Source organism: Adiantum capillus-veneris, chromosome 25 (assembly GCF_014529385.1).
Source record: "Adiantum capillus-veneris isolate H3 chromosome 25, ASM1452938v2, whole genome shotgun sequence".
Lineage (NCBI taxonomy): Eukaryota > Viridiplantae > Streptophyta > Polypodiopsida > Polypodiales > Pteridaceae > Adiantum > Adiantum capillus-veneris.
In genome coordinates, this window is record NC_140955.1 from 28,668,979 (window position 1) to 28,741,067 (window position 72,089).

The 72,089-nt window shown below is 42.5% G+C and overlaps 1 protein-coding gene across 1 annotated transcript; it reads right to left on the reverse strand.

Annotated features, from left to right (window-relative positions):
* Positions 1-23,262: 23,262 nt before the first annotated feature.
* On the reverse strand, positions 23,263-27,291 carry LOC147424630 (uncharacterized). The gene has a single exon (XM_086500403.1). The coding sequence runs from the start codon at positions 24,595-24,597 to the stop codon at positions 24,202-24,204; it is 396 nt and encodes a 131-aa protein (XP_086356529.1). The 5' UTR covers positions 24,598-27,291; the 3' UTR covers positions 23,263-24,201.
* Positions 27,292-72,089: the final 44,798 nt, after the last annotated feature.

A 72,089-nucleotide genomic window follows, 5' to 3' on the forward strand; every position in this document is an offset into this window, starting at 1 on the left:
ACATCGGCCAACATAGGGGCCATTCTTTCAGCTATAAGTTTAGCTTACGCCTTATATATCACTATCATCATAGTGATAGGTCTCCAATGCTTGAGTTGAGAGTAGGCTACTTGCTTGGGAATGAGCTTAATTAACCCTTTTTTCACATCCTTATCAAGCGAACCTTTGGTAAAAGCTCTAATGACCATATGCAAGAAAGAGGGGGCCAGACACTCCGAGAACTCTTGGCACAACTCCACCATGATTCCATCGCATCCTGGTGATTTTTCTTTCCCTAGTTTTTTAAGCGTCAAGCAACATTCCTCCAAGGTAAAAGGCCTCTCTAGGTATTCTGCATGTCTAGAGTCAACCAGGGATGGAGAGGCTGCAAACAACTTTGCCCTGGCCTCCTTGATCCCGGGAGAGGGAGAGTCCTCTTTTCCAATAATTTGGCTGAGATGGTCCAAGATAACTTTACCCATGTGATCAGGATTTTTGATATATACTCCTTGGTTGTTAATCAGGGAAGAGATGGTAGCCTATCTTTTATGTACCTTGATAGTTTTGAGCAGTGTGTTCTTGTTGATCTCCTCACTCCTTATGATCCTCTCATTGGCTTGAAGCCTTAAGAGATTAGTCTCCTCCAAACTTTTTGTTGCAGGGAAGAGATGGTAGCCTGTCTTTTACGTACCTTGATAGTTTTGAGTAGTGTGTTCTTGTTGATCAGGGAAGAGATGGTAGCTTGTCTTTTACGTACCTTGATAGTTTTGAGCAGTGTGTTCTTGTTGATCAGGGAAGAGATGGTAGCCTGTCTTTTACGTACCTTGATAGTTTTGAGCATTTTGTTCTTGTTGATCTCCTCACTCCTTATGCTCCTCTCATGGGCTTGAAGCCTTAAGAGATTAGTCTCCTCCAAATATTTTTCTTGCAGGGTCTACTTAATCTACATCCACTCCCTGTGCTCCTCGAAAGAAGCCTTGCCTTGCATTTTCTTTTGGCCAATCTCCTCATACTTTGTTTTGCAAGCTGATATTTGATGCTGGTTTTTGTTTTTGAGTGTTGGCCCAACTCTCTTGATAGTAGTTTGGATTTTTTTACTAAGTCTTTTCCATGAGTCTGATCTTTCCCTGTTGAGGTCCAAATTTAGCTTTTTTGCAGCACGCGACACTAGGGCTTTAAAATGGGCATCTTTAAAAAGATTTGGGACTGTGACAAGAAGTTTCTTAGACCCCCGTGGCTGGTGAATCTCTCCTGTTGTAAATTCCAAGGTTGCAAGAATAGGAAAATGATATGAGCAGTTTTCATCCACAAGGACTTGCATTTGAAGTGAGGGAGGCACCCAATCCCCATTGTGCGAGAAGTAGCTCTTTTCTAATATGGAGACAACCTCGTTGGACTAGAAGCTATGATAAGTGAAGCTTGCATCATCCCTCCAAGGGCTAGCCTACCAAGCATCAGTTAGGGCCCATTATCCTCTAGAGCAATCTATTTCTGACATCCCCCCCCCGCTAGAATGCTTGACAGGCCCTGCCTATCTTCCCTGGAGCACACCAGGTTGAAGTCTCTCACAATGCAGAATTCACCCTCCAATTGTAACTAGGAGAGGTCGTTACAAAGTAGCTTCCTGCCTTTGGAGTCACTAGGGGTGTAGATGTTGACAATAGTGAGTATGTTATTATTTTTGGCAAGCAAAAAGTAAAGGAACTTGCTTTGTGTTTTCTGCACGCAAGCTTCATAAGTTTTTTTGCACTCTCAAAACTTTATCTCCAACTCAAAATTGAGTACATGTAAGGTAGCTGGTGTAGTTTGCTTCCTTGTGACAATCTCTTTCAAGGCATTGAAGATAACACTTCTTTCGGATTCACTTATTGTTGCAACTTCACTTTGGGTGGTTGCATGCAAGGCATGCAACACAATTGAAGCCATCTGTAGCAAGGAGAGAGTACATCATCCTGAGCTTGTTCACGCAAATAAACTCTCATTGCAGACCAAGTCTTTGAGGCTAGACCTTGAGCTCGGAGACTAGCCCACCATTATCGCCCACTCTTTTGAAGGTACATGGCAACATGTCAAAGCTTAGAGGCTTCTGTGAATGATTCACCTTCAAAAGCAACATCAAACTACTAGATAAAATTAAGTACTTTATTCGTGTCTCCATAAGTTCCATCAACGGTTAGGAAAGTAACGTTCTTTCCGTCTTCCTTGAACTTTTGAAGCTTCTTTGACCTCTTCCAAGCATGGTTCTTTCGCCTTTTGAGCTTGGCCTTGCAAGGTGGAGAAGATGGTTTTGAGGAGGCTTCATTATCAGACTTTGAAGGACTAGAAGGAGGAGAAGGTTCTAGTCCTCCTACAAGCCCTAGTTTCCATGTCAGACTCATTTGCAACCATACTTTGGCAGTATGTTGACCATTTTGGGCACATTTGAAACCCAATTGAGATTCTGTAAATTGCTCCTTGATCTTGGAATGATTTCTTAGGCTCTTGTGAACTCTCGTCTTCCATCTTGGCCTTGCAGCACTTTGAGACCGTTCTAGCCTCATTGAAGCTTCCGTCATTTAGCTTTCATGGTGACAAATACGACTAGAGTGATTAGTTCTAGTAATATTATTCCATGGTAAAGCTAAGCATTTCATCAAATATTAAATTTGATGACAAGTTGCACGTCAAACTTCTACTGATGAGCACAATTTTATGCAACTTAATATCAGTGTGTTTAATCTTACCAACATGATAGATCAGTTTATGTTGCAAATGGATGCATGTTTGTCTATGGAACCTCCACTAGGTAGTGGTTCTCACGAAGATATACTTTCTTTATGAGAGAGGGGGATCCTTTCGGAGCCTCTCATCCTCTATGGGATGGAGTTTTTGGGGTATCACTCCCCTCTAGTGATTGTTTCAGAGGTACCACCACCTATTCTGATCCCTCCACCTATTGACACTAATGATGGTCTTCCTACCAAAAAGATATTGGCAAGCACTTAAAGCTGCCAGTTTACCATGGAGAAGAGCGTGAACACAATAAGGATGTAGTGAACAATTTTCTCCACAAGTGAAGTGGTATTCGCCATCTCCTTAAGACTCCAGACGACACCCGCCTTGTGGAGACCGATCTCAATCTTTAGGGCAAGGCCTTTAAGTGGTGGATGAGCTTCTAGGAGAAAGGTACCTCCCCAGCTTCTTAGAAAGCGTTTGAGATTGTGTTCCATTCTTCCTCAAAGTGAAAAGGAAGTCTGCATGGGATAAGTGCAAGATGAACACTCTCCCTTTGTCTCAAAACATAGTATCAAAACATCCTTCTAAAGTTAGATAACATAGATGATTTCCAACAAGTGAGGGTTTTCTCCGCAACCTTGATCCAAATTCTCAAGCCAAGGTTAAAACTCGCCACCCCAAGACTCTTACTAAGGCCATCTGTCATGCACAGACCTTTGATGATGCCTTGCATGAAGATGAAAACACAAATCATGGTAAGATACACACTAAATTTTTATCATAGCCAAACTCACAATCTTTTGCATTAAAAAAAAAAGTTTGCAACTCCTCTTGGAGACACCTCTAAATAGGCTAGGGTGCCTAGAGCCCCTCTCTCCAACAAAGAGTTTGAGAGAGCGAAGAAAGAGCAGCTTTGTTTCATTTGTCTCAGCAAACATGAAAAGTACTAACTACCCTCAAGGCAAGTCCAAGCCGCATGATAAGGGAAAAGGTAAGATTAGGGATTGAGGTAAGACCATGCACATGGTGCAAATTTTTCCTCTTACATCCACAACCAAGTATTGTTAGGTAGAGGTTTTTCATATGGAAGCATTATATAAATGTTGCTTGACTACTTCCATGTGGCAACCTACCTTTGGACCACAAGACCTTGTGCATATGCACAACACTATTCATGGTACTTTGCATAACTTCCTTAACTATAAGTTAGTTAAGAGACTCAAGTTAGCACAAACTCCCAACTCCCACCGCTATTTGGCTTCCTTTATCAACGGACCTGATACAGAGGTGTGGGATACTGAAGTTCAGGATCTTCCCTTCGATATTCAAGGACATACAATGCACTTGGACTTTCAAGTGATGAACATGACATGTGCTGATGTGGTTTTAAGTCGTGCTTGGTTACATGGGTTGGGGCCCACACTTGCTCGAATTTATGAATATAATTTCCTCTAGTTTTTGTTGATGGTCATCATGTGTTGCTTCTAGGAGAATGAAACGCTCCACAGTCCACTCGATGTTTAGCAGAGCTCCAACTTCCTCAATGCCATATTCTCTCTCTTCCTCTCTTCAAGTTTCTCGTGCTGCAACTTCACACAATGTTACACACAACATTTTTAATGATGTTTTATTACAACTCAAGGAGCTCTTAAGACAATACGAAGATGTCTTTCTAATGATTTTCCTCCAAAATTTCCACACTAACATTCAATACAACATGGTATTGACTTGGTTCCTAAAAGTGCACCTATTAGCAAGACTCCATATAGGCTAAGTCACATTGTAGCCATGGAAGTAGAAATGCAGCTTGCTGACTAATTAAGTCATGGTTTCATTCAACCTAGTACGTCGCCATGGGAAGTTCCCTTTTTATTGGTGAAGAAGAAAGATGGATCTATGTACATGTGCATATACTATCGCATTTTAAATGTTGTATTGTATTGACTTTTAGGAAAAACTCTCACAATAACTTTATGGCATTTTATCATGCGCTTTTTTCCCATGTTCATCCCCATAGTGTTCAACATCATGAACAACTAGGGGCAAGGACTCACGTCTCCCACCCCCCGGTTGGGAGTGCCTTGTCCCCACCGCACCTAGCTAGCTAGGTATGCGGTCCCCCTCTTGGAGTAGCTGATGATGTTATCATAAGTAACAATCTGGGGATTAAAGTGTTTCCTTTTTAGTAAGAACATTACAATAGTTTCTCTAATTAAAGCACCACCTATAGGGAGTACATAACAAGAAGTAAGATAATTCATGGTAAAAAATAGCTAAAAATGTAAGGTAGGAAGCATACATTTTTGTATAATATTACTTTTAAGGAGATATCTCTTAAACACCAATTTGGTACTTGGACATCATAATGTTCAAAGTTGTACACCGTGGGCACCCTCACATGTGAACATGCTGGCGGGTGAACGTTTCTAATTGCCCCCGCTGATCAAGGAGACTACCCGATGCTCCAGGCTTATCGTTAAACATTCTTCTCCATTTTTTGAATTGAGTTGACAGGTGGAATTGTTGACGTGACACCGATTCCTGGTCCTCTGGTGGTGGTGTTAATTTTGCCTTCCTCAAGGTTTCTATGTTTTTGGTGGTTGCTTCCTTCTTGTAGGAAGTTTTCCTTCCTCTATTTCCCAACTCCCCAGCCTCTGAAGGCCAACCTTTTTTGGCATCATACTCCAGCCGAATTGGTTAAGGAAATAGTGGAAAGCTTGGAAGGGATCTTGGAGCACTCGAGCAGTATACAAAGAAGAGAAACACAAGAACTAGGTTCCCTCCTCTACTCGATGACCGCCTCCCTTGGAAAGTTTGCTTCCTTTGTCTCCATACTTGAGTCTATCACCCAGAAGTAGTTCCACATCTACAACCAAGCTCTCCAGACTAAAAGTGGTCCTTCTGGGTCTTGGCCCCATTTCATGTGTGGGTACCACTTTGGGTGGTCTATCTAGCAATTGTATGCATGCAGGGTGAAGTGGGAGCTGGCACTTTTCATTGTTGTGTGGGCATTGACCAAGCCATTTCTTGAAAAAAATCTTGATCACACTCTTGAGTCCGACCAGCCTCTTCTCCTGCTCCAGGTCTTTCTTGGTTACCTTGTTGAGCTTGGATTCTATCTTTAAGTTCTTTAGCTCCCTGTGCTCCTTGACCAGATTATTGATTAGATTGCAGATAAACGGTTTTTTCTGATACCATTCATTTGCCCACCTTTTTCTCTGGTCGTCCTCTGGCCTCTGCTGTCCTGGCTCTGGCTCCTCATTTGTCTCCTCTTCCTCCAAGCCCCCTCCCTCAGGTGGCTCCCCTCCTGTCCCTTCCTGTGTCCCACTAGGCCCATCTCCTTGGGCGACATCCCCTCCTAGCTCTGGCCCATCATCTTTTCCATCATCCTCATCCTCATCTTCATCATCGTCATTGTCATCGTCTTTGTCCTCTTTCTCATCCTCTTGACGTTCTTCCTGGTCAATTGGTGATGGAGCCCCAACGTCCTGTTCATACTTTGCTAGTTGCTAAAGGATGTTCATACTCTGCCAGCTGCTAAAGGATGTTTTGGCTATGATGCTCGATCAATGTGACTGAATTCTCCATGGAGTTTTGCAGCTGATCAGCATTCTGCCAGACTCCTTGCTCTGGGATTGCCATCATTTCATGATTAGATTCATTAGTACAGCCACGTTGAAGGTATCGGTACATTCTTTAGCCCCGGCTGCTTCCCTCTAGGTCTCCGTCTTGTCCTTGCTTGCTTCTTGCTAAACGTCAACCATTTGCTTCCTCAAGGTTTTCTTCTTCCTTATAAGGTTCTTGCGTTTGTTTATCCACTGCTAGAATTTGCTCCTGGAGCTGGTTTACTTGTTCATTTTTTGGTTGGCCCTTCCCAGCTCCTGATTCTTTCTTGCCAATTCTTTGTTTTCCTCTTTTAAGGCTGCTGTGCTAGCTCTTCCTGAGCATATGTGAACATTTTTTAGTTTGAAGGGCTAGCGTATTAATGGCTATCATCATAGACCTCAAGGTTGCCTCTTTGCCGACATCAGGGGGAAGCTCTTCAAAAACAATGTCAAGTACATGTACTTTTTTGAATGGCAGCATGCCCTAAGGTTGCTCTAGCTTCTTGAAATTTAGCGTGGTCATGTTCCCTATCATGTTGTTATAAAAATCATGCCATGTCCTCATTAGGACAAGCTCTGATTGCATCTGTTGCTTCCCTTCTCTCTGGCTTGTCCCTGCCTACTCCGTGCCAAATGTAATTCCTGGTGTTGCCAAAATTGGAGTGCTTGGTGGCTTGGACTTGGGGATCAAAGGTCCTAGGAAATCCTTCAACTTTTCTTAAACTGTATTCTGGCCCTGGCTAGATGCACTATGCCTGAGATTTTGTAATGGAGCCAGAACGCCTTTTTGCAAACTCGTCTATGAAACACTAGTGCCTTCCTGATTGGGGGTTGGGGGTCTGGGAGCATTTTTTCTTTTCTTTGTTTTTGTGCTCTGCTAATCTTCCCCCTCCCTGACCCTCTTCTTTCCTTTGTCTGGTTCCTGAATCCTGGCCCATTCACCTGCTTGACCTCTAATCAATATATAGATATATAGATATATATATGTGTGTGTGTGTGTGTGTGTGTGTGTGTGTGTGTGTGTGTGTGTGTGTGTGTGTGTGTGTGTGTGTGTGTGTGTGTGTGTGTGTGTGTGTGTGTGTGTATGTATGTATGTATAGAATATACTCAACAACACCGTGAAGCACAACAAGAAAGGAAAAGGGAGCCAATCATGACAAGGCAAGAAGGCAGCGGCCGACGCAAGAAAGTGCCGATGTAGCAGCAATGCGGTCAGAGAGTGAATCACGGTGACAAGACAGGCAACCCACATTTAATGAACATCCGTCATGCAAAATAGCCCTACTCATTATAGTGACCCTAGTGATAGCACAAGAAATGATGGCAAAAAACAAGAATAGCCCAAGAAACCACAACTCTCACATTAATCCCTTCTTCTTGCAACGCATCACACTTTCCTTCTAGCAACACAGCTTTGCCCTTTCACCTCTCTCCCTCACATAGCACAAAAAGCTCTGCAAATACAAGCTCTATAACCCTAAGCGCTTCTATACTCTTAGCTATAGCCACACACCTAAAGCTATGAAGATCAAACTAGTAGAAGTAGAGGAAGCTGACAAGGCAAAGCTGGAAGCAGCAGGGCTATGGCACCTCTACCAAATAATGCAGAAACCAATTGATGAAACCATAGCAGAAGAAGCAACTGCGGACTATGACAAGGATGCCCAACAAACGTATGTCAAGGGAGTCGCACTAAAGGCCACAAAAGAGTTTGTGAGTTATTACTTGGGACTTCTCAGCACACTCAAAACGTCAAACGTGGACTCCGAAGATGATAAAATTACACTTGGACAAAATAGAGGATGAGAAGACCAAGAGAAAGAAAGGGGCCCATGGGGTACCCCTTTCAAACCTTCAGGAACACAACAAACTACTCAGGTTTGTGGCCTAGGCAATTTGCCTAAAGAAAGATGATAAATTCCTGGCGGAGCAAGTATTCATGGATGAGGCCCGAGTCTTCTCAAGAGGCTAGTGTGATTGGGCAAAGATTTTGGAGAAGGCCATGACCACCCAGATGGTGACAGTAGAGGGAGAAGGTAAAAAATTATACACCTACATCCCCATCTGGCAAGAATTGTACACCAATCCTAAAGTCCCCTTCCCCCCTATTCCTGATCCGTCTCTTGATCCTGGTCCTGGACCCTAGAGTGGTACCTTTTCAATTTTCCTCGGTTGACTCATTCTGGTAACTCCAGTTCTTGCAGATGTCTCAGTCTGGCTGAGCCATTTTCATATAATCTGATTAATTCATATGCCCCTATCCAACCTGTGGTCAAACTTTGCATGCAATTTCCTAGGAAACATAGTATCAGGTCTCCCTCCTTCAGCCCCGTGTTTCTCAGTTTTCTATCATGATGTGCCTTCATCCTTCGTTGAGCCACTTACTGCTCCCATAGGGCCCTCTGGTGTTGTTCATCCATTTTCTCCAGGTCTGTCAATCTTTCCTAGAGGCTGGCCTCCAGGTCCAATTCATACTAATGTGCATAACACTAGGATTTTGAACTCAAATGGCATTATGGCATCCTGACCAAAAGCCAGACGAAACGGTGTCTGCTTGGTCGTGACCTTGAAGGCAGTTCTATATGCCCACAGTGCTAAATGTAATTGCATATCCTAGGATCCCTTCAAAGTTTGTATCATCTTAGTCAGTATAGTGTTTAGTACCTTATTAGTACTCTCTACCTGGCCATTGCACCTGGGGTAGTATGTGGTGGACTTCCTGTGCCTGATCTGAAAGACCTCAATCAAAGCCTTTACCGTCTCATTCAAGAAATGAGTGCCCTAGTCATTGACTGGTTCCAGTGGGCAGCTATACTTGGTGATGATGTGCTCGTACAGAAAGCTGGTTGTCTTTCTCGTTGAGTTGTCCGTTAGATCCTTGGCTTCCACCCACTTGGTGATATAGTCAATGGCTACAACTATGTATTTATATTTTTCCATGTTCTTGAATGGTCCCATGAAATCTATCCCCCAGTTCATATAGGGTGCTAATAGCTGTATTGGTTATAATGGTCCCATGTCCCTTGGCAATGGTCTTCATGTCCTCTAGCACACATCACATCCTCTGGCCCATTCTTGGAACAACGAGTCCCATGAGTAGCCTGCCTGTAGTAGCTTTCTGGACCTCTCCTGACATATGCCCTCTTGCTTCTCCTTCATGGGCTTCCTCCAGTAGCTCTATCCTTTCCTCTTTTGGGACACATCTCCTCAGTATTCCATCTTTCCCCAGTCTGTACAGTGCCCAAGCTGTCCATGTGAATTTTTCGGCTTGCATGATTAGTGCTTGTTTTCTCTTCATGAGCAACCCTACTGGTAGCTCCCCTGTTTGCAAGTACATGACCATCTTTGAACCTCCCTTCTCTCCCTCAATTCTAAAGGGTCTGGCATATGGCAGTTCATCATTTATATCTTTGGCGTTTTCTTCTGGAGCTGCAGTTCATCGTTTATATCTTTGGCGTTTTCTTCTGGAGCTGCTCTAGACAAGAAGTCTGGTCCAAAGTGATTTTTCCCTGGTTTGTGGATGATCTTGAATTCAAATTCCTGTAATAGCAACATCCACCTGAATAGCTTGCCCTAGATCACTACCTTATTTATCAGATGTAAGAGGATCTGGTGATCCACATAAAATGCAAAGAAATTTTCCAGTAGGTAATGTTTGAATTTTTATACTGAAAATAACATTCTCAAGTCTTCCCGTTCACTGGTGGTATATGCCTGCTTTGCTTGAGAAAATATTCGACTGGCAAAATATACTAGAAAATCAATCTCCCCTTTTGGTTGGGCCAGAATAGCTCCTAGAGCCAGTCCTGACGCATCTACATGCACATGGAATATTAAGTCCCACTTTGGTTGTCTCAAGATAGGTTTCTCGGAGATTATTTTCTTGATTGCCTTAACCCTTCCTGACACATTTTATTCCATAAAAAACTGACCTCATTTTTAGTCAAGGCATACAAAGGAGCTACTAGTTTCACCAATTTGGCTACGAATCTCCTATAGAAGTTGACAAATCCCAGGAATCTTGACACTTCATTTGTGTTTGTGGGTGCCATCGCTTCTTGGATAGTCTTGATCTTGTCCATCCATTGTACTCCATTCCTTTGACACTGCGTGTCCCCAAAGCATTCCTCTAAAAGCCCCAAACAGGCACTTTTAGGGGTTCAAGAACACTCTGTTGGGGTATAAAGCCCAATGTGGTCGCCCAGGTAAGTGGGCGGGCCGCCAGGTATGTACACATATTCTTTTGTAAAAACCTAATAAGAACTCACTATGCTCTACACATTACAGTGGAGCGAGTTCACCATATCATCGTGCTCTTCTTCTCGCACTCTCTCTCGCGTCGCACTTCCGCTCGTACTCCTTCAACTGGTATCAGAGCTCAGATCGAGGCTCGGGGCAGCACTGCAGGAGGCTAGAGTCACCAGCTCAGATTGGAGTGAAATTTGACAGGCGAAGACACGGCCCCAAATCTCGTGGGTAAGCCCGTAGGGCTTGGTGTTGTCAGAATTTCATTCTGAGGTCATCTCGGCCACCGTTCGGCTTCGACAAAGGTCTGTGCAGGCCATTTTCGACTACGTGGTCTCGACGGGTGCAGATCCGACTCTGCAAATTTGGGGTTTTCGGCCTACGACTCCAGGTGCTAAGGATATCGACACTCCCAGAGTGTTGATTTGTGGCTGTCTACACATTGAAGGACGGCTCACAGTTCTTGCAGGCGTGTCACATACGACACGGGCGCATCTACACACAGACTGTAGGGGACATCCACTAGTTCATCAGGTAGCTTGTGTTTGCTGCTTGATATTCCATATTTCATCCTGACATTGTAGGTACTTCCACATGGGATGTATTGTCAGAGATGATGTATGTCTGTTGAGGGTTTGCTGGCTGTGAGTCACGCAGCAAACAACCGCCGCAGCGGTTACAGCATATAGTGGGAAATTTGTGGATGTATGACTTTGTGGGAAGTCTATGTACTGTCAGATTTACTGCAGCCTTTGTTGAGGGTCGAGTGAGGTTTTATTGAGCTGGGGGATTCTCGAATGTTGAGATCCTTTCGGTGATACAGGTCTTGGAGCGATCCCTTGAGCACCCTTAGATAGGCAGCTAGGATGTATTGACTGTGCGTTAGACAGTTGGGATTGCATCTTTGCTTTACTGCCGTTGAGGCATTGTCACAGTCTATGCTTACAGGACAGTGACAGGACAATCAGAGACAGTACAGGTGCAGGACAGGTTTACCCGCAGCTTACAGTGTCAGAGAGACAGTGTTTTTTTGAGCTGTTTTTTGAGTACACCAGAGCCATTTTACAAAGGAGACTCTGCCGAAATTTATGCAGAATCTGAAGCTTTCTTGGTTCATTTGACAGGTTGATATTGGTTCAGAGGTCAGTTTACAGGGGAAACTCTGCCGAATTTTTCCCAGGAAAGTAAACCACTATGAAGCGTAGCTATGGCTAGATCACAGGACATTGCTCTTTACAGTATCAAGAAGCTGGATGGAACCAATTTCCCATTGTGGAAGAAGCAGATTTGGCACGTGTTGGTACAAAAGAAGCAGATAAAACCTATAAAGCTCAAGGGGATAAAACCAGAAGATATGGACGAAGATGAATGGAGCGAAATGGATGAATTGGCACTTTCTACCATTATGCTGACTTTGGCAAAAAGCGTTTACTTCAATGTAGCAGACGAGGTGTCGGCTTATCAAGCATGGTTAAAGCTGAGTGATCTTTATGAGAAGCAGAGTGCAGCTTCACAGGTATACTGGCTTAAGAAGCTTGTTGACTTGAAGATGAAAGAAGGGACACCTATGTCCAATCATCTGAATGAATTCAACACAATCTACAGTCATTTGTCAGCTCAAGGTGTCAAGTTTGATGGACCTGTTAGAGCTATGTTCCTGTTGATCACATTGCCGAAAAGTTGGGACACTTTTCGCACAGCTTTGAGTAATTCTGCACCTCCAGATGGTTTGAACATAGCAGGTGTAGAAGGAAGTTTGCTTACTGAAGAAACCAATAGAAAGACAATGGACAAAGGCAAAGGAACAGCCTTAGTTGTCAAGGGAAGGACCAAAGAAAAGTACAAAGGTGGAAAGAGGAATCAGTCTCGTAGCAAGTCCCGCAGTGCTAAAGGCAAGAGTGACATAGAATGCTACCATTGTGGCAAGAAGGGTCACATGAAAAGAGACTGCAGAGAATGGAAAGCAGAAAAAGGCAAAGACAAAGCTGAAGACCATGGTGAGAAGAACAAGTCCTCAGTGAAGATTCAAGAAATAAATGTGACAAACACTGTTGCAGAGGATGACAGTCTAGTGTCAGGAGACATCTACTTCTTGAAGAATACAATGGACTCAGCTCTTCTTACAACATCTGATGGAAATGCACTGAGTGATTGGATTATAGACTCAGGGGAATCACTTCATGTGTCTCCAAACGAGGAGTGGTGTACCTCTTATGTGACCACTAAAGATCATGTTCGGCTAGGCAATGGGCAGACATGTGAGATCTTAGGTGTTGGAGATGTTCAATTGAAGTTTCAGAATGGCTCTTCTTTCACGCTGAAGAATGTGAGACATGTTCCCGCAATTACAAAGAGCTTGATCAACACAGGTTTACTTGATGATGCTGGCTACGTCACCACTTTTGGACAGAACATATGGAAGATATCCAAGGGTTCTATGATAGTAGCACATGGAGTAAAGTCTGGAGGACTTTACATGATTTATGTATCAAATGTCTCTAAAAATGTAATCAATGTAACCGAGCAGCCGAACGTTTCTTTGTGGCATAGCCAGTTAGGACATATGTCCAAGAAGGGAATGGAAATCTTGTCTCATTCTGGTTATTTTCCTGGCTTTTCATTTAATGATTTTGAATTCTGTGAACATTGTTTGTATGGTAAGCAAACACAGCAGCCACATAAGCATAGAAGCAGTAGAAGAGATACACAGTTGGCACTTGTTCATAGTGATTTGTGTGGACCTATGCCTAACCTATCTCTAGGGGGAGCTTCTTACTTTATGACATTTATAGATGATTACTCGAGGAAAGTATGGGTTTACTTTCTCAAGCACAAGGATGAAGTGTTTAGTGTTTTCAAAACGTTTGTGACACTTGTGGAGAATCAGAGTGGCAAGAAGCTTAAATGCTTACGCACTGACAATGGTGGAGAGTATGTTTCAAAGGCCTTTCAGGACTTTTGTGAGTCAAAAGGTATAAAACGTGAACTTACTGCTCCTTACAATCCTCCTCAAAATGGTGTTGCTGAGAGGATGAATAGGACCATACAAGAGAAGGTCAGAAGTATGTTGTCCAATGCACAACTGCCAAATGGGTTTTGGGCTGAAGCTGTATCAACAGCTGTTCATCTTGTAAATAGATCTCCTAGCAAGGTTTTGCAGAAGGATTCAGTGCCAGAGATGGTATGGTCAGGCAAAATGCCCTCATACAAGCATCTCAGAGTCTTTGGCTGTGAGGCATATACTCACGTTCCAAAGGAATTTAGGAACAAACTTGAGCCAAAGAGTAGAAAGTGCATCTTTCTAGGCTATGGTAATTCTGGTGAGATGGGGTACAGACTTTGGGATCCCGAATCCAGAAAGGTTGTCCGCAACAATGATGTTCACTTTAATGAATCCAAATATCATTTTAAACTAGAGAGGGTTGAGGAGATTAGAAGAGTTGTCTTCCAAGAAGATGGACCTGCACGTGCAAGACAAAATGTTAGAGCTCAAGAGGAGCAAGGACAGGATAGAGTGGAACCACAGGTTGTGGCTGAGCTTGAGCCACCTATTGTGCGTAGATCTGGACGTGTCACGTGACCTCCTGATAGGTTTGTTCCATCTATGAATTATGTCATGTTGACTGATTGCAATGAGCCTTCATGTTACAAGGAAGCAGTGCAAATGAAGGACTCCGGGAATTGGCAATTGGCCATGCAGTCAGAGATGACAGATCTACATAAAAACCAGACATGGAAGCTAGTTAAATTACCACGGGGCAAAAAGGCTCTACCCTGTAAATGGGTTTACAGGTATAAGATCACCGCTCATGATAGTCAGCCAAAGTACAAAGCAAGGCTTGTTGCCAAGGGCTTTAAGCAAGAACAAGGCATTGACTTTGATGAAGTCTTCTCTCTGGTGGTCAAAATGACTACATTGAGATGCTTTCTTGCATTGGTTGCCATATTAGATTTGGTGTTGCACCAAATGGATGTCAAGACAGCGTTCTTGCATGGTGATTTAGATGTGGAAATTTACATGCAGCAGCCAGAAGGGTTTGTTGAGAAAGGCAAGGAAGATTGGGTATGCCAGTTGTTAAAGAGTCTTTATAGCTTAAAACAATCACCGAGGGCATGGTACCATAAATTCCACAAGTTTATGCTTTCTCAAGGCTACAAACGTAGTGAGTTCGATCACTGTCTATATACAAAGCTGGCTAAGGATGGTAGTTGGCTGATCCTTATTTTGTATGTGGATGACATGTTGATTGCTGGCAAGCACTTGGAAGAAATTTCAGCTCTGAAGTCAAAGATGGCAAAATCGTTTGACATGAAAGACATGGGTGAGGCAAGTCATATACTTGGTATGCGCATTGAGAGAGACAGATCAAAGAAGTTGATTTGGTTATCTCAAACAGAGTATATTGACAAGGTTTTGCAACGTTTCAATATGGAGAAGGGAAAGGCACTGAGTGTTCCATTGCCACCATATGTGAAACTTAGCAAACAAGATTGTCCTGTGTCTGAGGAAGAACAGGCTGAAATGGATAAGATTCCATATGCGTCTACAGTGGGTAGTTTGATGTATGTAATGATTGCTACTCGCCCAGACATTGCATTTGCAGTGGGAGTAGTAAGTCGATACATGTCAAACCCAGGCAAGAAACATTGGGAGGCAGTGAAAGGAATATTGAGATACCTGAAAGCTACAAAGAGTATGCGTATATGCTATGGGAGTCAGGAGCTAAGTGTAAAGGGTTTTACAGACTTAGATTATGCAAGTGACTTAGACAACCGAAGGTCTACGTCAGGGTATGTCTTTACATTGGCTGGTGGAGCAGTATCATGGCGTTCTAGATTACAAGATTGTGTTACTCAGTCTACTACAAAGGCTGAATATGTTGCAGCATCAAAGGCATGCAAATAATCAATTTGGCTTAATCGACTAGTAACAGATTTGGGAATCAAAGAAGAGATGCCTGTGTTATATTGTGATAGTCAAAGTGCTATACAATTGGCTCGCAATCCAGTTTATCACTCAAAGACAAAGCATGTGGATGTGAAGTATCATTTCATCAGGGTAATGCTCGAGGATAAGCAACTTCAGCTTGTCAAAGTTCACACCACAGAAAATCCTGCTGATCTACTTACAAAAGGACTTCCCTCAGAGAGCTTTGCGCATTTTCGCAAGCAGTTAGGTGTAGGGTAGTACATACCTGGCGGCCCGCCCACTTACCTGGGCGACCACATTGGGCTTTATACCCCAACAACCTCCCACTTAAAGTCCAATGTGGTACTTTAAGTGTGAGAGAAGCTACTATACAAGCTAATATACAAGAGATGTAAAAACCTAATAAGAACTCACTATGCTCTACACATTACAGTGGAGCGAGTTCACCATATCGTCGTGCTCTTCTTCTCGCACTCTCTCTCGCGTCGCACTTCCGCTCGTACTCCTTCACACTCTCTTTTCCCTGCACCTTTCAAACATGAGCCTCAGACATTCTAGATGCTCAACCGTACTTGAGTATACTGTAAAGTCATCTACAAAAATTGCCACGAATTTCTACAAGTAATATGAAAATATTACCATCATTGCTCTCTAAAATATAGATGGTGCATTACACAACCCAAATGGCATCACCAGGAAGACAAACATGCCCCATTTAGTTACGAACGTTGTTTTGTCATTATTCTCTTCAGCCATCGCAATCTGGTTATAGCCATTGTAGCCATCTACGAAGCTATACATTTCATACCCCGCCATTGATCAAGCATTGTGTCAATGAATGGTAGTGAAAATAGGTCTTTTATAGTCTGCTCATTTAGCTTCCTGAAGTCTACACAAATTCTTAACTAACCATTTTTCTTAGGAACCACCACAATTGGAAAAAGTCGGTCACTGCTTTCTACTTCAACAATAAATCCTGGCTTTAGCAGCGCGTTGATTTCCCCCCTCACTTTTGTCACGTTGTTGGGATTCATTTTGTATTTTTGCATTCTTATTGGCCTGGCATCCAATTTTAGTGGGATCCTATGCACACCCGCAGATCTATTTCCTTCAACTCAATGTGGTCCCATGCAAAAATGCCTTTGTATTCCAGGCATAGTGCTCTCAATGCATCTTTTAGTTGCTCTGGTAGCTGTTTGTTCACCCGCACTGTTTTTTTCATTGACCCTATTGTAATATCTTCCACTTCGTCCGCAGTGACCTCCGGGCTAGCCATGAATCCACCTGGTACCTTCTTCATTATGCTTGAAGTGTGCTGGGAACCTCTCCTGCTGAGCTGCCAGCTTCAAATTAGAAGTGACCAGTTTAAATCAAGGGTCGCCATTGGGACTATGCTAATGGATTTTGTCAGAAGCATGCAGGTTAAAAGAAGTATAATTTTGTTGTTTGCACCTCGACCAAAAGTTCCAACTATGGATATGGGCACCTTTGCTTTGCACAAAGCTTGTAGTGTTTGCGGGTTGACGATGTACTACAACGATGCAGTTGGCATGCCTTGCAATCATGCCTTTCACATGTACTGTTTTGGCCATGTTGTTGCAAGCAAAGATACATGCATGGAGGTGGGATGCATGCAACCTATTTTGCATACCATGCGGTCTTTGGTGATTCTCGACAGTACGGATGCCAATTTCCAAGGAGTTCAATCAAAAACCAAACCATCATTGGTGCCCTTAATCAATTGTGGTGCATCCAATTGCATGGACTATGGTATGCACCCTGATGCATTTTGTGGCATTGAGCTAAAACCCATATTCTATTTGTATTTTATCAAGGAAACCCTATTAATTGTAGCTACTAATACAAGACTGGTAGCTACCACCCTCATAGTGGCAGCTGTCATGCTAATTATAGTAAAGGTAGCTACCATTCTTCCATGAGCTACTATTCTCCCATGGAATTCATGCTAGTGGCAAGGTAGTTACCACTGTCAGCTTGGTAGCTACCAGTCTAGTGTTGATAGCTACCATTCTGCCATGGAAGTCTTGCATGTGGCAAGGTAGTTATACCACTGTCATGTTGTTAGCTACCAGCCTAAAAGTGGTAGCTATCATTCTGCCATGAGCTACCATTCTTCCATGGAGGTCCTGCAAACGACAAGGTAGCTACCAAAAAAGAAGTGGTAGCTACCATGATAGCAGTTGTAGCTACCATGATTGGCAGGGGACAAGGTAGCTACTAGGATAGCATTTGGTAGCTACCATGATAGCATTTGTAGCTACCATGATGGCAGGGGACAAGGTAGCTGCTAGGATAGCATTTGGTAGTACTGGTAGCTTATCAGTGCTTGCCTGGTAGCTTCCACTGTCATGTTGCAGTTACATGTAACTTGAAAAATTGTTCTTAATTCCTTAATACATGTCATGACTACAGAGGCTGAACCTGCCGCCAAGGTGAATTTTTTTGGAGGTAACAAATGTGAAGAACATGCTCCAAAGGTGCAAGTACATGCTGAGAAGGAAGCTGTGCTATATAAAGATTGTTGCTAGGCTTTCATTCTGTTAACAACCAATGTTAGATTGCTTACTACTAGGATAGCACTGGTGGCCTCCATGTCAAATTGGTAGCTCTCAGTCAGGCAGATACCAGGATGGCATTGGTAGCTACCAGGATAGTACTGATTGCTACCACGATAGTACTTGTAGCTATCAGTGCTTTCCTGGTAGCTTCCACTATTAGTGCTTTCTTGATAGCTTCCACTATCATGCTATAGCCACATGTAACTTCAAACATTGTTCTTAATTATACTTTTCATGACTACAGAGGCTAAGCCAGCCGTTGAGGTGGAGATTGTAGGAGGTAACAATTGTGAAGAACAGGATCCAAAGGTGCAAGTACATGTTGAGAACGAAGGTGTGTTAGAGAAAGATAGTCGTGAGAAGGGAGATCAAGCAAAAAATTGTCCTTCATCAATGAAGACCAATGAAATGTCAGCCAGAGACACCAGTCCTTCCATCTTGTAGACCATACAAATGATGCAAAGGGAAAGAAAGAGAAAGATGACAGGTGTTAATTTTGGTTTTGTTTTTTCCTAAAGGTAGATAATATTGTTTAAAGTTCATTCCTGATCATTATTTCTTCTCTCTTGCAGATGAGGCATCAAAGGACATCAAAGGACCAAGTAGAGAAAGAGACAAGAGAAAATAGTTCCATAGAAGCTGGAAGAAAAGATGCTACAACAACCAGACAGAGCCAGAAAAAGACTCCAAACATAGTCTCAATATTTTGCTTTGTGGCCTATCTCCATTTTTTGGCTCTTTTTCTAAAGCCTATTTCCACTTTGGCTTTGTAACAATTCTCAATTTTCTATGTATTAAGAAAGCCAAAATCAAAAATTTTAATGTCCTATCTATCATTGTTGTTTATCTCATTATTGTTTTTTATGCTCAGATGCTGTCACTAGCTACATTGACAATCTTGATCACATAATAGATATGATAAAAAAGACTACTATGAAAGAACCTCCTGATGTGGTGGTCCAATTGATGAAGGTGATGCAGCTGATGCAGATGGTAATGCAATTGGTGCAAGTCACCGGTGATGCAGGATTGGCAATTGATGGAGATGATGCAAGTGGTGTAATTGATGGAGGTGATGCAGATGGTAATGAAGGTGGTGCAATTGATGGAGGTGATGGAGATGATGCATGTGGTGCAATTGATGGAGGTGATGCAAGTGGTGCAAGTGATGGAGGTGATACAGGTGGTGATGCTGGTGCAGGTGGTGCAATTGATGGAGGTAATGCAGGTGGTGCAAGTGATGGAGGTGATGCAGGTGGTGATACTAGTGTTGCAAGTGGTACAGGATATGTAAGGCATGATGATGGGACGGTGTCTTGGCCATGGAAGGATAGAGGTGATGCAGGTGCTGCAGGTTATGTAAGGAATGATGATGGGACGGTGTCTTATCCATGGGAGGATCCTTCGAACACAATTTTTGAGAGTAAGCCATCTCTAATTTTTGATATTAATGGTGTCCTGCTGACTTCAATGGACAGGAGGTACTGTTCAAATATGCCTTCCTATTGGAATTAGCTAATGATTGTAGATAGAGCAGGGGTGTTTGTTGGGTTTAAAAGGGATGCACCTGCATTCTTGGACTGGTGCCTTGTGCACTTTGATGTGTTTGTGTGGACCTGCTGCATGAAGAAGAAAGCAGAAAAAATGTTGAGAACCTGCTTTCCTGTTCAGTTTCCCTAGTTCAAGGATATCCTTACACAGAAGGATTGCACAAAAGAGGCTAGATTTGAGCTACCTAGTGGAAAGCCTGTATTTTATAAGAAGCTAAGTGACTTTTGGGAGAAAAGAGGTCAATACTATGTGTCATCCACAATTCTAGTGGATGACACACAATACAAGCAGCTGTAGAATCATAGTTCGTACAAGGTGGGATTGCAAGGTAGCTTCAGGCTCAGAAATTAATAGCTTGAACTCGTAGGGATTTTCTTTTGCTTGTTTGTACCAAACTCCCTTGACAACAAATGAGCCAGCATTGTAAACATTCCCCCATGCATCTTTTAGCAAAGCTTTAGTTTGAAACTTTTTTGTTGTGCATTTCAAGACATAGAAATCCACAAGCTCCTTATTGTCATGAGGAGCTATAACAACAAAATTGTCACCAACATGAAGTGCATTACTCAACACATTATGGTGTACTTCATATGCAAACTCTTCAATCTCTTCATCATCTTCGATATCATCTGTAGGTTCAAGGGTAACATAATTCCATGCAAAAACGTGTGCTTTATTGGAACACCTCGTTCAGCTGCCTTGTAGACAAGCACTATAGAAGCATGAGAATAGCCTATACTTGACAAGTTTTCCATTTGTTAAGGAGTAGCCACTGACACAATGTAACGTGCGTCCATTAGGCACAAATTTACAATCCAACGTTGGCTTCTACCCACATCACCTACTTTGATCTCCCAAAACACTTGAGTAAATGGTCGTACTTGAGAAGAATACATGGCTGTAGCACCATTGGACATGGTTTGTCTCAAAAATGGCACCACATCTGTTGTACATTGTAATGCTCTTGAGTGAGATGCCTATTAATAACAACACCTGCACCATCATGTTCGCCCTTCCCATGACTTGAACGTAAAAAGTGATGTGTCATTTTCAAACTTGTCAAAGTTCCATATCGAACAACAAAATAGAAAGGCCTCTTTGCTTTGAACTGTGAGGCTGCACCATCTAACCACACCCAATGTTGTTTGAGCGATATGCCTAGCTCTTTCAACCAGCCATAATGGAGCACAAAGCAATGTTGGACAAAAAGAGTATCATGGCTTTTATCATCAGATATATAGTAAGTGATAGTATTTTTGGACACTACCTGCGATTTGCACATACGTGATGTGGACAAAGATTGTGACCTGGCTAGAAAACCAATGCATTGATTGAATCTTATTTTGTTCTTTAAAAGTGTAATTTTTAGCGAAATCCACAATTGACACTACCACATCTTCAGGGAAGATACATAGACAATCTTTAAATTTCTCAGGCTACCGTCTGTAAACAAAATTGTGCTTTATAAACTTACTCAAATGATCCTTGAATAGTATGAAAAGATGCCCGCACTGCATCTCCTTGTGAGACAAAACCTTTCTTTTCTTCTTTTTCCCTAAATTTGTTTCGCCAACTTCATGGTCTTCAAATATCTCCACTGCTACCGTGCCTGCACTATTTAACTCTTCAATTGGGCAAATTGGTAGCTTCTTTGAAGGCCCACAGCAAAAAAATTTGACCCACTAGCCTTCGAGCATAAAGCTGATTCCCAAAGTTTTGTAAGGCTAGGGAAATGATTTGTGTAAGCACTGTATTTCCCATCTGCACCACAAATGTCACATTGACAACTACACTCTTTTCCATGCACACCATAAGAAATTTGTCTTTACGACATCCCTCAAGAATGACATTCGAATATGAGTTATGCAATGACAATTGTACTGATCTCGAAGCTTGCATACAAAATAAGGTTTCAGCTTTTCAAATGTCCTTTGGTGAATTTGACCCTTTGGGTGACTCTGTTTGAAGGCAAGAAAGAATTCTACCTGCATTAAATAATGATATTCAATACACTTATTGGCAAAATCAAAACTTATTGTTGACATGCAAAACTAAGATCAATCTGGTGAGAGTTAGTATCAGAATGGTAACTAATACTTTTGTGATCGGTGGAAGGAGAAAAGTAACAAGAGCCTCAGTCTTGTAGCTAACTTTTTTAAGGACTCGTACTATAAGGCTGGTTGCTACCAGACTATCTAAGGGTAGCTACCAGGTTGACAGTGGTAGCTATCAATCCACTAGGATTGCGATGGCAAACTGGTAGCTTCCACCAAGATTGCCATGATAGATTGGTAGCTTCCACCAAGATTGCATGGCAGATTGGAAGATATCACTCTCAGAGTGATAGCTCTCTTTCTAGGACTATCGTGGAAGCTAGCACTATGATACTGATAGCTACCAAGTTGAAAGTGGTAGCTACCAGTCCACCAATACTACCATGGCAATTTGGTAGATAGCACATCAGACTGATGGCTACCTTCATAAGGACTATGAGACTGGTAACGAGCAAGTTAATTAGTAGCTTCCACCAGGATTGCATGTCAGATTGGAAGATATCACTCTCAGAGTGATAGCTCTCTTTCTTAGGACTGTCATGGAAGCTAGCACTAGGACATTGATAGCTACCAAGTTGACAGTGGTAGCTACCCGTCCACCAATACTACCATGGCAATATGGTAGATTGCACTATCAGGCTGATGGATACCTTTATCAGGACTTGAGACTGGTAACGAGCAGGTTGAACGTGGTAGCTAGCAAATCTACTAGGAACACCATGGCAGATTGGTAGCAACCACTATCATACTACTAGCTACCTTTATCGAGAACATGTATGCTACCAAAGTCTAACACTGGTAATTATAAGGATCACAGTGGTAGCTACAAGTCATGGTACCAATCCTTGAGAGCAGAAGCATGTATAGTTATCTACCTATTTGGCACTGGTATTTACTAAATCTAAAGCAATGTGCAACAATAAGAAAACTGTTAAATATTTAGCAAACCACACTCAACTAAAGGTCAATAAGAGCAATGCCATAATTTCAATGAAAATAAAATTGTAGTTATTCAAGAAGTCAAAACAAATCTGGGGTTGCTCAAGAAGATGCACTCGGTGTTTCTTGAATACTTTGCGTGCACTTGTTAGGGGTCAAAATGCTTCCCCTAAACTAATTCAGATAAAAGATCTCTCTTAAAGAACACAGTCACAACTGAAATACATTCAGGCTAATTTGTCTTTCCTGAACATCAAATCTGACGATCTCCCTTATATCCAGACCCATTCTTCACCACACAATGTTCATAGCACAATTCAAAAACATAGTTTACACAAGATAGATAACAACTTCAAGATAGATTACAACTCAGATGACAAAATTTGTTATGTTCCATACTTCAGAAAACACGGTTACATTCCAATCTGTTCGTCAGACAGCAACAGATACAACCATAACTCATGTCTCTTCAAGTTAGATCTCGCATCCCTAGGTTTCTACTTTTCAAAAGACTTAGATCCTACTTACACCCTTTCACATTTGACTTAAGACAAAGGTTCAGAATCATAAGTAAAAGACTAGATAAAGATCCCCTAGATCCTGCCAACATGCCTTTAACACTGGCACACCCGGTGGATACTATTTTCCCAAAATAGTTGACCTCTGAACCCACAAAATCCCTTGTTTAATAAATTAAAAAAATCAGTTCAGTAAATTTCATCTAGGTTTCAAGCAATACACCAAGTGTAGAGTGCAGTGGCTGGAACAATCCAACTTACACAAATACACCAGATATATCCAATCCACTTGACTACATTTTTGACTGTTAATTCTGAACTCCCTGCAAAACCAATCAAAATTGACTTTTCAATTTCCACATCCTTCCTAGCATCCTGCTGACTTTTCCTGTTCAGCTTCTCCAATTTTCTGCATTTCCAGTGAATGGTACAATAGCCCACTCATCAACCAAAATAGGAATCCCTGATCTCTCAGGATCATCTGAATTCAATGTGTCTGGCAAATTCAACTTAGGTGCATTATCCATCAGCATCTGTTCAACTTCCTGCTATTCATCATTTTCAGATAAATTGGAATTTTGAACTTCTTCTCATAACCTGTTTCTATTTCCACAGCATCCACTGTATTCAAAAATACAGGCTTTTCTTTCTTTTCAGTCAACTGCTTGAGCTTTTGCTCTCAAAAGATCTGCCTCAACAATCTCCATCTGAATTCTGGCTTCTAGTACCTTCATTTTACTGTCCAATTCTTTATTAAGCTCCCGTAACTTTGACTCTGGTTCTATTTCATCTCTGATTTGGAACATCTGATAAGGCTTCTGCATTATGTTCAACATTCTTTTCTGGATGGATGTCCAAATTTCTTCCCTTGTTTCAATAACTTCATCCATTAATTGATTCAAATCAGATTTAGGCAAAAACACTACATCTACTTCTAGGTCATCTGCATCAGGTGAATCCCTGAGCTGACTTTCCACATTCTCCAGTACTTTCAATTTTTCAGTTAATACTCCACATTGCACTTGTAATTCCACATTAGTCTTGGTCAATATGGGTAATTCAGCAAGAAAAGTTTCCTTCAATTCCTCAAACCACTGTTTCATTGTAGATGCTTTCAACTCTGCATTCCAACTCTTTATTCATGTCAATGATCTGCTCCTCCTTTGCCCTGATTTCCACTTTGTATATTTCCCTCAACTCCGTTACATCTTGGTCCAACTTATCAAAACTGGTATTTTTCAGCTTTTCATCTTGATACATTGAAATCAAAGCATTGTTTGAGTCTCTTAAAGTTGCAATTGACATTTGTAGGTTGTTTATGTCCTTCTGTTGTCTGTCAATAAAGTGCATTGTGTCACTCAGATTCTTCATAACTGTTTTTGTCTTCATAACTGCATCCTTCTCCTGCTCACTGCCCATTGGCATTGGAACTATGTCCCCTGGGCTCCAAGGATTAACCTCCTTCTGAACATTAGGGTCCATAGGATTAACCCCTTTTTGAACATAAGGATAGTCTGGTTGTTCCCCTTGTTGTGCTTTCTTCTGTTTGCCCAATCTTATTGCCACCTTCTTTCCTAAATGCTTTGAGTTTTTTCTTGCTTACTGACACGCTTAGCAATCAAGTTGCCAGTCAGATCTTCACCAAAGATTTCTGAAAGTGCAACCTTTTCAGATTCTTCTTGTTTTGTCATATCACTGCTCTGTCTTGTCTGAACTGGTGTATCGTGAATACTCTCCTCCCCAACATCTTTCTTGCCTTCAGATTTCTATTTCTTTGCCGGTGGTTCACTGTCATCAGGTACTGAAAAAGCTAAAGACCTTCTGCCTTTCCCTGAACTAATTTTTCATGTTCTGCTCAAATTACTTTGAGGTACTGCCAAATTCCATGAATGCTTTTTAGCATAGTCAGGAATCATACCCAAATAGGCTGGGATCTTTGATGTTCCTGACCGTTTCCTTTTATCAAACCATGCACGTCCATAACAAACCTGTTAAAGACAATTTGAGACCAGTTGAACAGAGTTCCTGACTGTGCTGCAGCTATAAGTCCAAAGTTATCTTTACTCATGTAATCAATTTTTACCAGCATTAAAACTCTCTCCATAAACCATGTCAGCTGATTTTTTTTCTTTAATGTTTTGGCTTTCTTGATGACAAAATAATTCCCAGTTCCTTCCCCAGGGACAAACTCTTGTACCATCTGATCATCGGTTGCCTTTTCCCATTCATGGACCCCATCCAATGGTAACTTAAAGACCTCTGATATGAATTCAGGATAAATTTCCTTGTCATATGAAGCCACATCCGAAGATTGTAGGCAAGCCAACTGTGTAGGTGCATAAATGTTTTGGGAAAACTTCTGAGGCAAAATCTTTAGCAGCCCTCGGCTTCATCTCGTACGTTGACAGACCTTCCTCACTATTTTCACAGTCCTCTGGGTTTGGCTGTTGTGCTGCTGCCTTTCCCCTGCTTGACCGAAGGACAGGCTCATCTCCCCCCTTCTCTGGTGACGCTACCTTTCGATGCATACTTGGAGAATTGATGTGCACAACAGGAATAGTACAGAACACGGGTTGCATGCAAGAACAGAAAACGTTGCAGTGCTGCCCACCCTGTCACGGTTCGCAAGCGAAAAAACGCAATTTGTATATGCCCAAACCCACGAAGACAACTCAAACAAGAAGAAAAAAAGTGATAATATCACGAGGCCTACCCTCGATAGCAAAGGTGGAAAGGAAAAAGTGATTAAATATCGAGGCCTACCATTAAAGGAAGAAGTGATAAATTGTGTTACCCTTGTGACTAAAAGAATCGATGACTTCAGAATAGAAACACAAAACTTCAATCGTTTGGTAATTTGGCAAAGACAAAAGATGAGAATTTAAAACGCTTTCAAAAGAAATGGATGTGCATCTTCTTTTTGAGCTGAAAAATATGTTGGGTAAAACATTTGACTTTGAAAAGGAGTGAGCAGTTCCATAGTTCCATATCTGATGGTTGCAATTGTCTCCTCCCACACCTTATGTGTGTGTATACAGTAGCTATACCATTATTGGTGCCCTTACCTTTGGTAAACTCATGCACACTCACTTTCTAATACAACCCTTGAGCCCAAGATCCAAAATTAATGGGTGAGATGCCTGCACAATCAAGCCTTACAAGCATTTCACCTAGGGTAGGTGCGCCAAAGTTTTGGTTTGAGGTTAAGTATGGGGTATCTAAGGATATATCCTTTTTAATTGAATAGAAAAATGGAGTGCAAATGTGGAGCCAAATGAATGACAAAGACGCGGCAAGGTGTGAGCCGAGCAGGGCCGGTTCGCGAAGTAGGAGAGAAGTGTCGGGGGTGGGGGGAGAGAGTAAGAGAAAGAGTGTGATTCTGTGGCGATTGCACAGAGCACCTGTGATCAAAAGGGAAGCCTCACCGTGGTAGGCAAGGTGCATAGAGAGAGAGACGCAGACGAGATGGTGAGAGAGGGAGATCGCAGGTGAACAAAGAGATGTCAGTACGTGTAGGTCGTGCTCGTCTAGAGAATCGAAGAGGGGAGGCAATGAAGAGTACGAGTATCCTTGTGTCAGCTTAACAAAGGATCCAAGGCCACAGGACCTGCACACACACACACACACACTCTCTCTCTCTCTCTCTCTCTCTCTCTCTCTCTCTCCTTTGTTAGTCGCTTGTGTGCAACGGCAGAACCTAAGTCATTTCTCACTCTGGCAGTAGGAAGAGGCGGAGAAGAGATGTCAAGTCAATGACCACCCTCCCTGCTGATTCAACGGCGCTTACATCCGCAACGGTCCCAATCCCGCCCACCTCCACAAAGGAGAAGGCTTTCATCTCTTTGACAGCAATGGCATGCTCCACTGCGTCAGTTTCCACCATGGATCAGTCCCACTTACTGTGCGCTCTATGTCAAAACCTCGCGCTTAGCGTTCTTCGGTGGCGAATCTAGCGATGGCTACTCTTCCCGAGTTTGAGCTGGAGGTGACAGGCGCAGAAGGCAGGGCCTCTGCTCGGGTGAGGGTGGTCTCAGGAGGAGGAGGCCGATGGATGAAGGGCGACAAAACAGGAGAGTGAAACCATGAGCAATAATCTATCTCTCTCTCTCTCTCTCTCTCTCTCTCTCTCTGCTCGAGTGTATACTTAGCCAGCGCAATGCACCCGTGGGCCCCCCTTCAGAGTAGGTGTATGCTTGAACGCCCCTACAGAGAAACGAGAGGGGCTACACTCCACTCCAGCTCGCTCGCCTTACATAGAGAACAACGAGAGAGAGAGGTGCTACCCCTTGGATAGCAACGCAAAGAACCGAGAGAGCATGTGTGTGCATCCCAGCTCTACACACACTGCTCGGAGCAAGGAGAGAGAGCTCGTTCTTTATCTTCTCATGCCACTCCAGCTGTTGTCGCACCTCCGTGCCCTACGTACCTCCTAGCCTCCTCACTAGTGCCTCTGAACGGTTGTGTGCATGCACACACACACACACACACAGAGAGAGAGAGAGAGAGAGAGAGAGAGAGATCTGTCCCTTTCTAGTTTCCTCCCTCAACCTCTCCGTTTCATCATTTCCTTGAGAGCACGAACCTTTTCATCATTTCCTTGAGAGGCTTCGTGCTGCAAACAATGAATACCCATCTGCCAATATAAAAAAATAGGAAATAAAAAATTGAACTCTCCTTTTTCATTAGCAAAAAGGGGAGTCATCGCTATGGCCTCACCCCTTTGGGGTAGGCCAAAAACTCTGCCCCCGCAATGTGATGTCAAGAATTTGACAGTATACATCCATACGTGTGTTGACATGACTTCTCCCCCCATCGAAAGTCCTGCTTATGATAACTTTTTGGCATAAGTCGGCATCCCCACTATACTCACATGTCACATTTGAAAACATTTTTAAATAAATTCCCACAAAATTCACCTCAGCCTCTTGTAGATTATTTTTCACAAACAACTTTAATCTGAATCCATTTACTGGTTTTTTCAACAACTTCCCTGAAAGTTCTCCCAATCAAAATGTTCCCTGACCCAAGTCTTTGAATATTTTGTATGGCCACACATACCTGAGTTTCAACTTGCCAGGATGCTTGCCCAATCTTGAGTTATACATCAGCACTAAATTGCCTTCCTTGAAAGTCTTCTTTTTCAGATACTTATTTAGCCATTCAGATCTCCTGTTCTGAATTACAGTAGCCACATAGGCACTATAAAATCTGTCTTCATCTAAAGCCATCGACTGCTCCAATCTTTGCTTCACTGAATTCTCCTCAGTTAATCTGCTTGAAACAGTCACCCTTAGAGATGGTACAATAAACTCCATTGGTACCATAGCTTCCAAGCCATATACCAATTTGAATGGTGTGAGTCCTGTACTGACTTTCTAAGCTGATCTTAATGCCCAAAGTGCTGAATTGAGTTTCAGATCCCAATCTTTTTTTTTTCCAAAACAGTTTTTTTCAAAATTTTCACCAAGATCTTGCTACTGCTCTCAGCTAATCCATTAGCATGGAGGTGATAAACAGATGACATACTATGACTGATAATGTGAGTTTTAGTCAGAATTTTGATCACTTTATTCAGGAAATGAACTCCTTGATCTGACACAAGCTCAACTGAGCAGCCAAACCTTGTCATTATATTATTGTACAAAAAGTAAGCTAGGCTTCTTGCCTTATTATCCTTCAATGCCACAGCTTCCACCCACTTAGTGCAATAGTCTGTAGCAACTAAGATGTATCTGTTTCCTATAATTTCTATTGCAGGCTTGAATGGATCCATAAAGTCAATTCCTCACTTTTGAAAAGGCTCCAATGGCAACACTGGGTTCTGTCTCATCCTGTCTTTGTTTCTTGGATATCCATCTCTTTGACACTTCTCACAGTTCTTGCTGGCTTGATATGAATCTTTGATCACTGTAGGCCACCATAGACCACTCTAAAATATTTTCCTACTAGTAATGTCACCTGAAAAATGGCCTCCAGAGCTTCCTTCATGAGCTTCCTTCAAAATTCCCCCTTGGTAAATTTCAGGAACACATCTCCTGATAATCTAATCTACCCTCCTCTTATACAAATATCCACCATATGTGGCACTTCTCAAGACCAATTTCCTTCTGTGATCTTTTGTCATTCCCTCATGGAAAACACCTTCAGTAAGGTAACTCAACATCCGCTCATACTAGTTATCTGATTTTGTTGGCTGTATCTGAAATAATTTTGCATCAGGTAAATCATCTGTAATGCCTTCAGGGGGTTCTCCTGACTCCAGTCTACTCAAATAATCTGCAAGTAAGTGCTCCCTTCAGTTCTATGGACAATAGAGTAATCAAATTCCTGTAGCAATAAAATCCACCTAGCCAACCTTCCTGTTGGCTGTGGTTTATTCACCAAATAAATCAGTGCTTGATGAATTCAGGGACCAGGCTCAAAATCCGATCCATTGTGACAGTGGTACTTTTCAGGACCGCTGCTGTCATTTTTGCCTCCCTTATTTCTTGATGATGAATTTCCTCCTGAATACTCAATGGTATATCAGGTATTGTCTGTTGTACTTTCTTTTTACCCTGTTCTATTTTCTGACTCTTGTGAATCTCCTTCAAACATCCTTGTCTAATTTGTCTCTGATTTTCCCATAATTCAGGGTTTCTCATCTCTTTATGGTACAACACAGGATCAGGCACATATTTCCCTCCTGACCTTGTAACCACCAAAACTGATGCTGGCTTATCAAGTATCTCCTCCACCTGTATGCAGCTTGAGCAATCACGCTAAACATGCATGACATTGAGATCCTTCTCATGTTGTCTTGTCAGTACAACTTCTTCCACCATGACTACATTAGCCTATGGTGGTTTGTTCTATTGTCCTTGTACAGGGTGTCTCTGATTGTTATATCTAATGATGGGAATTCCTCTCTCCTCTCTATGTTTGCACCACAAAGGACAATTAGGACCCTGCCTGTGGTTCATTTCCCCACAATATGTGCATGGGTCTGAATTTCCCTGAGGATTAGGTGGTCCCCAGTTATTTCTGCCCTGATATCCTCTCTGCTGTCCATCCCTGTTTCTTTCTGGTTCCACTGCATTTGGAATTGGTGCATTCACTCTTGGTGCTTGCTATCTTGGATTAGCTCTGTCGTCAAATTATACCAACAATTAGCATATGTGTGCCCAGGCTTCTGGCATGTATTACAATAGGATTTCTCCTTCTTTTGAAAGGCTGAAATCCCCATGCTCTTTAATTTTTTTATTCAGATCCTCTCCCTCGCCCTTAGACTTCCTCTTTCCTTTCCTATCCTTTTTCCTTTTCAGTTTACTGTTCTCCTTCTCCTTCTTTTTCCTTTTTCTGCTTTTAGATCACTTTTTTTCAAAACCTGCATCTGAACTTTCTTCATATGACTATGACCCTGAGTCAGACTCTGAGTCTGAATCTGAATATGACTCTGTCATGTTTCTTCTTCTTTCTCTTCTTCTGTTTGATGCTTCCCAGTCGTTTCTCTGCTCTCCTAGCAGCTGCTACCAGTTCATTGAATCCTCCTGCACCTCCAAGAATGTCTGTAGTGGCTACTGATGTTCTCAAGGTCTCCCTCAACCCATTGCAGAAATATTATCCCAACATCTCATTAGTTGGTCTTTCATTTACTGCAAGTCTTCCATTCATATCCAAAAACTGTTGTGCATAATCCTCCACAAGGAGCCTCTTCTGTTTCATTGTTTTCAGCTTCTTCAAGATTTCAGTGGGTGTTTTTCATCGTCTGAATCTTGACAGAAAGGCTATTTGCAATGCTTGTGTAGTAGGAAAATGAGCTGCACCATACTGTATAAACCAGTTCATAGCCTTACCCTCCAATGTGGCAATAAATTGCTGCTTTTTCACATCATCTCCATACAATCCTGCTAGTTCACTTGCTTCCCATTTTGTGTTGAATTGAGCTACATGGGCATCAGGGTCTTCCTTTTTGGATTCACCTTTGAAGTGTGCAAATCTAACTTTGAGGTTTGCTGGATTAGGGGGTTGTGCCATTGTTCCTGGCTGACATATTGCTGCAACTTTTATTTTTGCTGGTGTGTTAGGCAATGGCTAAAACCTAAGTTTCGTCCTTGACTGTCTCTGTATTTGAGACAATGCTAACAGACCCACAAATTTGTTTCTGTTTCTCTCCTCCTCACCTGGTGTAATTTGTAATTCCATATCAGAAGCATTATCCCTTGCTGCATGGCTAGGCCCTGCCTTCTCAATTTGTGCTCCCTAATCACTTAGATACCCTAGATCTGGAGTATCCACCTGACTTCCACTGCTTGATCTGTGATGATCCTTCTTTCTCTGTTGCACCTTTTGTTCTAACTTTGCCTGTAATCTGGTATAATAACTCCCAAACCCTTCACCCCTATATTTCTTAGCAGACATGCACCATAAATCTGATCTGTCATTAGTACAATCTACTATTGTCTTCGAAGTCACTACTATCTACAATAATGACACATATATCTCCTTTGCTTAGTCTGGCCTTTCTTGAACAATCCAAGTGCATTGTTCAGGCCAAAAGGATATTTAAAGTGACAGAGACACGATTATGCCATAGTTTTTTGAATGCACTATCCAAAGTATCCTTTATCAGGCTATCACTCTGTTTGGTCTGTCTGCCTAAATCCCCAACCCTAAACACCCGGTGCAAAATCACGTAGGATGTATGACAGGCTTTTGCAAGTCGTCGTTTCTGAAAACTAAAGTGCCTAATGTGTAGCTCTACTCATTGCGAACGCGTGGATATGCTGAAATGCAAAAACGGACAACATATGCTCACCGAATCACCAGATATAGCTCGTGGATCGATCTCGCAAAGTCGGTCGTACACCTGCAATGTAGGTGTTGGCGCGTAGCTCTCTTCGAGGGCAACACGTTGCACTTCTCCGCACTTGATTCCGAGTATTAGTGCGCGCGTAGCGTCAAGATAAACTCTCACTCTCTCTCGTACACAGAGTACGCTCAACTCACACAGACAAAACTTATATCAATGACAAAAGGTCCTTTGCATTAAGGTCAAAAGTGGTATAAATACCTTACAATCTCAAATCCTAATGTTCCAATTTAACCATTTACTAAGTCTAAATGTCAAAAATGGGATACAATTTGGAAGCTTCTGCAAGCCCCACTATTTACAAAGGTGAAATTATGGTTTCTTCTCAATTAAGGAATGATTACAAAGGAAATTAGTATCCCGTCAGGCAATCATCCTCCGTTGGGTGTGTCCAGCTACTAACACTGCCCCCCTCCTAGATCATGTTGTCCCCGACATGACAATAGAGATTCTTCTTCAGTGGAGGCTTTCGCGCATCTTCAGAACAGACTCATACCGTGCATGCTCGGCCAGTAATGTAGGGCCGAATATATATGTATCAATGGTGAAGAAACCGGTGTAGAAGGCTTCTTCAAAGGCCTGGAGATGGTACGAGGGCAAAAATATTATTCGCTGATAGAGGGCATGTATCACCTCATGGGAAGGTTGAGCAGACAATTCATACGCACATCTATATGTGTCTTGGAAGAAGAATATGCTGTCTGTTGCCTGTCCAGGTTTAAAGATCTCAAAAATTGCCAGAAGGGTTTTACATATTTTCCTGAGCATAATGCAAGAGAGTTCAGGCAAGCCAGTGAACAATTTAATGGCGCCCGTTAGGGTTCTCACCATCTATTGATCACTCATTCTCTCACCTGCCTTCAAGCCTGGCAGCTTTGGGTAGTTGAGCCACATGGGGTGGCTTTTCTTCAGCAGCTCTTGTTCTTTCCAGGTCCGCATCCTTGGTAGAGGGAAAAAGCTAAGGTTGTCTCTGATTATTTTATGCGCCTCTACCAGATGTACTAAATACTGTGGGTATTTAGTTAGCCATGCCTTTCTCCATTTTGGCCGAGAGTCCACAATAAGTTTAATACCTTCTGGTTTGATGATATCTTCTTCGTATAGTGGCACTATCGGCTCCTCTTTAATCCTCTTGTTTATTGTAGCAGCTTCATACTTGAGAAGAGGATATGGGAGAGATGGTTGTAGCCATTCATGTCGAACGACATTTGCATCTAATTTCTGAATGGTCAGAGACTTCAATACCCTCTGCTCTCACTCCATTGCTTCTTTGGCAGTGTCTTTTATTGCCGCTTCTATTGCCTTTTGTAGATTTTCTTCTTCTTCTTGTGTCAGATCCTGGGGCTCTTGGGATGGTCCCACAAGGATGTCCTCTTGCATTGTTGTGTCCATTGGATCTGACACATTGTCTATATCAATTCCTTCCATAGCTGTTGGCCCTGTGCTCAAGTGTGGCTCTTCAATCTGATGTTGGCCTTTTAGCTCATCAATCTGCTTTTGATATTATGCTTTCTTTTCCTGTTCAGCTTGATCCCCCATGGTCACTAAAAGGTCGTTCAATTTAACATTGGCTTTCTCAGCCTCTTCTAGCTTCTTCTAGGTGTCTTCATTTTCAGTTTGCATCATCTTTAGATCGTCGTCCATCTTCTTCTTCAAGGTTGCTAGCTCATTTTTCATGGCCTTGTTCTCATCCTCCAAACGGCTTTGCATCACTAGGGAGCCCTCGGCCAGCATCAATCTTTGTCTCTTCTCTAGTGTCAGCTCCTTTTGGAGTTCCTTCATCTGTTCTTCACATATATCCTTCTTTGAAGCAGTGCTAGTTGAGGTAGTGGCTTTGACTCTGCCCGGAGATGCCCTTAGCCTCTGGATGGTCTGATCTTTCACTTTCATTTGATCTTTCAGCTCTATAACTTCGTCCTGGCTGGCCTCATGTTCTAGCTCATCTTTTTTCTTATCATTCCTCAAAATCTCCACTTCTTTGGACTCATCAGCAAGCTAGAGTGTCAAGTTGTCCCTTTCTTTCTCCACATCTGTCAATGATTTGCTGATTTTCTTATACTCCTCATCTGCTCTTTGAAGCTTTTGGTTTGCTGCCTGACTTTGAATTTCTAGCTCTTGGCATCTTTTTAGTGCCACATCTAGATCAGCTTGCAGCTTGGCTTGCTTCTATGTGTTCTCTTGGTCCTGCTTTTGCAGCGAGTCCACCTCGGTTTTGATTTAAACTTCATTTTCTTTGAGATTATCACACTCAATCTCAGTGGCCATAGACCTTGCTCTGAGCCAAGTGAGTCTTTGCATCACCTCATCCCAATCATTGGCTTGTGGCTGTAAATCCATTGTATCTTTAACCATTTCCTTCAACTCCACCAACCGAGGGCTCAGCATATATTCTTTGGGCCTAGTGCTAGACAACTCAAAAGCTGCATTAGCTGCCTCTTCTTGAGAGTATCCAATAGCTAGTAGATCAAGGAATATTTTATAGTTTTTTTCTTCTGGATCTGGATTCTCATCTTTTGATTCAATTTCTGCCTTCTACTCTTGCTCTTTGTTCTCCTCTTCCTTGGAGTCTTGTTGCCCATCAGATTTGTTCAACTCCTCAGTTTGTTGGGGTTGAGGAGGACTAGGAGGAGGTGGTGATGGTGGAGGGTTGGATTCTCGGCTTGATGGTGGGGTTGGTTGCTTCTTCTTGAAGTCCCAATCAGCCTTTGTTTTCCTCTCTCTTTCTTGCCCTTCGTGCTCTTCTAGTAGCTGCCGTCTCACATCATCAACTTCTTCCTCGGTAAAAGGTATGTTTGGGATATTCTCAGGTGTAGCATCTAAGATCTCAAAATTCTTTATATAATCTTCAAAGCGATCCCTTTGAGTTCTTCAAGAAGATCCAGACATAGCCTCAAATGAGGGCTTCCATAATTTTCTCAGATCCCCTTTTAGCATCCTCTCAGCTCTGAAACTCTCCATTAGTCTTTCTAGCCTTGCTGCTTTCTGTGACTTTGTTTCCTTTACTGGCACCTGTAGAGTTTCTTTCTTCCCCTTCTTGGGATGTGGCGGATCTTCTGGCACTGTCTCTAAACGGCGCTTTAACCTTGTGGCTACCCTTGGAGCCTTAGGAGGCTCTTCTTCTTTGTCTTCCTTCAGCTTGAGCCAATCATTTTGGGAGGGAGGTAGAGGTCAATTTCCCTTGGCATGCAATGCTCCATAGATGGCTTTGGTTATCAACTCACCAGGCACAATATAAGTAGGATTTTTGGTCCCCATTTTCACAAGGTTGTCGTGAATGTAAGCGGCATAGTTTATCTCCCTCGGGCGGCTCTTTTGCATCGCCCAAGTGAAAGTGGTGGCAATAGCTCCAGGTGGCATCCTGTATTTTTGTGGCTACTTGGTACACATGTGGAAGTACTGATTGTATAATTGGCTCATGATGGCCACCTTCAAGTTTGCAATATCTTCAAATGTATAGTTATTTTTCTTCTCTGAGTAGACCTTAATGTCATCCCGCCTCTTAGTCACACTGTCTCCTTTGTTAGAGAGGTCAAGTGCTGCTGCCACCACCTTCTCTGTGATGACAATCATCGTATTAGGCTTGCCTTGCAGATTTGTAACTCTGGCTATGCCGTCCTCTTTGATTGTGGTGACAAATTCCCACACTCTTTTAACATCAATCCCTGCAGGCAAGGCTTCAAAGTAATTGTGTAGATCCAGTTTCTCCAAGTAGTCCCTCATCTTGCTCCTGACAAATTCATTGAGCTCTTGAGGGATCATGGGTAGCTCCACTGCATTTCCCTCCGGATCTTCAAACACTCTTTGGTAGATTCTCAGATCATTGGTTTCCAGTAGGTCATCTTGAATCCAATTGCTTGTGGGCTTCAGGGTTCCTTCTATGATAACAAAAGGCTCCACTTCTTCTAAGTAGTCCTTGATAGTCATCCTCTTCTTCTTTGCAGGCGACTTTGTGGATGCCATGGATCTTGTTGCACTCAGTAGTCCAAAGTTAGCGTTTTTTTACATATTAGCTGATAAACTAAGTTCTGACTACCCAAATGACTTGAAAATTGAAATAAGAACTCAAAAGGGACTAGTGAAACCATGCATGTGCCCACAGTAGGTTTTTGGCTGGAAAATAAGCATGTATACATCCTACGCGTAGGATGTCTACTTCCTCTGATTTTGATAAAACTTGAAATTCTTGTGGCACTTGACCTGTGCAACATGGCTATGTACTTGGAATTTGGTTTGGACATCAAAAAGTGCAATTTTGAGCAGATTTAGGCTTTTGGCTCACAAAATGGATAGGATGTCCCATATGGATGGGCAAATGATATCCAATTGGATTGAAATTTGATATATAGGCTTCTTATACCATGTAAAAGACTCCCATGATGTCAATACCTGCACAGAAGGTCAATATGACCCTGGAGACATCCTACACGTGGGATGTCTCTTTTCTCAGAATGACTTGATTTTGGTTTTGTAGGTAGCTCTTAGCATGTAGAACATGGCCTTGTTCTTAGATTTTGATTTGGATAAGTATTGGTGTTTTTAGGAGCATGTGTAGTGTTTTTAGGCTCAGAAAAGTGCATCTTTGAGGTTTTGGGAGCCAAATGTGATGGGTCTGGCTTGAAATTTGATACATGAGCTTGTGAAGATGTTATAAAGATATGTGGAACTCAAAAACACCAGCTGGAGGTCAATAGGGCAATTAGACATCCTATGAGTAGGATGTCTATTTCATTATTTTTCATATCTGACTCCACGGCTAGCTTGGCAATGTGATAATGAGTATATTTGTGTAAGTTTCATGTGATTTGGACTAGTTTTGGTAGGTCTATGACCCTTTATTGCCTCTATGCTTTGACTTTCCGTTTTTTGATGCATATGAGGTTACTCTTGTCCAAATGTGATGAAACTTGATGGCTGGCATGTATAAGCTATGTAGAAGCTGTGTATGAGGTGAGATATTGAGTCGGGTTCCCAAACATGGCCTTGAGACATCCTACGCGCAGGATGTCTCCTGATGATTTCTTTTGGAGAAGTGCTACTAGTATATGCCCTTAGCCCCCCTGAGTCCCCTTCAAGCCTTATTTCAATAAAAAAGTCAAAAAGATAGATAGAAACTCCCTGTTTGGCTTTCAGAGCCTCTGAGTTGTTTTCTGACTCTTGGAGTGCTTTTTGGCGATGAAATTTCTTGATGTTAGTCTCCATAGCTTCATGGTTCCTTGGGGAACCTTGCCATATGGTTTTTGTTGGCTTTGGCTTCACCGAAGCTCCGTTTGGCGAGTGAGCCTACCTCTCATATCTGGAGCCTATCGGGTGGTCACGCACGTTGTAGAAGCAGTTGGAAGTCCGCTTCGTTCTAGGTGGCAAGAGCTCTCTCTCAAGAACGAAATAGTAGAAATGAGCTCTAAGTGAAGTGAAAAAATCTTATAATGAGGGTCCCCGGACCACTTTCTATGAAATTCGACATGTGCTCCTAACTTCTTGCGAGATGCGGTTTAGGCTCGAAAAGTTCTTGATTTGGACTCCGTTTGCCCAGTTTCCAAGAAATGTGACGTTTCGATCAAAATCTGGCCAAAACACGCCTCCCGCTCCATTCACATAATTGCACCCACATTGTACCATAGGTTGTCCTATAGTCACTGATTATCCCCATATTTTTTATTTTTCATTATGATCGTATTTCACCTGCTTTTTGTATTTTTGAAGTTTTTCTGCCGATAGTTAGTAAAATTAAAAAGAAAATAGAAAAATAAATCCAAAAAATCCCCAAGAATCACAATAACTCCAAAACATCACCTCAAAACACTATGTACACTTACATGCAATTTTTATGGCCGGATTTCTCCGTTTTACCAATATTTTGCCCGAAAAATGACTATTTTAACGTATATACACACACTTAGAGGCCTAATTTGGCGTTTGGCTCCATGTACTTGTAGATTCATGCTGTATAAGGGCATATGTACTTAGGTTAGTCCAGAAAATTTTGCAATCAAACAAAACCCTTCAAAATAGGCGAAAAACATGCCTTTTTTTTTTCTCTTTTCACCTTCATTGGGTCCGCATTGAGAATGCCTCCCCCCCTCCTAGTCGGAGTCCTCCCGGACGACAAGGTATCGCCTCGGGGTATGTGCAATGCATAGGTTAAAAATTGTGCTAATGCGCGGCCTTGTAATGTGGCCATATTTGATGCATACTCAGTCAATGCATGGAAAAATTAATGTTGTGCGAAAGGAGGGAATAAGCAAGATGCTTATTGGCATTCGACGACGAGGTTTCCTGTTTGTTTTTTATTTGGTTGGCGGATTTTCTTTGCAAGTAAAAGTTGTAACTCTACAGCTCTTTGTTTGATTGTCTTTTTTGCAAAAGTTGCTTGGGTTGTCGCTACTGTCGATATGGCCGTGGTTGTTTCCGTGGATGGAAGTGTCATTTTCGTTGTAGCTATAATCTTGTTCTCTGTTAATTTTTCTTTGGAGTTTTGTTGTGGAGGATTTTGTAGGTTTATTGCCTCGTCCTTGGTCGTCATTGCTGTTCTGCTGATCGGCACCCACATAGATCGGTTTGTCGGTTTCATATGTAGTGAGTGTCTGGCTGCTAGTGTTGCTTATACTGAAGGGAGTTTCTGTTGCTTTGGTTTGGGGATCCAAATGCGTGTCGCATTTAAGTGGTTACTGAGTATTCTCTTTGGGATCCATATCTTTTTTATTCCCTTGGTTGTTGGTTTAACTGTGTTCTTCTGTTGACTTTTGGGGTTGTATTGTGGTTTGGATGCCAGGTCGCCTCTATCCTTCCGTACCCATACTTGTTTTGTGCGTGTTGCTAACCTTGATCTATTCACTGTGGTCTGTGTTGTCTTATTTTTGTAGTGAACATGGTTGGCAGTTTCCTGGTTGTTGTCCATGGGTATCGTGTTGTGCTTTATTGACACCCATCCTTTTGTTCTTTATCTAGTGATGGTGGTGCTATCATCTGGTTCTTCCAGGTTGGCTGAGCAAAGACTACCACCTGTTGTTCTTGTGTATGCTGAATTTTGACTGTATTCAAATTCCAATCTATCTACACATTATACTCTTTCTACCAAGGTTGTCCCAACAACATGGGGTGTAGTGTGCTCGCATCCTCAACCACATAAAACTTGTGGGGGTAAACATATTGATGTATTTGTACATGCAATATTGTCCAGCCCACTGTTCCTAGCAAATGTGATGTACTACTTTCCAGCACTTGTTGAGTAGGATGGAGTTGTTCCTCAAGCTTGAGCTATTTATATAATTTGTAAGAGATCAGATTTGCTTGAGCTCTGGAATCAAGCAATGCCGTCGATTCAACTTGATTGCTACCCACTTTGACTGCAATTATTGGTTCCACTGTGTCTTCACCAAAATTTGTTGATCGAATAGCATTTATTCGCAACGGTGATCCACTTTGTTGTTGTTGTCGTAGAATCCTTCTTTTTGCAATGCGTTATTTTGCTTCCGCTTGTGCTTCTTCTCGTACCCTCTGTTTCTCCTTCATCCCTTGTTTTTTCTTGATGGATTTGTTGAAGCATATCCTGTGTTAGTGGTAAATGATACTTTTTTAACCGACACCCACAAATCCAATTTGGCATTTCTTCTCCTACCAATGGAACAAGTTTGACAGCTCCACTTTGTGATAAGTCACTAATCACAAAGGGTCCCATCCCTCGCTTTTTAAGTTTCTTGGCATGTTGCTTCAAAGTATAAACAAGTACATAATCACCTGTTTTGAACTCTTTCATACGCACATGCTTGTCAAAAAAGTCTTTTTGTCTTCTCTTTTTAGCATAGATTGAAGCTACAGCTCTCAGTCGAAGTTCATCTAGCTTTTCAAGATCATCTATTCTTGAAGAGAGCTCATGGCCCGTCCATTCTAAGCGTTTTGCTACTCGTAGAGTTGGAATAAAAAACTCTATGGGTAATATAGCGTTTAGACCAAACACCATGTTGTATGGTGTTGTTCCAATAGATGTTTTATAAGCTACTCGGTATGCCCATAGTGTTGAGTGTAATTGTTGATCACAGTCTATCATTGACTCTGATACAATTTTAGTCAAAACAGTACATAGTGTTTTATTTGTGGCCTCAACTTGTCCATTTGCCTGTGGATGATATGGAACAAATTTTCTATGTATGACCATGAATTCCTCTAACAGGTATTCAATAACTTCATTAAGAAAATGTGTTCTTCGATCACTGACAATTTCTATTGGTAATTCGTATCGTACAAAGACATTCTCATACAAAAATTGTGCAGTGGTTCTTGCGCCTGCTTTTTGTGCTGCTTTGGCTTCAGTCCATTTTGTGAGATAGTCCGTAGCCACAATGATATATTGGGTATGGGTGCAATATGCAGGGGATGAAATAGGCCCCACAAAATCAATTTTCCATTTTGCAAATGCCCGTGCTCCCATCATTGGTCGTAGTGGCATCTCATCTCTCTTTATCGGCACCTTAGTGCGCTAACATGTGTCACAACGCTTTACAAACTCCATAGCATCCATGTCCAATGTAGGCCACCATATTCCTGTAGTTAAGATAATTTTTACCTTCTTTTTGCCTGAAAAATGGCCTCCACTTATTCCTCCATGTGTGTGTTCTAGAATCAGCAGGTATTCACTTTTACTTGCACAGATTCTAAGTTGATTGTCCTTTCCTCTCTTGTAGAGTTGATTTCCAATTAAACTAAAGTCTCGAACCTCTAACTCTGTAGCCCTTTTTTGCGCTTTTGTTATGTTTGTAGGAAATGTCCTTGTTGTTAAGAAATCAATAATATGTTGACTCCAAGCATGTGCAATGGTTACCTGAAACAATGTCGCGTGATCCACCGGTCGTTTGGCACTACATATAGTATAATAGTTAACATAAGCATGTGTGTCAGCATACATAGTTGGCCAATAAACTCCTAAGTGTTTCAATCTTTGGTGTGTTTTCATTGTTGAACAATGAAATGCACAATCTTCGATGTGTGCTTCTTCAAGATAACACTCGAATTCCTCTGGATTTATACATAATCATAGAATTTGGTTCGAGCCTAGATGGTACAGTTGTCCTGCAATCAACTGAAAATTTTTTGTTTGTCGAAATGTTTGTTGTTTGGATCTGTTTTCCTTGTACCTCCAAAGGAAAGAATGCTAACAATTTCTTGAGACCATTTGGGTATCATTTCAATATTGAAAAGATAAGCATCAGGTATGTCATCATCTACTCCTTCAAGAGCTTCCGCGTTTTGTAGCCTTAAAAGATGATCTGCCCGTAGATGAGTTTTACCCTTTTTTACTACCACTGTGAAGTCAAACTCTAGCAATATAATAAACCAGCATAAAATTCTCCCAGTATTGCATGGTTTATTTACTAGATACAAAAGAGCTTGATGATCTGTGAAGAACACAAATTTGTTTGCAAGCAAGTAATGCCAAAATTTCTTTACAGCATAGATCATTCCTAATCCCTCTCTTTCAGTGGTGGTGGAGTTCTTTTTTGCAGTATTTAGCTGTCGGCTCGTATAACAAACTGGGAAATCCATTGTTCCGTCTCCAGGTTGAGCCAGAATACTCCCAATTGCGTATGCAGAGACATCAATGTGAACATGGAATATCTTTTCCCAATCTGGTGCTTTAAGTACATGTGCTGATACAAGGTTTTCCTTAAGCTTTTGGAATGAATTTTCACACTCCTCAGTCCAGTCGAAACTGATTAATAAGCGATATAGAGGTTGTGCAATGACCACATACATATATATGAATCTTCGATAATATCCACAGTGTTCCATGAAGGAAGTACTTGTTTGGCATTAGTAGGCATGGGCAAGTCTACTATGACTCTAACTTTGTCTAGGTCATTGGTTATGCCATTTCTTGAGACAATACGTCCTAAGATAAGGCCTTGACTTACCATAAAAATTCAGTTGAGACATATTCGATATGTTCTGCACTTCTCAAATACCTTTTGTAAATGGTCAATATGTTCTTCTCGTATAAGAGAGTGGACACATAGATCATCCATATATATTTCTAAGAATATTCTTAGGTATTCTTTGAACACAGGAGTCATTAACCTTTGGAAGGTAGTGGGGGCATTGGTTAGGCCAAAAGGCATAACTCTATACGCATATATTCCCCACTCTGTGGAAAATGCTATTTTGTGTTGATCCTCTATTGCAATTGCCAATTGGTTAGACCTCGAAAACTCATCTAAAAAGGAATAAGCCCGTTTTCCAGCCACCCTCTCAAGCACATGTTCTGTGATCGCCAAGGGATAATTATCCCTTATTGTGGCTACGTTCACTTTTTTGAGGTTCACACACACATGCAATTTTTCGTTCTTTTTGGGGACAACCACAATGGGTGACACCCAATCTGTATGCTCGATTTCATAGATGAATTCAGCATCCATCAGCTTGTCAATCTCTTCTTTGATTCATTTAGCGAATGTGTCATTATATGTGTAAGGACGCTGTTTGCTACGTTTGGCATTTGATTTCAAAGGAATTGTATGTTGGCATATCGATGGATCAACTCCTTTGAGGTCTTTGTAGGACCATGCAAATACATCTTTATACTTCTTGAGAACTTGTGTTAGCCTTTCTTCTTCTTCAGGCTCTAAATCTGTTGCTATATAGACAGGCTGAGGTTCTTCGCCTGGCGCAGCGAGGTCTATCCGTTCTACATTTTTCGGCCCATCATAAGATTCTTGGTTTGTTCTTTCCCTTACTGGTGGTGTCATTATGATTTTTTTGTCCTGGATGGTGAATTTTTGATAGTGGGATGGTGCATTCATGTTTCCTTTTTCTGAATCCTCCTTACCGTCACTTTCTCCCTCAGTAGTCCATACCTCTCGTAACGACCGTTTTAGTTCTTGGTATTTCTTTTTACGCTCCATTTTGGTCCACTCTGGATCTTTTGTCTTTTCTTGTTTTGATTGTTGAGATTTTCTTGATTTTGTTTATGTTTTAGTTTTCCGTGCTTGCTTTATTTCCTCATGTGTCCTTTCCCTTCGAACTCTTGAGAATCTTCCTGATATTTGGTCTTTTACACAATCCTCTGCCTTGACAAGCATTAGATAGTGCGTTTTATCTTTTATCCTGGGCATCAGGTTCTCTCTAATTTTGTTTTTTGCTCTTTTTTTCCTATAGAATTCCTGACGTCTAGGGTGTTGATTTGCAAAATCATAAAATTTGATATTCGCGGTTGTCTCCCCACGCTCCCTTGAGCTGTCTGAACACTCGTTATCTGCATCGTTACTTAACTCCATATGCTCAGAGGAGTCATAAAACTCTTCTTGTTCTGGTGAGTCTACATACTCATCTCCTGCTGGTATAAGGTTTACCATGTAATAGGGTAGCACATCATAGCCATCCTTATCGCAAAATTTTGTCGTCGGGCTATCTGTAATGGTACATACATCCAATGTTGCTAGTATGTGTTCCCATTCCAGAGGTTCTAAGGCATCTTCGGAAAAAGGTTCTGGAATGTAATCCTTGTCCTCAATAGCTCTTTCTAAGATGCATTCCTCTGTTTTTAAGCTCCCACAATGTGAAGCTCCGCACATCCATAGCTCTTTTTTCTACCCTAACCATGCTGTGAGTTCGGACCCTGCCAATGTCGTTGAATCAAACTCTTCCACTGGTGTCTGGTTCACATCCTTGTAACTATGGTATTTTAGGTATATTTTGGTTGTAGTCTCCCCACGTCTGAGGTATATATGGTCGTAACCCCAATCCTGAACCATCTTTAATTGTCTCATGAATGGTCTTCCCAAGATGATCTCGTAATTGTTCTTTTTGTCAAAATCAACTATTTCAAATGTATGCTCATGCTCGATTCCGCAAGAGGTGACAATTACTTTTTTCTAAAAGTCCTAGAGGCTTTTCCATGAACCCATCTGCCAGTTGCAATTTCATTCTGGTAGCTCTCAAAGCTGGTTTTCCCCATTTTTTCCAGATTTCTTTGGTGGCGATAGTGACTCCCGCTCCACTGTCAAGAATAGCTTTGGAAACTACTCCCTGGAATTTTACTGGTAGTGTAGTATTTCCATCTTCTCCCTTGCAATATTCTCCAACTTGTTTAAAGGTACTGTCCTAGTGTTTAGTTGAGGCTTGTCCAATTCTCTGATCCCTTTTTGAAGCTTCGAGGTAGGGTCTTTTACTCCAAATTTTTCTAAGCATTTTCCTACGGTGGTCCACATGTTTGGTTGTAAGCTCAGGAGTTCGGCTAACGTGATTTTTCATGCCACAGGTGTGGACAATAACTCAATCAACCCTTGTGAATCATCACTCTGTTGGAAGAATGTCTTTGTGATGGGATTGCTCTCACCTCAAACTTAGCTTCATACTCCCCTAGGTAAGAGAGTAGAGTTTTTAGCGAGTTTGGTTGGCTGTGCCCCAAACTAATTGAACCCTGGTCTCCCCCTTGTGAATGCATATCAAAGTTCATTTGTGATCTTGCCTCAAACTCTTCAATGGGAGGTAAGATCTCATTTTTCTCCTTTCTCGTGCTATTTATTTGGTGGTTCACCATGTTAGCTTCATTTGCTTCCCTGATTTGCTTCCACAGGTCATCTAGACTGTTACAATCCTTACCCATTTCTACCAATGTTTTAGGCTGGAAACCATTAATTGTCTCATCTCTTGTATTTGGTACTATGATAGGTTCTCTCCTAGACTCAAAGGCAGTCGTGAGTCTCTCCTTCGTGTCTACTTGTTTCTCTAGAGTTGGTTTGATAGGGGTTGGAGCTGGTACCTCGTGCCAACTTGCAGGTTTACCAAGCGGATTTTCTATCAAGGATTGAGCTGTTTCAATCATCTTTCGACACATTGCCAAACTCTGTTTTTCTATTTCTACATATGGATAAGTAATCCCTCTTTGCTCTTGGGTTTGGTTGTTTTTGAGTCTGGCTTCGTATGCTTTTAAAAGTGCGTCCAGCTGCTCATTTACTTTTTCTACATGCACAGATCCTCCTGATCCTACACTTTTGGGTTCTACTATTTCCTTGGTCCCTTTGGTTGTAGCAGCGTGTGAACTTAAACTAGTTAGATCCTCTAACCGCTCCAATCTATCCTTTGTGTGTTTTAACTCCTCGGATAGAGCCGTTTTCTCTCGTTCTCTCCTGGCTTTCATACGCGCCTTTCTAGCCTTCCAAGTGCTTCTATGATTTTTCATTTCTGCACTTGGGGCATCGGTCTCTTGGCTCTTCAATTATGGGTTCGTTTGTGATTCGTTGAGCTTGGGCTCGTTTTCTGACCCTCCACTGGAAGGCACAGCTTCTAGCATGTTCAAAGTAGTTTTTTCTCCTTTGCTCGGGTTCTTAGGGCAATCAGGAATCAAGTGAGTAATTCCACACTCGGTGCAATACGCATTGACTCTAATGATTTCATCATGAGGACAGTCTCTTAGCCAATGGTCTCCACCACACTTGTAGCAGGGTCCCTTAGGCTATTGAGGTGCTCCTTGAGCTCCTCTCTGTTGGTACAGATGCCTCTATCCACCCATGCCTCCGTTGGCTATGAACAACAATGTTCGCTCATCCAAGATGTATCTTCCTTCTCTTGCTGCCTGTGCAGTTGTTGGTGGTCCTATACTTCCAATCATGCTCCAAGGTTCTAGCGTTGGGGGTTCAACCGGTGGATAATAGACATGATTTGTTGCTATCCATTGGAATCTTCGTAATATGCATGCATAGGTACCAAAGCCTTCTCTTCTGGTTCGTTTATCGTTGGTGTGTATCTTATGCCGACTGGTCGTAATCCTGGTAGGGGTGATTGTTGCCCCAATACTGGTTGTGGTCTTGAACACCTACCTACAGGTCCTGGTAGGTTTCCTGCTTGATACCTAGGCATTGGTGGAAGTTGAGGAGATGCTACCTGAGCTTGGGGAGCATAAGGTCGCTCTCTCACATATCCCTTGTTATAATAACTTTCCTCCATTACATGGTTTGTCCATTTTTGTTCAATAGCACACCACTTCGACTGTTTAGCATGAGGCTTGGCATACATATTAATTTCTTTTAGCACTTCCTCCACAAGCTGCTCCTAGCTTACAGCTACTTCTCCTTTCGATGCTGTCTTAACGGACTTGCTTCCACTTTGTTGTGAGGATGAATCGTCATCAAGATCCTTGAATTCACCCTCCTTGTAGACCGCACAATTGTCTACAAGGTAAAGAGCCTCCTTAGTTAACTCATTTAACATCATGCTCCTCTTCATATGTAAGTCCTTCTGGAGATCTGCATTCCTCTTATTATCATTCATAAAAAGAGCTCCAGGTCGATCAATGTTTGGAGGTGGTTCTTGAGTCTCTGAAACCATTTTTTGTTTTGCCACAGTATCTCCATATTTGTTGTAATCCTCAGGGTTACTAACTATCAGATAGTGGTTCCCCTTTTCGTTTCGAATCTATCTCCATCATCATAGACTCAAATTATCTCCAGTCTCTGAGAAGGTCTTTCTTCTATACAAATACACTTGCGTCCTCGATAGTCAGAATAAACTAGGGCTCCCCTAGAGTTTGTTCCTTCTAAGAAGATTATAGTGAACTTGGCATCGTTCAAAGGGCTTTGGGAGGTACTTCCTCCTAGCGTTGGTCCTTCACTGGAGAAACCTCCTGGCCATTGACTACCCATCATGAAGAAGGACTTATCTGATGAAGTGTCAATATCACTACCCTCCTCAATGATTGGTGCTAATGGATCTAGCCTTGCCTAAGTTACACTCTCCTTAGTGGACACTAAGCTACCTTGATCACTTGCCACTTTTTGGTCTCTAGGAATGTGTCCTCCTGATCTTAAATTCATTAAACTTAGCAATGCAATTTATCACAAATCCAACCACTCACCTGGCAAGGGATCAGTTTTCGCACAACTTCTTTCCTTGCCGCTGAATATACCTGTACACAAGCGTTTAATTCGGTAATTGAATCAAAGCATTTAACCGCTAGAGGTGGTCTTAATAATGATTGGTATAACTGGAGGGTTAACCTCAACCACTATTGTACATAAGACACCATCATTGGATGACAACAGTGTTTACCTTCTGCTAATCACGTAGATGATAGGGTTGAGAGTTAATTGCTTTCCACCTTGCCGTATGTGATACTTTCCCTCACTTAGTTAATCTTCAAGGTGGCATAGTACGATTCATACAATTTATAAACGAAGGTCCATATGTGATGAATAGGGTTCTTTTGAGAGCCCATGCGACTTCCACTGCTCACTCAAAGAAGCCCTTTCCTGCATTGGTGTCCGATCCAGTTTCAGTGTTTACTCGTAAAAGTTATTTAAATGCATGTGGCATCATCATAGAGTGAGAGTTAGGTTAACTACAAGTGAAACTAATCAGCTCTGAGTGAATAGAATGGCATGAGCTAGCCATGGATGAAGACCCTAAAGAACAAGACCAATCAAAGCCTTGAGAAACGTGTATAATGACGTGCATGAATCATCATGAGTATTAGGCTCTGACAAGCCTCGCCACTATATATGGCACGGGGTCCCTCAGAGGGATCTATGTGTTAGCAGTTGGACACACCCTACGGAGAAAGATTGCTCGACGGAATATTATTTTTTGTAATTATTCTTTAATTGAGAAAACCTGACATTTCACCTTTGTAAATAGTGAGGCTTGCAGAAGCTTCCAGATTGTATCCCATTTTTGACATTTAGATTGAGTAGATGGTTAAATTGGAACATTAGGGTTTGAGATTGTAAGGTATTTATACCACTTTTGACCTTAATGAAGAAACCTTTGTCATTTTTAAAAAGTTTTATCTGTGTGAGTGAGCGTACTGTGTACGAGAGAGAGTGAGAGTTTCATTTTGACGCTACACACGCATTGGTGGTCGGAATCCAGTGCGGAGAAGTGCAGCATGTTGCCCCCGACGAGAGCTACGCGCCAACACCTACAGTGCGTGTGTATGGTCTGGTTTTGCGAACTCGACCCACGAGCTACATCTGGTGATTCGGTGAGTACATTGTCTGTTTTCGCATTTCAGTATATCCACGCGTTGGAATTGAGTAGAGCTACACATTAGGCACTTTAGTTTTCGGAAACGACGACCTGCAAATTTTGACCAGACATCCTACGTGATTTTGCATTTAGGGTTGGGATTTTGGTTCATGGACCTTAGGGAGAGCGACGTATTGGTGTTAGTAGGGTCTTCTTCAAGTCATGTGGCATTTTGAGAACGTTTGATGGGTATTTGGCTCTTGAAAGCGTTGTAGGAAATCTCTTCTTATGCACTCCTGAAGGATGTAGCTTAGACATTGGGTAGATACCTCTGTAGGAAGTAGTCAAGAGTCGATCGAGTGTAGGTTGACACCCTATGCTTTCTTCCATGCGCCTGCGGGTCGAGCTTCGTCCTTAGCTGACAAATCTTGTTAGGAGTTCTCGCTGTGCTGACGTCCGTCGCGGCGTATCCGCCAGCATTGGTGCCGCTGCCGGGGATGAAAACCCTAGGTAGGTGACCGAGACTAGTCCTTGAAGATGGGGATTCTATGGCTTGTCAGAGTCTCGTTTTACATTTAGATAGGATCAGAGGATGGAGGACTCTCTCGGTCTTAGAGGGAGTCTAGGGAGCGTGTGTCTAGCCTAGATCCTTCGACTTAGGTAGACTTAGGTAGTTTTAGGTATTAGTTGAGTTGTGGTGTCGAGAGTAGGAGTTGGAGTGGTAGAAGCGGTGAAAGGAGAGCTTGGGAGTCTGGAGAGGCCAGGAAGCAACCAAAACACCAATATCATCATCTCACATGATGAGTAGGAGTCGAGTAAGTAGGACATCATGATTTATGATCTGGAGCACTTCATGCATGTTATACTTGTTGTTAGGTTCATCACAAGGTTGTAAAAGACGCAAAAGAGTGGTTGAAAGGTGAAGTGAAGTTCAAAAGTTGCTATGAGTGTTTCTGATAGAGCTGGAGAGCATCAGGAATATTTTTGTCAGGAAAAAATTAAATTTTAAGCCAAGAGACATCCTAATCCTACGCGTAGGATGTCTACAGGGTGATCTGGTGGAAATTTTAAAATTTTGAGTTGACCAATGTGTTCAGAAGGTAGGTTTTACCATTTTTGCACCTGGAAAGTGGAAGTTTGACCATATTTTGACAGGATAAAGCTAGATAGACAGAAATTTGCCAGACATCCTATCCAAATTGTACCAAGGCATTATTTTAAGACCAAAACCAGAGGATGGCTACATGAGCATGATCTGCATGATTTATTGAGTACCTGAGAAAGGTTTCATCTCAAATGGGTGAGAAAATTGGTCTTTAAGCAGACTTTAGCATTTTTGACTGAAAAGGGCTAGAATAGCTAAAATTGGGGTCTTTTGAAATCCAAACCAAAATCTAAGCTTAGCACTGGGTTGCTGACATCAAAGGGAAGCTAGGGCTCAAGTTTGGGGTCAAACAGGCCATATAGACATCCTATAGGTAGGATGTGTTTTGTGTGATTTAGCACTCCAAACCCAGCTTTGAGCATACCAAAGTGATCAGCACCTTAAGGGGAGTATGCTTTGCATTTGAAGTTATTTTGAGCAATTAGACATGCTATGTGTAGAATGTCTACTGCATGAAATTGAAGCCAGAAACTGACTGTAGGCATAGTAGGGTGTTGTATAGCCTGAGGCAAGCCTCGTAGTCAATTTTGGTCCAATTTGGAGTTGATTTGACTGGTCAGACCAACATCAGGCTACTGGAACAAATTTCTAATCCATTGACCAGCTTATAGGTGTCCAAATCAAAAAGTAAAAACGGTTGTGGACTCAGCACATCAAGGGGAATCTATAGTGCAAAAACCAGGCAAAACAGAGCAGGAGACATCCTACACGTAGGATGTCTATAGGGGCTTAGTGAAGAGAAAAGTTGACTGAGGTAATAGGGTGATGTTCCAATTGACTTAAGAGTTCCAAAACTTCTTTCAGAAGTGAATTTGGACCTTGTTTGACCTTTTGACGGAGCAAAGACGGAATTAAGACTTTCCATGTAAATTGACCAACATCCGAGAGAAGTACAGTTCTATATTAGCAGACCTAATCCAGAACATTAGAAGTGTATAAAATATAGTAGTGGTTGAGGTTAACCCTCCAGTTATACCAATCATTACTAAGACCACCTCTAGCGGTTAAATGCTTTGATTCGATTGCCGAAATTAAACACTTGTGTAGCAAGAAGTTGTGCGGAAACTGATCCTTTGCCAGGTGAGTGGTTGGAATTGTGTTGAATTGCATTGCTAAGTTTGATGAATTTAAGATCAGGAAGACACATTCTTAGAGACCCAAAGATGGCAGGTGATCAGGTAGCTTAGTGTCCACCGAGAAGAGTGTAACTCAGGCAAGGCTAGATCCATTAGCACCGATCATCGAGGAGGGTAGTGATACTGACACTTCATCAGATAAGTCCTTCTTCATGCTGGGTAGTCAACAGCCAGGAGGTTTCTTCGATGAAGGACCAATGTCAGGAGGAAGCACCTCCCAAAATCCTTTGAACGATTCCAAGTTCACTATAATCTTCTTAGAAGGAACAAACTCGAGGGGAGCCCTACTTTATTCTGACTATCGAGGACGCAAGTGCATTTGTATTGAAGAAAGGCATGCTCAGAGACTGCAGATAATTTGAGTCTATGATGATGGAGATAGATTCCGAGACGAAAAGAGAAACCACTATCCGATAGTTAGTAACCCTGAGGATTACAACAGATATGGAGATAACGTGGCAAAAGAAAAAATTGTTTCAGAGACTCAAGAACCACCTCCAAACATTGATCGACCTGGAGCTCTTTTTATGTATGATAAGAAGACAACCAGGGTCTCAACCTATAATGAGAGTGTGGGGATTTACAAGCATGAGAGCGAGGGAATAGTCTCTTACTTTCATTGCAAAGAACCCTACCCAAATGAATTAAGCAAAGATAAGGTTCTTTACTTATTCTCTTATGAAATTGCTATGGGAAAGGATATTGTTTTTGTTGATAGGTACGGGCGAGAATACAAACGTATTCTCCCAGAGAAGGTAGAAAAGGCAACAGCTCCAGAAGCATCAACATATGCCCCCGAAGAATTGCCAAGGGTCAACTACAACCCTAGCAAATCAAAAAATTCCTTTTTAGAAGAGTACGATGCGACCTCACATTCCACCCGACAACAGACGTTCAACTACCAAAACCAACCAGCAACTCAGCCATCATTGCAGGCATGGCTTAGACAGAATGCAACATTAGAACAAGACCGAAACCAAGATGGCTATCCAGCCGCACGAGGGCTAAGGGATCTACAAGAAACACCACTCTATTCACGTTATTAAGGCAAGAGTAAGCCAAAAACTCAAGGTTCAACAGAGCTTGGAAGACAACCCATAGAACGAGTTCGACGAGATGAACCATCTCTTGCAAAAACCGACAGAACTTACAGCTTAGGAGCACCATTGGGAGAGGAACCCGCCCACTACCGAAGGCCATAGGAGGTAAATCGATTGGGATGAGGAGATCCAATGATGAGATTTGTAGACCATCGTAGAATTAGACCTTCTAAAGTGCAAAAATGGGTAAACAAGAAATACACGGGAAACAGAGATCCTAGGGATCATATAGCAGCCTTTGTGCGTATAATTAGAGTTGAAGAGGTGTTAGACTTCCTTACCCAATTTCCAGGGTTTGGACTGACCCTAGAGGAGGATGCTACTACTTGGTTTGACTCTGTGGAGCGTAGAGACTTTGAGTCTATGGAGGAGGTGTTTGACGAGTTTATTGAGGAATTCTCACAAAGGGGGATAGCTCATAATACAGTCTCACAAATCCATAAATTCAAATAGAAAGAAGGGGAATCTGTGCGAAAGGCAGCCCTACGACTAAAAATATATGTTAAGTTCTGCCCTGTGGAAGAACTGCCAACTAAGTCCAGACTTATGCTTATATTTATTCAAGGACTGAGGAATGCAGATCTCCAGAAGGACTTACATATAAAGAGGAGCACGACATTAAATGAGTTAACTAAGGAGGCTCTTTACCTTGTAGACAATTGTGCGGTCTACAAGGAGGGTGAATTCAAGGATCTTGATGACGATTCATCCTTACAACAAAGTGAAAGCAAGTCCGCTAAGACAGCATCGAAAGGAGAAGTAGTTGTAAGCTAGGAGCAGCTTGTAGAGGAAGTGCTAAAAAAGATTAACTTGTATGCCAAACCTCAGGCTAAACAGCCCAAGTGGTGTGCTATTGAACAAAAATGGACAAACCATGTGGCAGAGGAATGTTATTATAACAAGGGATATGTGAGAGAACGACCTTATGCTCCTCAGGCTCAGGTAGCATCTCCTCAACTTCCATCGATGCCTAGGTATCAAGGAGGCAACCTACCAGGACCTATAGGCGTAGAAAGACCACAACCAGTGTTGGGGCAGCAACCACCCCTACCAGGATAATGACCAGTTGGCATAAAATACACACCAACAGTAACCGAACCAAAAGAGAAGTCTTTGGTGCCTATGCATGCATATTACGAAGATCCCAATGGATATGCTGCAAATCCTGTTGATTATCCACCAAAAGAACCCCCAACACCAGAACCTTGGAGCATGATAGGAAGTGCAGGACCACCAACAGCTGCACAGGCAGTAGGAGAAGGAAGATATAACTTGGATGAACGAACATTGTTGTTCATAGCCAACGGAGGCATGGGTGGACTAAGACATGCATACCAACAAAGAGGAGCTCAAGGAGCACCTCAATAGCCTAAGGGACCCTGCTACAAGTGTAGTGGAGACCATTGGCTAAGCGACTGTCCTCATGATGAAATCATTAGAGTCAACACATATTGCACCGAGTGTGGAATTACTCATTTGATTCCTGATTGCCCTAAGAACCCGAGCAAAGGAGCAAAAACTACCTTGAACATGCTGGAAGCAGTGCCTTCCAGTAGAGGGTCAGAAAACGAGACAATAATACCTATTCAGGCAGTGACACGAGCCCAAGCTCAAAGAATGACGAATGAACCCATAAATGAAGAGCCAAAAACAGATGCCCCAAGTTCAGAAATGAAAAATCAGAGAAGCACTTGGAAAGCTAGAAAGGTGCGTATGAAAGCCAGGAGAGAACGAGAGCAAATGGCTCTATCCGAGGTGTTAAAACACACAAAGGATAGATTAGAACAGTTAGAGGATCTAGCTAGTCTAAGCTCACATACTGCAACAACCATAGTACCCAAGGAAATAACAGAACCCAAAAGTGCAGGATTAGGAGGATCAATGTTGGCAGAAAAGGTAAATGAGCAGTTAAACGCACTTTTAAAAGCTTACGAAGCCAGACTCAAAAACAACCAAACCCAAGAGCAGAGATGGATGACTTATCCATATGCCGAAATAGAAAAACAGAGGTTGGAAATGTGTCAAAAGATGATTGAAACAGCCCAATCCTTGATAGAAAACCCGCTTGGTAAACCTGCAAGTTGGCATGAAGTACCAGCTCCAACCCCTATGAAACCAACTTTAGAGAAACAAGTAGACACGAAGGAGAGACTCACGACTGCGTCTGAGTCTAGGAGAGAACCTATCATAGTGCCAAATACAACAGATGAGACAAGTGATGGTTTCCAGCCTAAAACATTGGTAGAAATGGGTAAGGATTGTAATGGTCTAGATGACCTGTGGAAGAAAATCCGTGATGCCAACCAAGCTAACAGGGTGAGTTACCAAATGAATAGCACGAGAAAAGAGAAAAATGAGATCTTACCTCCTATTGAAGAATTTGAGGCAAGATCACAAATGAACTTTGATATACATTCACAAGGGGGAGACCAGTGATCAATTAGTTCGGGGCACAGCCAACCAGACTCGCTAAAAACTCTACCCTCTTACCTAGGGGAGTATGAAGCCAAGTCTGAGGTGAGAGCAATGTATCTCAAAGACTTTCTTCCAACAGAGTGATGGATTCACAAGGGTTGATTGAGTTATTGTCCACCCCGGTGGCATGCACAATCACTTTAGCCGAACTCCTAAGGCTACGACCAAACATGTGGACCACCGTAGGCAAATGCTTAAAAAAATTTAGAGTAAAAGACCCCACCTCAAAGCTTCAAGAAGGGATCAGAGAATTGGACAAGCCTCAACTAAACACTAGGCCAATACCTTTAAACAAGGTTGGAGAATAATGCGAGGGAGAAGATGGAAATACCACACTACCAGTAGAATTCCAAGGAGTAGTTTACAAAGATACTCTTGACAGTGGAGCAGGAGTCGCTATCGCCACCAAGGAAATCTGGAAAAAATGGGGAAAACCGGCTTTGAGAGCTACCAGAATGAAATTGCGATTGGCAGCTGGGTTCATGGAAAATCCTCTAGGACTCTTAGAAAAATTAATTGTCACCTCGTACGGAATCGAGTATGAGCATACATTTGCAATAGTCGATTTCGACAAAAAGAACAATTACGAGATCATCTTGGGAAGACCATTCATGAGACAATTAAAGATGGTCCAGGATTGGGGTTACGACCACATATACCTTAGACATGGTGAGACTACAACCAAAATACACCTAAAAGACCATAGTTACAAAGATGTTAACGAGACACCCGTGGAAGAGTTTGATTCAGCTACATTGGCAGGGTTCAAACTCCCAGCATGGTTAGGGAAAAAAAAAAGAGCTATGGATGTGTGGAGCTTCACATTGTGGGAGCTTAAAAAGAGAGGAATGCATCTTAGAAAGAGCTATTGATGACAAGGATTATATTCTGAAACCTTTTCCCGAAGATGCCTTAGAACCTCTTGAATGGGAACACATACTAGCAACATTGGATGTTTGTACCATTACAGATAGCCCAACGACAAAATTTTACAATAAGGATGGCTATGATGTGCTACCCTATTACATGGTAAGCCTTATACCAGGAGGAGATGAGATTGTAGAACCACCAGAACAAGAAGAGTTTTATAACTCCTCTGAGCATCTGGAGGTAAATAATGATGCAGATAACGAATGTTCGGACAGCTCAAGCGAGCGTGGAGAGAAAACAATGAATATCAAGCTTTATGATTTTTCCAATCAGCACCCTAAACGCCAAGAACACTATAGAAAAAAATGAGCAGAAAACAAAATGAGAGAGAACCTGATGCCCAGGATAAAAGATAAAACTGACTATCTAATGCTTGTCAAAGCAGAGGATTGTGTAAAAGACCAAATATCAGACAGATTCTCAAAAGTTCGAAGGGAAGGAACGCAAGAGGAAATAAAACAAGTACGGAAGACTAAAACAAAAACAAAATTAAAAAAATCTCAAAAATCAAAACAGAAAAAAAAAGACCCAGAGTGGACCAAATTGGAGCATAAAAAGAAATACCAAGAATTAAAACGGTCATTACGAGAGGTATGGACGACTGAAGGAGAAACTAATTGTAAGGAGGGATAGAGAAAGAAAACATGAATGTACCATCCCACTAGAAAAAATTCACCATCCAGGACTGAAAAATCATAATGACACCACCAGTCAGGGAAAGAATAAACCAAGAATCTTACGATGGGCCGAAAAATGCAAAACGGATAGACCTCGCTGCGCCAGGAGAAGAGCCTCGGCCGGTCTATATCGCAACTGATTTAGAGCCTGAAGAAGAAGAACAGCTAACACAACTTCTCAAGAAGTATAAAGATGTGTTGCATGGTCTTACAAAGACCTCAAAGGAGTTGATCCATCGATATGCCAACATACAATTCCATTGAAATTAGATGCCAAACCAAGCAAACAGCGTCCTTACACATATAATGACACATTTTCTAAACGAATCAAAGAGGAGATTGACAAGCTGATGTGGATGCTGAATTCATCTATGAAATCGAACATACAGATTGGGTGTCACCCATTGTGGTTGTCCCCAAAAAGAACAAAAAGTTGCGAGTGTGTGTGAACCTCAAAAAAGTAAATGCAGCCACCATAAGGGATAATCATCCCTTGCCGATCACAGAACATGAGTGGGTGGCTGGGAAACGGGCTTATTCCTTTCTAGATGGGTTTTCAGGGTATAACCAGCTGACAAAATTGCAATAGAGGATCAACACAAAACAATGTTTGCCACAGAATGGCGAATATATGCGAATAGAGTTATGCCTTTTGGCTTAACCAATGCCCCAGCTACCTTTCAAAGGTTAATGACTCATGTGTTCAAAGAATACCTGAGAATATTCTTAGAAATATATATGGATGATCTCTCTGTACACTCTCTTCTACGAGAAGAACATATTGACCATTTACAAAAGGTATTTGAGAAATGCAGAACATATCGAATCTGTCTTAACCCGGAAAACTGCATTTTTATGGTTAGGCAAGGCCGCATCTTAGGACATATTGTCTCAAGAAATGGCATAACCACTGACCTAAACAAAATCAAAGTCATAGTAGACTTACCTAGGCCTACTAATGCTAAACAAGTGCAATCCTTCATGGGACACTGCGGATATTATTGAAGATTCATATATATGTATGCAGTCATTGCACAACCTCTGTATCACTTATTAGTCAGCTTCAACTGGACTAAGGAGTGTGAAACTTCATTCCAAAAGCTTAAGGAAAACCTTATATCAGCACCTGTACTTAAAGCACCAGATTGGGAAAAGATATTCCATGTGCACATTGATGCATCTGCATATGCAATCGGGAGTATTCTGGCTCAACCTGGAGATGGAACAATGGATTTCCTAGTTTGTTATGCAAGCCGACAGTTAAATAGTGGAGAGAAGAACTACACAACCACTGAAAGAGAGGAATTAGGAATGATTTATGCTGTAAAGAAATTTAGGCATTATTTGCTCGCAAACAAATTTGTGTTCTTCACGGATCATCAAGCTCTTTTGTATCTGGTAAATAAACCATGCAATACTGGAAGAAATGTACGCTGGTTTATTATATTGCTAGAGTTTGACTTCACAATGGTAGTCAAAAAGGGTAAAACTCATCTACGGGCTGATCACCTTTCAAAGCTGCAAAACGGGGAAGCTCCTGAAGGAGTAGATGATGACATACATGATGCTTATCTTTTCAATATTGAAATGATACCCAAATAGTCTCAGGGAATTGTTAGTATTCTTTCCTTTGGAGGTAGATTTGATAACAAGGAAGACAGATCCAAACAACAAACAATTCAACAAACAAAAAACTTCCAATTGATTGCAGGACGATTGTATCATCTAGGATCGGACAAGATTCTACAATTATGTATAAATCCGGAGGAATTTGAGTGTTATCTTGAAGAAGCACATGTCCAAGATTGTGCATTTCATTGTTCAACAATGAAAACACACCAACGACTGAAACAATTAGGGATTTATTGTCCAACTATGTATGCTGACACACATGCTTATGTTAACAATTGTACTATATGTAGTGCCAAACGACCAGTGGATCACGCGACATTGCTTCAGGTAAACATTGCACCTACATGGAGTCAATATATCATTGATTTATTAACCACAATGACATTTCCTGAAAACATAACAAAAGCACGGAAAAGAGCTATAGAGCTGGAGGCCCGCGACTTTAATTTAATTGGGAATTGAAGGGGATCGGGGAGCACCACAGACGGAGAGTGAGAGAGAGAGAGAGAGAAGGAGACACACAACACAGATATGGGTGGGGAGACTCTAAAGAGTGAGCAGCCCCCTATACACTTATGCTATGTATAAGGTATACAAGTCAGTGGGCGCCCAGACTCTGGGCGGCCAGGCAAGGCACAGACGCCTATATCCCAACAACCTCCCACTTAAAGGCGACTGTGCCTTTAAGCAAGAGAACCTAGTCTAAAGACTACAAAACGCGAGAGAAAACCGCTCTCAACCGATGCCCACTGGCTGGCTGTGATCGTGTGCATCCTGCTGTCCTGCTCTCGTGTAAGTCCATACACCACCAGACGTACCGCACACGTACTGCAAGTATATACGCAATACCTGCATATCTCCCTCGTGCACTATGCCATCATCAGTCAACAAACGACTGACAACCCCAACTGCAAATGCTCCCACTGCAGCTGCGATATCCGGTCTCAAGATCAACATCTCATACATGAGACCACCGAATGCCGATGCAATGCTAGCGGGTCCTGCTAGCTCTACGGAGCATGCATCAACATATATATCCCTGGCAATAGGCATCTCTGACTGACAAGGTGTGTCAGCCACATGCATCTCCTGACTGTCCGAAAAAGACGCATCAACCTGTCGTGCAACCTCAGAGCAAACCAGCTGCTCTAGATGTCTGCTGGAAGACATATCCTGCACAACTATATCCCCATGCTCACTATCGAGCATAGAAAGGAATGACTGCATAATCGCTGACATCTCAGTCTCCTCTGCAATCATCCACTGCAAACATGACCACTCAATCTGTTGTGACTCACTAGAGCTCTCATGCTCTAACTCCGTATACATAGACTCTTGCACAACGTCCTCTTGTCATGACTCACTAGAGCAAGACCGCTCTACCTGTCTATCCTGCATAGAAGTATCTCGCACAACTGACTGTCTGCTTTGCTCAGTCACTAGCAAAGCGTGCATGTCTAACTGTGTCACCTCTCTGTGTGACTGCTCAAGTCGTGCCCCAACTGTGTGCACAATAAGCTCACTACTCTGCACTCCATGCAAAGTACCCTGCAACCCATGAGCAAAAGAGACTCGCCTGCTCTCTCGCTCTCTACCTGGCTGCGTGATCACAGAGACAACACCGTCTCTCCCGTGATCCACATGCAATGGGTAACCTGTACCACTCCTAACACCTCTCACAATCACTAGCGAACCCAAATGCATCACAAAATCTCGCTCTCGTAGCGAAATCTGACATCCACAATCTCTAAGCTGACCGATCGAGATCAAACTCACTGTCAAATCTGGTACATAGTGCACATGTCGTAACAAGTAAGATGCACCACTCGGTAATGACAGTCTCACATCTCCTGCACCTGCTATCGCATGCACCGATCCATCGGTCAAACGTACACTGCCAAGCATCCCGCTAGAATAGCTACAAAACCATTCACGATGCGACGTGACATGAAACATAGCATCTGCGTCTAGCAACCATTGCGAAGGGAGTGCACTATCCACATGTATAGCATCTCGTGCATAGCTTGAGGTAAAAGTGACATCCCCGTCACTAGTATACTCCGACACTACATGTGCCTCAACTGTCAAAGGAACTGAGTCCATTGCATCACTACATACATCTCTAAGACTGCCATGTCTCCTACGATGTCGCATACGACGAAAACAATGTCGTCTAACGTATCCAAAATGACCACAATACCAACATGTCACCTATCGGCATACTCGTGAATGTACATGTCTCACACGAGTCCTTGATGACTCAGATCTATCATATATATCATGTAATCTGCGCCAAAGTGCTCTCGAAGTAGTCTCATACATAACAAGAGCATATACAGATTCGGCATATGCTCTAACTCCGTATACATAGACTCTTGCACAACGTCCTCTTGTCGTGACTCACTAGAGCAAGACCGCTCTACCTGTCTATCCTGCATAGAAGTATCTCGCACAACTGACTCTCTGCTTTGCTCAGTCACTAGCAAAGCATGCATGTCTGACTCTGTCACCTCTCTGTGTGACTGCTCAAGCCGTGCCCCAACTGTGTGCACAACGAGCTCACTACTCTGCACTCCATGCAAAGTACCCTGCAACCCATGAGCAAAAGAGACTCGCCTGCTCTCTCGCTCTCTACCTGGCTGCGTGATCACAGAGACAACACCGTCTCTCCCGTGATCCACATGCAATGGGTAACCTGTACCACTCCTGAAACCTCTCGCAATCACTAGCGAACCCAAATGCATCACAAAATCTCTCTCTCGTAGCGAAATCTGACATCCACAATCTCTAAGCTGACCGATCGAGATCAAACTCACTGTCAAATCTGGTACATAGCGCACATGTCGTAACAAGTAAGATGCACCACTCGGTAATGACAGTCTCACATCTCCTGCACCTGCTATCGCATGCACCGATCCATCGGTCAAACATACATTGCCAAGCATCCCGCTAGAATAGCTACAAAACCATTCACGATGCGACGTGACATGAAACATAGCATCTGCGTCTAGCAACCACTGCGAAGGGAGTGCACTATCCACATGTATAGCATCTCGTGCATAGCTCGAGGTAAAAGTGACATCCCCGTCACTAGTATACTCTGACACTACATGTGCCTCAACTGTCAAAAGAACTGAGTCCATGGCATCACTACATACATCTCTGAGACTGCCATGTCTCCTATGATGTCGCATACGACGAAAACAACACCGTCTAACGTGTCCAAAATGACCACAATACCAACATGTCACCTGTCGGTATACTCGTGAATGTACATGTCTCACACGAGTCCTTGATGACTGAGATCTATCATACATATCATGTAATCTGCGCCAAAGTGCTCTCGAAGTAGTCTCATACATAACAAGAGCATATACAGATTCCGCAAGGTGCAAAGAGAGCGTAGATAGTGCCATCTCCTCTAGCTCTTGCCACTGATCGTCAGACATGTTTGAAGGTCTATCTGCATCACCACTCAATGGTTGATGCAACCCTCGCTGTGTCAATGCATCAAGCATACACTCTCTCCATGCTGCAAAGTCTGACCCATCAAACATGCACATTTCGGAGAGATCATAATCTGAGCGATCACCTGTCTCTGCCATGAGCACAATGTAGCAAACTAGAAAGCAAAACCACCTCACCAACAACACCTGGAAACTGTCTACAAATATGGCCAGAAACACAATGTAAAACTTGTGAGACACACTCCAAAATAGAGCTCCCGCAATGTCAATACAAGCCTCGCATGCTCTAGTATCATACTGCAATCTGTGAGCTAATCACCAAGCCCACACTGTGCGGTATCGATGCATACACACGCACAAATCTCCCACCTGCAGAGAACACCGCACGCAAATGCTGAGTGCAACCTGCAATCTCTACCTAGATCGCATAAATGATACGCATAAAACTCCTGGGAAAATTTCGCCAGAGTTTCGACGCACAATGGCTATCAACACAAAATAACCATTGTCCTGCAAGCTCAATACAATGAGCAATCAATGCGCATCAAACTACACTCAAAATACATCAATGGAGTGACCGCGCATAAGCAAACGCCAAAAGATTTGCAATCCGGAAACTTGATCAATGCGAAAACAATGCTCTCAAGAGAGCTCACCGGCACTTGAAAGTGCTCGTCAAAATGCATGTATAATGGGCATCAACCATGCGCCATAACCATATGCAAACCATCCGCAAAGACCATGAATCGAAGCACAAAATCACTGCCAAAGTATCCTGTGAAAACCAGTGAAAGAAGCTCCACCTGTGTGCTCCAAAAAACTGTGTCTCTTTAGAGACCGCTTCGGTGGTGTGTAAACGCCTCCGTACTTCGTTGCCCAAGTCTACCAAAAACCCTCAAACCACAAACACAAGCTGCAATTGCATCTTCAGCTTAGAATTTATGCACTCAACTTCAAGCATCTCCCGTGCTTCCAAAAGTGCATCAAACTCGCACACAATGCAACAACAAAAAATATGGAATTTCTGTATACAGTCAGTCTGAGCTGAATATCAGCAAAACGATGAGAAATTTGCAAAAAGTTTCTTCTGCAAAGTTGTAGACCACGTCGAAATGAATAGGTGTGTCGAACAGAATTCTCAGATCTTCATTCTACAAGGAGAAAAACGAATCTGAAAACAGTGCTGCTACGCACACAGTTTTAGGGCAGCACCTTCACTTACACACAATCTTCCACACTCCTTTCTGAGCTTCCACAAGAGCATACATCACTCTCAACTGAGCTCACAAGCTCCCATTGCATCCTCACAAAGATTCCAAGCTTTCTTAATCTCTCTATCGTCGAGAGCGAGTGAGCTATCGCCTCGAAGCTCTCAAAGCCGTCGTGCTCTCCGCGGTCACCATTGCTCTCCGCGGTCACCATAGCTCTGATACCAATTGAATGGGATCGGGGAGCACCACAGACGGAGAGTGAGAGAGAGAGAGAGAGAAGGAGACACACAACACACAGTTTTAGGTGGGGAGACTCTAAAGAGTGAGCAGCCCCCTATACACTTATGCTATGTATAAGGTATACAAGTCAGTGGACGCCCAGACTCTGGGCGTCTGGATAAGGCACAGACGCCTATACCCCAACAGGAATCAACTCTATAAGCGAGGAAAGGATAATCAACTTAGAATCTATGCAAGTGAAAGTGAAGACCTGCTGATTCTAAAACACGCACATGGAGGAATAAGTGGAGGCCATTTTTCAGGCGATAAGACGATAAAAATTGTCTTAACCGCAGGAATATGGTGGCCTACATTGCGTATGGATGCTGAGGAGATTGTAAAGCGTTGTGACGCATGTCAGCGCACCAAGGTGCCGATAAAGAGAGATGAAATGCCACTACGGACAATGATGGGAGCAAGGGCATTTGTAAAATGGGGCATTGATCTTATGGGGCCTATTTCACGCCCTGTATATCGCATCCATACCCAATATATCATTGTGGCTACGGACTATCTCACAAAATGGGCGGAAGCCAAGGCAACACAAAAAGCAGACGCAAGAACCACTGCACAATTTTTGTATGAGAATGTCTTTGTACAATACGGATTACCAATAGAAATTGTCAGTGATCAAGGCACACATATCTACTAGAGGAATTTATGGTCATACATAGAAAATCTGCTCCATATCATCCACAGGCAAATGGACAAGCTGAAGCCACAAATAAAACACTGTGCACTGTTCTGACTAAATTGTATCAGAGTCAAGAACAGACTGGGATCAACAGTTACACTCAACACTATGGGCATACAGGGTAGCTTACAAAACATCAATAAGAACAACACTATACAACATGGTGTTTGGTATAAATGCTATATTAACCATAGAGTTCTTAATTCCAACTCTACGAGTAGCAAAAATCTTAGAATGGACAGGGCATGAGCTCTCTTCAAGAGTGGATGATCTTGAAAAGCTAGATGAACTTCGCTTGAGAGTTGTAGCTTCGATCTATGCTAAAAAGAGAAGACAAAAAGAGTTTTTTGACAAGCATGTACGCACGAAAGAGTTGAAAATAGGTGATTATGTACTTGTTTATACCTTGAAGCAACATGCCAAGAAACTTAAAAAGCGAGGGATGGGACCCTTTGTGATTAGTGACTTATCACAAAGTGGAGCTGTCAAGCTGGCTACATTAGCAGGGGAAGAAATGCCAAATTGGATTAGTGGGTGTCGATTAAAAAAATATCATTTACCACTAATACAGGATATGCTTCAACAAATACATCAAGAAAAACAATGGATGAAGGAGAAACAAAGGATACGAGAAGAGGCCCAAGCAGAAGCAAAAGAACGCATTGCAAAAAGACAGTTTCTACGACAACAACAACAACAATGTGGATCACCGTTGCGAATAAATGCTATTCGACTAACGAATTTTGATGAAGACACAGTGGAGCTGCAGTCAAAGTGGGTAGCAATCAAGTTGAATCGACAACATTGCTTGATACTGGAGCTCAAGCTCTCTTACAGATTATACAAACAGCTCAAGCCCGAGGGTCAACTACATCCTACTCCACAAGTGCTGGAAAGTAGTACATCAAATTCATTGAAAACATTGGGCTGGACTATATTGCATGTACAAATACATCAATATATTTACCCACACAAGTTTTATGTGGTTGAGGATGAGAGCACACAACACCCCATGTTGTTGGGACAACCTTGGCAAAAAGAGTATAATGTGTAGATAGATTGGAATGCGGATGTAGTCAAAATTCAGTATGTAAAAGAACAACAGGTGGTAGCCTTTGCTCAGCAACCCGAGAATAACTAGATAGCAGCACCACAATCACTGGATAAAGAACCAATGGGATGGATGTCACTAAAGAACAACACTATACCCATGGCGAACAAACAGGGAACTGCCAACCATGTTCACTACAAACATAAAACAACACAGACCGCAGTGCCAAGATCAAGGTTAGCAACACGCGACAAACAAGTATGGGTGCGGAAGGATAGAGGTGACATGGAAGACAAACCACAATACAACAGAAGAAGTCAACAGAAGCAGACAGTTCAACCACAAACCAAGGGAATAAAAAAGATATGGATCCCAAAGAAAATGCTCAGCAACAACTTAAATGCGACTCGCATTTGGATCCCAAAACCAAAACAACAGGAACTCCCTTCAGTACAAGCAACATCGGCATGCAGACACACACTACATATGAAACCGGCAAACCGATCAATGTGGGTGCCCATCAGCAGCACAACAATGACAACCGCAGAAGTAGCAATAAACCTACAAAGACAACCAAAACAAAGCTACAAATGGAAAGCAAAAGAGAAAAAGACTACGGCCAACCCCGCCACGACAATTCTCTCCAACGAGATAATCATGGCCATTTCGACAGTAGCGGCAGACCAAGGGACTTTTGCAAGAAAGACGATCAAACAGAGAGCGGTAGAGTTACAATTTTTACTTGCAAAAAAATCCACCGACCAAATCAACAACAAATAGGAAACCTCAATGTCGAATGCCAATAAGCATCTTGCTTATACCCTCCTCTTGCACAACAGTAATTTTTCCATGCATTGACCGAGTATGCATCATATAGGGCCACATTACACGGCCAAGCATTAGCACAATTTTTAACCCATGCACGGCACATACTCTGAGGCGATACCTTGTCATCCGGGAGGACTCCGGCTAGAAGGCGGGGAGGCATTCTCAAATGCGGACCCAATGGTAAAAAGAGCAAAAAAGTGCATGTTTTTCGACTATTTTAAAGGGTTGTCGTTTGATTAAAAAATTTTCTAGACTAATCCAAGTACATATGCCCTTATACAGCATGAATCTACAAGCATATGGGGCCAAACGCCAAATCCAGCCCCTAGGTGTGTGTATATAGGTAAAAATAGCCGTTTTTCGGGCAAAATATTGGTAAAACGGAGAAATCCGGCCATAAAAATTGCATGTGAGTGTATATAGTGTTTTGCGGTGGTGTTTTTGAGTTATTATGATTTTTGAGGATTTTGTGGGTTTAATTTGCTATTTTCTTTTTAATTTTACTAATTATCGGCAAAAAAACTTCAAAAATACAAAAAACAGGTGAAAAACGATCGTAATGAAAAACAAAAAATATGGGGATAATCAGTGACTATAGGACAACCTATGTACAATGGGGGTGCAATTATGTGAATGGAGCGAAAAGCGTGTTTTGGTCGGGTTTTGACCGAAACGTCAAATTTCTCGAAAACTGGGCAAATGGAATCCAAATCAAGAATTTTTTTGAGCATAAACCACATCTCGCAAGAAGTTGGGAGCACATGTCAAATTTCATGTAAAGTGCTTCGGGGACCCCCATTATAAGATTTTTTCACTTCAATCAAAGCTCATTTCTACTATTGCCTTTTGAGAGAGAGCTCTTGCCACCTAGAGCAAACGGAACTTCCAGCGGCTTCTATGACGCGCACGACCACCCAACAGGCTCTAGACATAAGAGGCAGACTCACCACCTTGAGCTTTTCGCGTATGTTTGATGTTTTGTCGTCGAAAACCAGCGTAGGCCTAGTTCACACGGGAAGCGAGCAGTAGAGACCTACAAGTAGAAGTGGCCACCTAACGGCTAACCCAAAAGCAATGAGGCTTCATCGACGGCTTACCCTAGCATAGGAGACCACTTTTGAATGCGCAAAGGAGGTAGAAAACCATCGGGAAAAACCCTAACTTCTAGAGCCCTACAAGAGGCCACAAATGGTAAATCGGTGGAAAGGCGCCCAAATGCTACCAAAACTCATGGGTAGGAGCATCTCGACATGCTCGACAAGTCTATATAGCCCACATGGCCATAAGGTGATCCGAAGTGGCACTAAGCTTCAGAAACGGCATAAGACACACAAAGCGTCACTTGGCTCTCACGGCCAAACTGCATGTCCGTTTGCCACCAAACTTCACGAGCAGCTTTCCTAGACCATCAACAACCAAGTCCTATGGTGGTAGACCACCACAAGTCATCGACGACATGTAAATGCAACCACGGGCGCTTCCAGAGTGACAAATTGCCAAACGGAGCTCTGGTAAAGCCAAAGTCGACAAAAACCATATGGCAAGGATCCCCAAGGGACCGTGAAGCTATGGAGACCAACATCAAGAAATTTCATCACCGAAAAGCACTCCAAGAGTCAAAAAACGGCTCGGAGGCTTTGAAATCCACACAGGGAGTTTCTTTCTATCTATTTGACTTTTTTGTTCAAATAGGGCTTAAAAGGGACTCAGGCCTAGGGCAAGCACCAGTAGCACCTCCAATATAAATTTCATCAAGAGACATCCTACGCGTAGGATATCTCAAGGCCAAATTTGTGCACCAAACTCAACATCTCTTATCACACATAGTTTCTGAATAGCCTGTACATGCTAGCCACCAAGTTTCATCACATTTGGACAAAAATTGACCTCATGTGCACCAAAAAACGCAAAGTCAGAGCATAGAGGCAATAATGGGCCATAGACCTACCAAAACTAGTCCAAATCACATGAAACTTGCACAATATACTCATGAGCTCATTGCCAAGCTATATGTGGGGTCATATGTGAAAAATGATGAAATAGACATCCTATGCGTAGGATGTCTAAATGACCAATTTGGCCCCCAACTGGCATTTTTGAGTTCCAGATCTCTTTATAACACCTTCATAGGCTCATATATCAAGTTTCAAGCCATTCTCATCACATTTGGTCCCCAACGTTGACCTACAAGATGCACTTTTTGAGCCTAAAAACACTACACATGCTCTTACCAACACCAATTCTTGTCCAAATCAAAATCCAAGAGCAGGGCCCATGTTCCACATGCCAAGAGCTACCCCCAGAACCAACTTCAAGTCATTTTGATGAAATAGACATCCTACGCGTAGGATGTCTCCAGTGTGATTTTGACCTACTGTGCAAGATCTGACTTCAAGGGAACCATTAACATGGTGGAAGAAGCCTGTATATCAAATTTCAACCCATTTGAATATCATTTTTCACCTATTGAGGACATTGAAGGGGATCGGGGAGCACCACAGACGGAGAGTGAGAGAGAGAGAAGGAGATACACACACGATGTGGGTGGGGAGACTCAATGAGTGAGCAGCCCCCTATACACTTATGCTATGTATAAGGTATAGAAGTCAGTGGGCGCCGAGACTCTGGGCGGCCGGGCAAGGCACAGATGCCTATACCCCAACAACCTCCCACTTAAAGGCAATTGTGCCTTTAAGCAAGGGAACCTAGTCTAAAGACTACAAAAGGTCAGAGAAAACCGCTCTCAACCGATGCCCACTGGCTGGTTGTGATCGTGTGCATCCGGCTGTCTTGCTCTCGTATAAGTCCATACACCACCAGACGTACCGCACAAGTACTGCAAGTATGTATGCAATACCTGCATATCTCCCTCATGCACTATGCCATCATCAGTCAACAAACGATTGACAACCCCAACTGCAAATGCTCCCACTGTAGCTGCGATATCCGATCTCAAGATCAACATCTCATACATGAGACCACCGAATGCCGATGCAATGCTAGCGGGCCCTGCTAGCTCTACGGAGCATGCATCAACATATATATCCCTGGCAATAGGCATCTCTGACTGACAAGGTGTGTCAGCCACATGCATCTCCTGACTGTCCACAAAAGACGCATCAACCTGTCGTGCAACCTCAGAGCAAACCAGCTGCTCTAGGTGTCTGCTGGAAGACATATCCTGCACAACTATATCCCCATGCTCACTATCGAGCATAAAAAGGAATGATTGCATAATCGCTGACATCTCAGTCTCCTCTGCAATCATTCACTGCAAACATGACCACTCAATCTGCTCTGACTCACTAGAGCTCTCATGCTCTAACTCCATATGCATAGAGTCTTGCACAACGTCCTCTTGTCATGACTCACTAGAGCAAGACCGCTCTACCTGTCTATCCTGCATAGAAGTATCTCGCACAACTGACTCTCTGCTTTGCTCTGTCACTAGCAAAGCGTGCATGTCTGACTCTGTCACCTCTCTGTGTGACTGCTCAAGTCGTGCCCCCCAACTGTGTGCACAACAAGCTCACTACTCTGCACTTCATGCAAAGTACCCTGCAACCCATGAGCAAAAGAGACTCGCCTGCTCTCTCGCTGTCTACCTGGCTGCATGATCACAGAGACAACACCGTCTCTCCCGTGATCCACATGCAATGGGTAACCTGTACCACTCCTTGCACCTCTCGCAATCACTAGCGAACCCAAATGCATCACAAAATCTCGCTCTCGTAGCGAAATCTGACATCCACTATCCCGTAACTGTCTCACTGAGATCAAATCCTGTCTCACATCTGGCACATAACGCACATGACGCAGGGTAAATCTCATACCATTGGGCAAGGACAAACATACGTCTCATGTACCCTCAATGTCATACACAACACCATTAGCCATGTGCACACAACCAAGTCTCCCACTAGAAAACGTGCTAAACCACTCACGATGCGACGTGACATGGAAAGTAGCATCTGAATCTAGTAACCAATGTGAAGACAATGTGCAATCCGATGTGCAATCCATCTGAAGACAAGCTAGATGGAAATGTGACATCACCGTCACAAGCATACTCAGTAACCACCGTACTGATCTCACTAGCGTCTGTCATGCCCAAGTCTGCATCACACATCTGTTGCCTCCGTTGTCTCAAATTCCTGAAACATCGACGCCTAATGTGCCCTCTATGTCCACAATGCCAACATGTCAAGTCTCTATGCCATCGAGACTTGCGTGTGGGATCAATCTCTCCCATGGACATAGAAGTGGGACTAGACTCCCCTGTAAACATGGATGTCGTGTACATAGCATGTAAACTCTGCCATAAAGCATGAGTTGTAGTCTCCCTCGAGACCTGCCAGTAAACAGACTCAACCAAATGTAAACAAATCGTAGACATTGCTAACTCATCAAGATCCTGCTAATCATCATCACGCATAGACTTGGGGTTCGTCGATAAACCACGCAAGGGTTTATCCTGCCCCAAATCCGCCAATGCAACAAGCATATGCTCCTTCCAAGCAACAAAATCTGCACCATCAAACTGTGTCACACCATAACGTTGGAAGTCAAATGAAAAATCAGCCATAATGCTCTCAAAAGAGCAACCAACAATGAGTAGAAAATGTCAACCAAATCAGCCCTAAACTGGCTCGAATCGCATCAATAAAAGTTTGCAAATATGGTTGTAAAATCTGATGCAAAGTTGCACCAATAACCGTGCAAAGCCTTGCACAAAATCACAAGTCAATATGACTCAATCGCGCATAAATATCTGACAAAATTTTGGCAGAGTCTCCTTTGTAACTGGAGCAAAATCTCAACAGTAAACCTCAAAGAGACAATAATATATGCCACAATGGCCAATCCGGGAATAAACTCGACCAGAATCACCTCACAAAGTCATACATATGAGCATACCCGCTCTTGCCAGAGTACCACTCAACGGTACCTCAAATGACATACATGTGAGTGATGATTGCTGCCAAAATACCTTTCAATTGATGACCAAATGTCTGCCAGATAACTATAGCAACATTTCGCAAAACCTTGCAAGATCTGTCGCTATGTGCAATACGAAATACGGCACACAAGGGCATACACAAGTGACTCCAAACTCCAACCAAATGATGACTGAAAATCACCTATCAAAGTGGGAGTAAACTTAACCACTAAACTGTCAAAGAGCAACCTACGGATACGTAGAAGCTATGGCAAGAACCTGGATAAAATCCAACAAAGTTTCTTCTATAATTGAGCCAAATCTCAAATAATCTCAGCCATAAACAAATACACAAATCCATATATGGCATACATAAACCACCAAGACCATGGCAACATAGCTCACTCTCGCATGAGTGGCTCTCTAAACAAATGCATATCCAAAAACCTATGTACACCTATGAATTTGCTGGTTGCTACAGAAAATACTCCGTGTGTGTGAGATATACCAAAAACAGTGTTTTTGGGACCCGAAATTGCACAAATAAACCTGTTGCTGTACCTGCTGTAATTCAAAGCATAATTTCAGCAAATAGACATCACCATCGCGTCCGGAGCGTGCCAAAACCTTGACCTAGACTCCTGGATCATGTAGATCTGACTCTGTATGACGAAGCTACGCAAAAAACTGCGTTTTAGAGCCCGAAAATGGCAAAAACGAGCTGCACACAGTCTTGAACCTGCTCTTGCTCCACTCTGCGTGATGCAATGTCCTCTCAATGCAAGCTCCAACGCAAGAGCTCTACCACAACAGCATCCAAGCACTCGAATGTCAAGCTCTCCTCCGCCGAGCACTTCTCTAACGAGCTCCACTGAGCTCAAAAGCTCCTCTCACCAAGGAAGCCGCAACCGCCTCCTCGACCAAGCTTGACCACACCAAGCTCCTAAGCTCCAAAGACAATGCTCCTCAAGCTAAAATCGCTCTCCGTGAAACTCCACGATCAAACTCCACCGTCGAAAGCGAGCGAGCTATCGCGCGAGCTATAGTCTCGAAGCTCTCAAAGCCGTCGTGCTCTCCGCGGTCACCATAGCTCTGATACCAATTGAAGGGGATCGGGGAGCACCACAGACGGAGAGTGAGAGAGAGATAAGGAGATACACACACGATGTGGGTGGGGAGACTCAATGAGGGAGCAGTCCCCCTATACACTTATGCTATGTATAAGGTATAGAAGTCAGTGGGCGCCCAGACTCTGGGCGGTCGGGCAAGGCACAGACGCCTATACCCCAACAGACATCCTACCCAATTTGTGAGCCTAAAGCCTAAATCTGCCCAAAATTGCACTTTTTGATGCCCAAACCCAATTCCAATCTCATAGCCATGTTGCACAGGTCAAGGTCCACCAGCCTACCAAGTTTCACCAAACACAGACAAGATAGACATCCTACGCGTAGGATGTCTAAATGATAATTTTTTGACCAGAAAGCTACTGTGGGAAAATGTAGAGTTCCCCTAGTTCGTTTTAAGCTTTATTTTCAATTTTCAAGTCATTTGGGTAGTTAGAACTCAGTTTATCAGCTAATATGGAGAACACGCTAACTTTGGACTACTGAGTGCAACAGGATCCATGGCAGCCGCAAAATCACCTGCAAAGAAGAAAAGGATGACTATAAAAGACTACTTGGAAGAAGTGGAGCCATTTGTGATCCCAGAAGGAACCCTGAAGCCAACCAGCACATGGATTCAGGATGATTTGCTAGAGTCCAATGATTTGAGAATCTACCAAGGCGTATTCAAAGATCCTGAAGGAAATGCAGTGGAGCTACCCATGATACCACGGGAGCTCAATGAATTTGTCACGAGCAAGATGGGGGATTACCTGGAGAAGCTGGATCTACATAACTACTTTGAAGCTTTGCCAACGGGGATTGACATCAAAAGAGTGTGGGAATTTGTAACCACTATCAAGGAAGATGGAGTGGCCCGAGTCACTGATCTGCAAGGCAAGCCAGATACCATGATTGTCATCACAGAGAGGGTGGTGGCAGCCGCACTGGACATCTCAAACAAAGGAGATAGTGTGACAAAGAGGCGAGATGAAGTCAAAGTCTATCGGAAAAGAAGAACAACTACACATTTGAAGATATTGCAAACCCAAAAGTGGCTATTATGATCCAACTCTACAACCAATACTTCCACATGTGTACAAAGTGGCCACAAAAGTACAGGATGTCACCTGGAGCCATTGCTACCACCTTCACCTAGGCAATGCAGTAGAGCAAGCCAAAAGTGATAAATTATGCTGCTTACATCCATGACAACCTGGTAAAGATGGGGAGCAAAAATCCCACCTACATTGTACCTGGTGAGCTGATAACAAAAGTAGTCTATGGAGCATTGCATGCCAAAGGAAACTGGCATGAACCTCCCTCACAGAATGATTGGCTAAAGCTGAAAGAAGATAAAGAAGAAGAACCTCCCAGGGCACCTAGAGTAGCCACACGTTTAAAGTGCCGGTTAGAGACCGTGCTAGAAGAGCCGCCAGAGTCAAAGAAAGGAAAGAAAGAAAGTCTACAAGTGCCAATCAA

Excerpts from the sequence above, each read along its gene's own strand:
- LOC147424630 (XM_086500403.1), bottom strand. The coding sequence starts at position 24,597 with ATGGACCCTAATGTTCAGAAGGAGGTTAATCCTTGGAGCCCAGGGGAC.